Source organism: Mytilus galloprovincialis, chromosome 13 (genome assembly GCF_965363235.1).
Source record: "Mytilus galloprovincialis chromosome 13, xbMytGall1.hap1.1, whole genome shotgun sequence".
Taxonomy (NCBI): domain Eukaryota; kingdom Metazoa; phylum Mollusca; class Bivalvia; order Mytilida; family Mytilidae; genus Mytilus; species Mytilus galloprovincialis.
This window is the reverse complement of record NC_134850.1, coordinates 49548702-49620790: the sequence shown is the minus strand read 5'-3', so window position 1 is coordinate 49620790 and position 72089 is coordinate 49548702. Positions and strand designations below refer to the sequence as shown.

General features: G+C 32.8%; 1 protein-coding gene and 1 long non-coding RNA gene across 2 annotated transcripts in view; both read left to right on the top strand.

Annotated features, from left to right (window-relative positions):
- The first annotated feature begins 15200 nt into the window (after window positions 1-15200).
- Window positions 15201-32654, top strand: LOC143056808 (uncharacterized). The gene is made up of 2 exons (XR_012972522.1): window positions 15201-15302; window positions 31717-32654. It is a non-coding gene; the product is annotated as an uncharacterized LOC143056808 (long non-coding RNA).
- A 39275-nt stretch (window positions 32655-71929) lies between these two features.
- LOC143055944 (uncharacterized) overlaps window positions 71930-72089 on the top strand; it is a 3329-nt gene continuing 3169 nt past the window's right edge. The window contains exon 1 of the mRNA XM_076229001.1: window positions 71930-72089. This exon is cut by the window's right edge and continues 23 nt beyond it. Coding sequence (XP_076085116.1) covers window positions 72010-72089 — 80 coding nt within the window. The 5' untranslated portion in view covers window positions 71930-72009.

Here is a 72089-nt window from a genome sequence, read left to right as displayed (position 1 = left end):
TTTATATAAGCTATTATTCGTCTATTATAATAATTATGGTTTGGAGAGTAAATGGTTATGTTTTATAAAAAGCACACTAGACAATTGTGGAATGTCAAATATTTGGAATCAGCAGGGTACTTTTTCTGCTCTGTGGATTTCTAAATGTGTAGAACAAAAACTAAAGGACCAATTTATACAGGAATGGTATGAAAATATGAATTCTACCTCAAAAGGTATATGTTATAGAATATTTAAAAAAGAATTTAAATTTGAAGAATATCTATCTATTTTACCATTGAATTGTATGTATATGTTTTGTAAATTTAGATGTGGTAGCCATCGTCTACCAGTTGAGACAGGGAGATGGCACAATCTGTCGAGAAATCATAGATTGTGTCGTATCTGTGGCTCGGCTGAAATTGGTGACGAGTATCATTATATTTTGTCTTGTAAATCTTTCGTTAATGAAAGACAAAAATATTTACCGAAATTTTGTTGGAAAAATCCAAACACCTTGAAATTATGTAATCTGTTTTCCTCAAATAATATTACTGTTTTAGAAAAATTATGTCGATATATTAAAGCTGTTATTGTGAAAGTCTCTCCTCCTGGTTAATGTATATCATTTTCCTCATACATGCACTGTATATTATATTGTTGTATATACTTATTGTCTCTATAACTATGTCATTAGTTGATGAGAATAAAATTCATTCATTCATTCATTCATTCATTCATTCATTCAGTAAAATGTTCTTAGATAAACAAGGCTACTGTTGTTTGTTTTGCTAAATAAACAAGAATTAATTATTGCACATTTAATATTAATTTTATAAAAGTATAAAAAAAAAATGTTTTTTAAATCATTAGATTGATACAATTTTGATTAAAAAAATATAATATTTCTGATTTATGAAATAGATCTTTTAAGGTCTTGAATTAAACTTTTTCTGAATCTGATTTTTGGGTTTATATATGACTCTAGAAAAATAATTGGTGACGAAAATCATATGGTGGTGCACTTATTTTTGCTACAGCCATTTGAAAGTACCCAATTCTGATAATTTTGTCAGTTTTCATCAAATGTTATCCATTTTTGGGCTATTATCATGAAAAAAATCACAGTTTCACAATTAAACTTTATTTTTTTTTATACTTCAATAAAGATAGGGTGGACCAATCTGAATAGAACTAACTTAAAAAAAAAAACTAGAAGTAGGTGTTAATATAAGAAAGTTTTATAAAATTTTATTGCTTTTTTGTGTCAAATTGACCATTCTATTGACTATTCTGAATCACTATTGACCATTCTGTCAATTTGGCAATTTTGGAATTTTCTCTTTTTTTAGAACACAAATCTTATTATTTCAACTTCTTTGTTATAATTGATTGAAAAAATACATATTTGAAAAATTTGAAAGATTTTTTTTTATATGAAATGCACAATGCTTCTGGTAAAATCATTTCTTGTACCCCCATCTATTTTCTCTAAATTTGCTGCTGTCTAGAACTTTTCCAGATCAGCCTTTCCAAGAATCACTATTTGTTTTTTCAATTTTCCCATTGTTTTTGCAGTCAACAGGACTCTTCACCAATTATAAAGAAGAGCAATACTTCCATAAGAAATAAGAAGATGTGGTATGATTGTCAATGAGACAACTCCCCCAAAGAGACCAAATGAAACAGAAATTAACAACTATAGGTCACCATACGGCCTTCAACAATGAGCAAATTCCATACCACATAGCTACAAAAGGCCCCAAAATGACTAATGTAAAACGAGAAAACTAATGGCATAATTCATGTACAAAATAATGAACGAAAAACAAATATGTTACACGGCAACAAACGAAAACCACTGACTTACAGGCTCCTGGCTTGGGACATAACCACAACAAAGACACTAAGTACAGATCTGAGAGTACTCACAGTACTGACTGCTAGTTCAAAGCCAATAAAAAAATATGCATCTTAGACTAAAAAAAAAATGTTTTTTTAAAAGACTTCATATTATATCATATGATACTTCAATTGTACCTACTATGAGCAAAATAAAATATGTAAATATTATTATTTGTTCTTATTTTGTTCATATTTTATAAGTTACATTGGTTATTAACCTTTGATTAACTGAAACACGCTATAAAAACAAATTAATCATTATAAAAACAGTTCCCAATTGTCCCACATTTAAACTTCCCAATTGTCCCACAAACATATTCCCGATTGTCCCACAAAATTTCATTACCTTTTTACCTGTAATTTCAAAAAGTGGGACAATCGGGAAGACACCGTTGCGAGGTGTGTTCCGAATCAAGAAGGGATCTTGGTATATAGCAAAACAGCTGCTGCATAACGATGAGGTTTATTTTGTTTTTGTTTCTAACAGACGTTCAAATTTCCCGCCACAGTCAATCCAATGTGAGATACGTTTGGTATAATATTTTTAACAAAGTTTGTTCTAGACATAAAAATACATTAAATACTTACCACAGTCACGTATACGAACAGACATTTTAAATTGATAATCAAAAACATCGGTAAGACCAATTTCCCCTGTAATTGTTTCACTCATAGAGACAAAATAAATATTTGTTGCAGCTGTAAAACTCAATAGAAATATTTTAAAAAGATGTTTCATATCGGTTAAGAATAAGCTGCTCTTATTGGATAAAAAGGGACCACATGACATTCATTATTCTTCAGTAACAAATTCCATCGGTCATTAACAGAATAAAACGGACCGAAAACCGGTCGTTAACGGACTTTTACATGATAATGACCGGTGGGGGGTGGTTTCCGTCTGTTAATGATCAGTGGGGCGTGGTTTCCGTCTGTCAATGACCGTTGGGGTATTGTTTCTGTCTGTTAATGACCGTTGGGTCGTGGTTTCTCTATTAATGACAGGTGGGGCGTGGTTTCTCTGTTTAGAAAGATGTCCCATAAAAAAAAATCCTGTTTTCAATATTATATTTAAGTTGTTGATTTATTAACCATATGTTTCCGAAAATTATAAAGTTATAGAGAACTTAATTTAGTATTCATGTGCTGAAAACTTGCACTAAAATGAATGGGAGTATTACTACGACTGGTCTACAATTTTTGCCATAGAAATCATACAACTACTCGAGTTTGCTTTGGAAATTTTGAATTTATGAGAATTTTTTAAAACAAGGTTCCCCAATGAAATAATGATAATAGTTATTGAAGAACTGGTCATTATCGTGATACATGGACTGCCCGTAAGACAGTGACATTGACTGTGACAGCGATAATGACCTCGCCTTCGGCTCAGTCATTATCACTATCTTAGTCAATACAACTGTCCTGTGGGCAGTCCATATATCACGATAATCACCAGTTCTTCAATAACTATTATAATTATTTAACTATTATGTAAATATAATATACTTTATCAACAATGGCATACGTTTCCAAAGAATCTAAATCGTATACCATAGTAGCCACATGTCGCTGTTGGAACTCAATTTTCAAATTTTACACGTTTTTGTAAAAGTTTGCATAGATATAAAATCAATACACACCGGAAAGAAAACATATCATGGAAGTGTTATATTGACATAATAGTCCAGGGTTCTATCTGAAAACCAAAATCATTTGGCGTTATCTCTCAACAACCATGACCCAAGAAAAAATCAAAACACAATGTTGTTCTTAAGCCAAAAGGTTATATATAATTATTTCTTTTGACATGTATCTTAAGCAATCATGTTATATATGGATATTTATGTTTCCGTTTTGACCTATTGAGAACATGTGATACAATGACACGTGTCTTTAATTACAAATTTGTTCTTCCTTACCGTTACATTCTTTTACACTTTCACACTAAGGAAGAATTCGACATGTGACTGAATATGGATACGCAGATTACATAACTTCGAAAATGGTCTGTCTTAAAAAAAAAGAAACTGGTTCGCAGGTTGTATAGACAAAATTTCATTTTTGTTAATTCCGTTTGATGTTCAGCAGCAAATATTTAAGTAGTATTTAAGACGATAACAAATTGAAAATAAATCAAGCAAGTAGATTCTGCATATTGGGTACACCGGATTTAAAGTTGAATTATTTAAAATTGCACTGATGGTGAGCGTATGTTGCATAGCGATATACTTATTAATGGATTGCTGCATGTCCGATGTATGCCCCTCAAAGGGTAGAGGTGTAGTTCGTCTTAACCATGCATAGAGGTTAATTGTGCTTTTCTAACATAAGATTAAGTTTTGCGATTATGTTTTGCATACCCCATGAATGATTGTTCAGCAGCAAATATTTAAGTCATATTTAAGACGAGAACAATTTTGAAATAAATCAAGCAAGTAGGTTCTATAAATTGGGTGTACCAGGTTTAAAGTTGGATTCTTTGATATTTGATGGTGAGCGTATGTTGCATAGATATATGGTTTATGAATTGCTGCATGTCATGTACGCCCCTCAAAGGGCAGTTGTGTTGTTTGTCTTAACCGTGCAGAGAGCATTGTGCTTTTCCAACAACATATTAAGTTTTGCACACCCCATGAAGGATTGTTTGATTGGATTTGTGAAGGCACTAAGACTATCGTACTCTATCAATTCTAGTGTCTAATTGAACGTAACTTATGTATTTTACATCTATTAACCCTTTCAAAATGTATGTATAACTCTGATCTTCCGGAGCACCTGAGATCACCCCAGTTTTTGGTGGGGTTCGTGTTGCTTAGTCTTAAGTTTTCTATGTTGTTTATTGTGGACTATTATTTGTTTTTTTGTCTTTTTCCCTTTTAGCCATTGCGTTGTCAGTTTATTTTCGATCTATGAGTCTGTTGTCTTTCGCCCCTCTTTTATGTTGACATGACGGTTAAGTCGAAACACCAATTTCACGTATAACTTCTTTTACCCAGCCTTCCAAATTCTATTTGGAGCTTGTTGACTTGTTTGCTTAAGCAATTTGAAGTTGGTCTCTACCGCCAAATGGTGTTTTCCAGAATAAGAAATACACTTCAAATACTTTCAAAGCGGTTTGTGTTTGTACCGGCCGACAAAGCAGCCAACAATGTGGTGGTGGTATGCCGTAAATACTACACGGACGTTCTTAAGAATGAAATTTTAAATTCATCTACATTCAAGTCCATCTGCTCTACAGAGAGTCATATAGTAATCAAGCATATCACAACCACATCAAAGCTTAAGGCATCTTCTGAACATTTGAAGGTCCCTACTATGTATTGGCTACCTAAACTACACAAAGAACCATTTAAATATCGTTTCATCTCGGCCTCTAGTAAGTGTTCTACAACTAATCTTTCAGTGCTCTTAACTAGTGCATTAACTGCTATTAAAGAGGTTATCATATACTATTGTAATAAAATATATGAACATAGTGGTATAAACCATTTTTGGAGTGTAAAAAATTCTTTGGAAGTTTTAGATAAATTACGTGCTTATGATGGTCCTTTTGAGTCTGTTAATAGTTTTGATTTTTCTACTCTTTACACTTCACTTCCACACTATCTTATTAAACAAAAGTTTTTCTATTTAATTAAATGGTCGTTTGGTAAAGCTGCATGTAGATATATTTGCTGCAACTCATTTAAAGCCTTCTTCTCTAATGAGAAAGGTAAATATGCTAGATATACTTACTGGAGGTGTGATGAGATGATTGAAGCTATCAATTTTCTCCTTGATAACATTTATGTACGTTTCGGCAACAAAGTTTATCGACAGGTTGTAGGTATCCCCATGGGCAGTAATTGTGCCCCTTTAATAGCAGACTTGTTTTTGTACTGTTACGAATCACAGTTCATGACTAAACTCAGTAAAGACCCGTCGAAATTGCATTTAATTGATAAATTCAACAACACTTACCGTTATCTTGATGATATATTTTCGTTAAATAATCAAGAATTTTCTCAATATACTGCGGAAATTTACCCCAAGGAACTTACTTTAAATAAATCAAATTTATTCGGTAATAACTGTCCTTTCCTGGATTTAGATATTTCGGTTTTAAACGGGAAAGTCCACACTAAAATTTACGACAAAAGAGACGATTTTTCGTTCCCTATTGTTAATTTTCCATTTTTAGATGGTGATGTTCCTTTGGCACCATCCTACGGTGTTTATATTTCACAACTTGTTCCCTATGCCCGTGTCTGTTGTGGCGTTTTTGATTTTAACGAACGCAACCTATGTATTACTGGTAAATTATTAAACCAGGGATATCGTTACCATAAATTACTTAAAACCTTTACTAAATTTTTCCATAGATATAAAGATTTGGTTTTGAAGTTTGGTTGTACCTGTAGAAAACTTAATAAAAAATATTTCAAACGGGATAGCACATCCTTATTTTTACGGAAATGTTGTTAACCGTGCCCGGAAATTTAGAAATGATCCATGTAAACTTGTCGCTCCTTTAAATAAACTTATTCTAAAAGGTTACCTATTCAACACTGTAATAAAATCATTGAATATTGTTTTTATTGGTATAAATATTGATTTTATTATCAGTAAATTAAAAGCTAACTAAATATTCATATTCATGGAACTATAATCTGTCGATACCTGTTACTTGGCATTGCACAAGGTCATGCTTTTCTCTGGCTGTTTATGACGTCTTTACACTAAATCCATTAGATGTTGGATGTGTACGGATTGATAGTTTAGTCTTAGTTGCATGATTTTTTTTATTAGTTGTTAGTGGCTTTGAACTAGCTGTCCGATAACTGCGAGTACTCTCAGATCTGTTCATTGTGTCTTTTTGTGTCGGGATGTATAAGTACCGGGCCACGTCCACTGTATTTTTGTCCATCTTATGAGTTAAGCCTTTTTCAACTGATTTTTATAGTTCGTTCTTATGTTGTACTGTTATACCACTGTCCCAGGTTAGGGGGCGGGTTGGGATCCCGCTAACTTGTTGAACCCCGCCACATTATTTATGTATGTGCCTGTCCCAAGTCAGGAGCCTGTACTTCAGTGGTTGTCGTTTGTTTATGTGTTACATATTTGTTTTTCGTTCATTTTTTTACATAAATAAGGCCGTTAGTTTTCTCGTTCGAATTGTTTTACATTGTCTTATCGGGGCCTTTTATAGCTCACTATGCGGTGTGGGCTTTGCTCATTGTTGAAGGCCGTACGGTGACCTATAGGTGTTAATGTCTGTGTTATTTTGGTCTTTTGTGGACAGTTGTCTCATTGGCAATCATATCACATCTTCTTTTTTATATTTTATAGGAGTTTTATAGTTTTAAGCCATCTTTAGGCATTTCCAATTTGTACACAATTGTGTTCTTAAATGCTCCAAAATGTCATTCAAAGTTGAAAATACACATATGAATGTATCTATGTAACTATGATTAAATGGCCTTTTGTGTGAAATAAATTCGGAGGAAATAGGCCCTTAGACTACCTCTATTTGCTAATGGGAAAAATGGGGAAAATGCAGAGAGTATAATAATGTCCTAATGATGGTCTATATGGAATCGAGGCACACGAACTCCATCAATACAAACTTGCACGTGCAAGATCGAGTATTTCTTTCTATCTTTCAAACATTATGGCTAAAGGAGAATGTGCGCGAAATGTTATTTTTAACCATAATATAATATCTTTAAACAAGCCTCTGAGATATCCATGTCTATATGAATATTCATGCTTCCGTTTTGACCTATTTAGAACATGTGTTGAATGAAACGTGTCTTATCATCACATTTGTACTTGTCAGTTGTAACATTAATTTCCGTTTGATTGCCAAGAAAGTTGCAGCATGGGAATAAATATGGATACGCAAGTTACATTCTTATTGATTTTACAATTACTTTAAACTTTCCCTCTAAAACCGGATATGTAGATCGTAAATAATTAAGAAATTTTATTCACTTTTAATTAAAATATGTTTACCCCGAGGATCGGATTATTCTGAAAACGTAATACATAAACTCACTCTTTTTGTTTAATATACAAGACTTTGAAATGTTAATGACTTGTTACCATAAACAAGCATAATTATGCACTTATTATGTCTATTTACTAAGTTAAAAACAAAAAATGAACAAAACATCTGCATTCTTCATTTCTAAACAGAGTAAAAAGTTTCTTCTGACGATGTTTTTAAAAGAAACTTCGTAAGTTCTTCGTTGATTGATTGCACGATTGATGGTTCGTTTAGGTTCTGAAGGGCTATAAGGGGCAAAATTGGCCCCACTTTAGAATCTATTGATATTTCTTTCAATTGATATCTATGATATGGAGCTTATAAAACACCAAAAATTTTATAGTTATCTCGTTATGACGTCGTAAAAATGGTAGGACGACTAAGCTTAAATATCAGAATTTTACGTATTTTATCCTTTTTTATGTATTGTGTACATTTTACAATATATTACGCCTTAAATGATCAACGTGAATACATTATTACTAGTGAACCATTGTATTAATACAATGAAGAACAACATTGATATAAATTTTAACTAGTTAATATTAGTAAAATATTTGCTACGGTAACAACAAGTTAACATTCGTTCTATGTATGACCAAATAATAGAAATTTTTCACCAGAGAAAATCTACAGTTATTGTTTGTATAAAAAAGAAGATGTGGTATGATTGGCACCAGGGTTTCCGCTGGCGGATAATTGTGGCGATAAAAATTCGTCATTTGCGAAAGAATTTGGCGAAAGAAATATATAACGATTTATTTTTCTCCATCTACTACTTTACTTTTTTCGATTTTCTCGGACTTTACCCGATCAGACAATACTCGGAATTCACCTTGACCTCATTAAGATTTGGACAGAAAATCAATAATCAGCTGATTGCATTTATAGCTATAGACAACAATGGACTAATTAATAAAGGTGTTGATTGAATTGTTTGTAAAAATGATATGGTTAAATGGTTTCCGATAAATGTCACATTCAGAATTGTTTTACCACTTTGCGACGCACGTGTTTGGAGCAAACTTTTGACGTCTCCTCTCCTTTTAAAGATAGTTTAAAAAAGAAAGCTGTTGCTGTGACGAAAAATGTTCAAAATCAGAATTAATCTCCGATTTAAAACTATAATTATCCTTTGACTTTAATATAGGTAATTGAGTAGGGAGACTACTTTAAAGTCGTTTGAGTGACACGCGTGTTTCAAGCATAGTTTAACGGGTCAACCTTTTCATTTACGATGGTCAAGAAAAGAAAACAGTCGTTATGAAGAAATCTATCCAAAAGGTTGCTAACAACCCCTCGAATGAGAGTAACCCTTCAATGTAATGACTACACATGAAATGAGGGATCAATTTCATGTGATAAAATCTTTTGTCTTGTTGTACAAACCACTTCTTTACTATAGTACAAAAGGGCACATCCTGCATTTTTTTCTTTTAAAGAACGAACTATACTGGTATTATATAATCAAAACATATCTATTAATTTTGTTATATTCCAGGACTTATACCTTCTTTATTATTAAAAGTATAGTGGCCCCTCATTTAGAAAAGTTTTAAGTTAAAAAAAAAAAATTGTTGTTTTAAAGTAAATGTTTAGTGTATATTCATTAAAATGTTCACTCTAAAATAAGTTTGAGAGAAAAATCATAGACACAATAGGGCAAAATCATCTTATTTAAGGGAGGGGGGGGGGGTTAAAAAAAGTTAAATTCTAAATGAAAAATATAGTTTTGTTACTTGGCGAAAAAAATAATAAAGTGGCGAAAAATATATTATTTTGGCGAAAGAGGTGGCGAAAAAAATAATTGACCCAGGGGAAACCCTGATGATTGCCATTGAGATAACTGTCCACAAGAGACCCAAATAACACAGACATTAACAACTATAGGTAACCAAACGGCCTTCAACAATGAGCAAAGCCCATACCGCATAGTCAGTTATAAAAGGCCCCGATATGATAAATTGAATGTAAAACAATTCAAACGAGAAAACTAACGGCCTTATTTATTTTTCTTTTAACTTGAATAACCAAAAATGAGTTTGTGTGTACTTCAATGTACTCGGCTGATAAAAACACAAGAAGGTTGGACATATTACGTACTAGTATACATATAATACATGAATATATAAAATCGCAATTTCATAAACTATACATTTCAACAATTTCTGGCTCAACCTTAATAATTGGATTTGATGAGATTCGAACGTACACCATCATGCCCATTGCGCAGCGTGTAGGCGATTTGAACCACATTGACACAGCAACTATTTGAAGTTAATAACTCATATGATATTGATCATTTTGATTCATAAACGTTAGGAACAATTTTTTTTTCATTTCTTTACTTCTTATTCAACTAAATTGTTTATATCACTGATATGGACATTTCATCATTGTTGATTATGTCATGGTCTAAATTATTTTTGTTTTACCAAACAGGCGTAAATAGTGCAAAATGGAAACTGAAGTTTTCGTTTGGGGCGTGTTTTATTGGTCTCTTCTGTACATCTCCAGAATGTCTTCTGGTGAAGAGTAAAATAAAAATTAATTTTGACGTCGAATATAGCAGATTTATGCTATGTTATGTTATGTTGGATGACATAAATTAAGTTTTCGATGACTTTATTTTTTTTAGCAAATTAAGATACGTCCCGTAAACATGCATGACAGTAAAAGTGTGCTCTGTTCGTTACAATTTTCTTTGTGGTTTCCTATATCTCAATTTTTCTAAACAAACCAGGCTTAATCTCCCGCTATTTGATTTTTAAGAATAATCTTAACTTGTGTGACTGCACGAAAAATCGTCAATGTTTGTCTGGAATATGACTGATCAAAAAGTACATCTCAGTCTATACATTTGTTTTAAAAGTAACCGAACTGGATTTTTTTTGTATAAAGCTAAGATATCTGGAAGTTCTAAAAATCGTTTTTTTATGGTGCTCCTTGAAGAACATCTTCTGATCCTAACTATTATTTCTAATGCACAATTTTGATGGTCAAAACCTTCGGTCTACCATTTTTCTACAACCTTCATTGTATATGGATCTATTATATGTAAGTATACAAGATATATCAGACGTTTCGTAATAAATAAATCAGTTGGTTGTGTACTGATTGATACGTCATTCTGTTTTTATATTGTTTGCTACGCTACTGTTTCAGTTTCGGGGAGGGTTGAGCGCTCACAAACATGCTGTTGTGCTGTTAAACTACTGTACTAGGTTAGGGGATGGTTTGGACGGTTGGGATCCGCGCTTACATGCTTATCCCCGCCAAATTATATGTGATTGGTTAAATGCCGTCACGTGCACATGGTGACCCCTATGAGACCGTATGGGGTTAGTAAGTTTCATATGGGGTTCATGACGCGTTAATGGCGACGTCATCTATTAATTTTGTTGTGTTTCATTGTTTATTTTTCAACAAAACGCCGCAGAAAAAGACCAGCGTCCGATAAATTCGTTATACGGTTAACTACTGACCCCCTACGGATATGATATTTTTTTAAATTGATTTGTTATGTATAATTAAACCGTTAGTTTATTCGTTTAAATTGTTTCACACTTTTCATGAACTTTTATAAACGGCTTAAAAGTATCGGATTTTGTCATTATTGGAGGCCTTACGGTTGCCTGTATTTGCTTACATCCTCTTCATATTTGAACTCCGGTGGATAGCTGCCATATAATCAATAATCACACATCTCTTCGTTTTTATATTATATATATCTGACGTTTAATCTCGTGTTGCCTGAATATGCATGAAATATGTGTCACTAAACGTTAAAAATTAGTATCAATTTAAAGTTGTGTTAAATAAGAGAAAACCATTTGATATTTAATAACTTCGGTTGGGGTGGGAACAGGAGTATTTCGTATATGAATATGGTTGCCTGGAGTTGAAAAATAGGCATGTTTAGCGACATATTAATTTGATCAATAATGCCCTCTTTCCTTCTTCATTCCTCATCTAATGATTTAAACTGACCACTAGCCAAATCATGAGTGTTGAAAGTAGAGTTTAACATCAATAAATCAAAATCCCTTCCCTAGAATTTCAAATAGTTGGCCCTTAACTGTTATCGGACCACAGATGAATTATCACGTTGTGATTGGTTAAATGCCGTCACGTGCACATGGTGACCCCTATGAGACCGTATGGGGTTAGTAAGTTTCATATGGGGTTCATGACGCGTTAATGGCGACGTCATCTATTAATTTTGTTGTGTTTCATTGTTTATTTTTCAACAAAACGCCGCAGAAAAAGACCAGCGTCCGATAAATTCGTTATACGGTTAACTACTGACCCCCTACGGATCCATAGAGGGTGAATAAAATTCATAGGGGACTCGGCCTCCGGCCTCACCCCCTATGGATTTTACTAACCCTCTATGGATCCGTATGGGGTCAGTAGCGAACCATATAACTTATATTATTGTCCGTGTAGTTCTGATATTCATCTAGCTTATCATCCTACAGAGATGTCCTACTAAGGCTGTCGTACCATAAAAACATGTATAACACAGCTCACATTCTAATATATCTACATTCATAATAACATTGCGAAAGGAAATGGGAAATGTGTCAAAGCGACAAAAACCCGACCATAGAGCAGACAACAGCCGAAGGCTCATACTCTAGTTTAATATAAGAGCATAAACCTTAAGCACGGGGAGGTACTCTATTTATTATTGACATTTCGACTAAACAACGCCATGTTTGTTTTGTGCCTCTGCCGTCTAGACCACCTATTTAAAAGGAAGAGGTAGAGGAGAGCCAGAAGATCTTCCCAATGCAAAAAAAAAAAAAAAACCAACAGAAATGGACCTCTTCTGGCTCACTACCAATGAACAAAAAAAAAAAAAAAAAAAAAAAAAAAAAACACGCCCCTGCTGTGCTGTGGATTGTTTTACGTGTTAAGTTATATATTAAAAGTTCTTTTAATTCTGTCTGTTAATATCAAGTATTTAACGAATGATACACGATTTCTATCCCGCTATAAAAAGCTTCTTAACAACAGAAACCAGTAAAATTCCGTGTGTCAGTTCCGTAATTACTTAAAACAATAAATATAGACGACAAGGGCTAGGCTGTACTTGAGAGGCTATGTTATACTTTAATATGAAGAAAAACACTTTATAATTTACTTTCCATAATGAAACTTTATCATTATCAACCATTGATAAAAAATATGTTAAAAAAATACAACTGTTCCTGGTCAACTTTAGTCCGATAACGGTATATATGAAAAACGGACGAAAAATTTTGGGACTTTGATGCCGGTTTTGAGCAAGTTTTTAATTAAAATTCAGTATGAGCGCAGCTTTGCCCCACTGAAATATTTCAACATAAGATGCTTTTTGTTGGTATTATTTCTCTGACAAAATATTTCGTTGGGGCAAGAATGCGCTGGTACTTTTTTCGTAAAAAAAGTTAGTGAAAATGAGTAAAAAATTGTGAAAAGCCAACAAATATGCACGTGAAGTGTTGTCAAAACACGGCATTATGACGTCATAACTACAAAAAAACATTTTTTCATAAAATGAATATGTCCAACGGAAAAAGAAAGCCATACACATACGAATAAGTAGAATTTGAAAAATTCTCGAAATTGAGGCCAATTTTGCCCCTTTAGCCCCTTCTCCTTTTAAAAAATTTAATGCATTGAAAAAAAATCAAACAAGTGAATTCTACAAACTGAGTCGACCGAAATTAAGGTTGGATCAATTAAATTTCCACTGACACATATTGTAATATGTTGCATAGAGATATCTCTCAAGGACGGTTGTGTTGTTCGTTTTAACTTCGCAGCAAGCTTTCTTGTACGAAGGACTTCAGTTTTACATGACCCTCGAATGCTTGTTTCCATGGAATTGAAACGCGAGAAATTCAACTGTGTATTTATACATCCCAAAACGATGACTCCCTAATCATTGTTCTTGCTGCTCGACGGGGGAAATCAACCATATTTCTATACATAGTGTTGAGATATCACATTTGTTTCTATAACTGTCTCATTGCTTTATGACCTGCATCTGTCCTATTGAGTTTTATCTGGCATATTTGAAACATTTGAGTATATGCAACCCTTCAGTTAGCAAGTTAAAATGATCTTGGTAAAGTGTAAACACCAATTTTACGTGTTATTACGTTACCCAGATATTGAACGGTTAACTCAGAAATTAGTAGTTGGTATGTACCTTAAAATAATGTTTACCTAATTTAGGAAAAAAACACATATAAAAACCACTAAAAAGCTAAAAACAAATGAAAAACAAAACTAATCCTTTGATACAAGATGTTTTGAAAGTAAATGTTCTGCAGTATAATGCACCGGTTGTTGCGACACAAGGCATATATTTGACCATACATTTATGCAAAGGTAGAAGATAAACTTGATCGTTGATTTACCCTAAACTGATTAAAGTAAAACAAAAACCAACAAAATGACACATTTAAAGAGTCACAATGACAACACACTTTGATGTTTTCTTATTAAATTAGAAATGCATTCTCAAAGTTTTGTATCACCTTTTTATTTTGCCATGTGATTAGGGACTTTCCGATTTGATTTTCCTCTGAGTTCAGTATTTTTGTAATTTTAATTTTTGAGTAGATTCTTTATTGGAAAAGTTTGTATTTACTAAAATGACTAATTGACATTTGATGATATATATGTAAAAGTTAATGAAAAAGACGTTATGGTTATGTCCAGAAAAAGAGTATTCCTAGTTATAAAAATATGTTTGTAAGTTCAATTTATATGCAATGGGTAGACCATGTTCTTCAAGACGATATAACAGTCTTTTATATTTTTCGATTTCATACATTTCCTTTCATAAGTAAATTTAAGTTTTTTATACATTGAAAGTCATGAACCAGAAACGAGCAGGGAAGCTGCTACTACTTTTTCTTCATCACATTCATTTGTCAACGTTGGGTATAACTATTTGGAGGAGAAACATAATTTAACACTTACTTTTTCTGAAACCGAATTTTAATTCCGAGGATTGATGTTTTTCTTAATTTTACCTTGTTTTTACGACAAATCAAATGTACAGTTGCAGTAATGTTGGTATTGATGTGATTACCATAGACGGGTCATATCACCGTAAAGAACATAAAAAAATAGGAAAACATAGCCTAATCCATCCAAGGTCAACTTTGCCTGAGGGAGTTGAAACCTTACTTTCTAATAATTTAACATCTTGTCTTTGCGTTGGTTGTCAATTTTTAAAGACTGAGGGAATTTCATTTTTTTTTTCATTTTATCTTTTATTTAGAGTAATGTTCTTAAAGAATATATGTTTGTATGGACAAAGCTGTCTAGTGTGGGGACAGAATTTTATAGTTTTGTACCCTGGTCGATAGTTATTCATCTAGAGGTTAGTTTTTTCTCTATTTTTTCTCCAACGTTTTTGATATTATATGTTACGTGTTAATACATCCATTAAATTATCAGTTGTAGTTGGAATATACGTAGACGGCATTAATTTGTTCTGTGAAGGTGCTAATGAAACAGCTGCTGATATTCAGAGCACACAACATTTTTTCTCCCACAAAGAAATGATTGATAATACTAAATACCAGGAATTGGAGGGGAGTGTTGTTTTTGCTATCTCCACTGAAACTAATTTGTCTTTGATGTTTTGGTCTTCTGAGTGATGTGTTAAAATAGTAACAGCTGTAAAATTTAGTACAATTTGGTCAAAATTAGTTCCAAATCTTCACTGATATGTTATTGACTTGCAAGATAACAATTTAATGTACATGCCTGCGACCAAATTTTACTCCATGTATTATATTATGCCCATGTGGTCAACATGTTTAGCTGTTACACAGAGTGTCAGCTGCAAAAATAACTATATGTATTTAATAGGGAGACCGAATTCACGAAGTGAGTCGACTAGCAAATTTCATTTTAAAACAGTTTACAGAGAGAAACAATTGATGATGCGGTATATGTTGTACTGATTGTAGAAGACTTTACCATGTTTACGGTGACCTGTAGTTGTAAGAATCAACTTCATTTGTTTTCTGGGGGAGTCTTAAGTATGTTATAAATTGAGAACAGATGGCTCTACGAATGTTGAATGTTGAACTTCCCAAGAAGATAAACCATGAACTTGGTCAGCAGTCAACAATAAGTCGAAGGTGTAAAAATTCAAATAGTGGAGTGTCAAAAACTCGTTGGAAGTACTTGATAAATTGCATGCTTATATTGGTGATTATGAATCTGTTCAAAATTTTTATTTGTCTACCCTATATACAACTTTGCCTCATATTCTCATTAAGAAAGAATTCACACACCTTATTAAATGGACATTCAAAAAGTCAGAATGTGAATACATATGTTCACACTCTTTAAGATCATTTAGTAGCAGTAAACAAAAGAACTATGTCAATTGGACATGCTTTCATACTATATCTGCCGTTAAGTTTTTACTAGATAGCATTTTTGTTCGCTTTAGAGATTCCGATATATCGTCAAGCTATCGGAATTCCAATGGGGAATAACTGTGCACCAATTATTACGGACCTGTTTTTGTATTGCTATGAGTTACAATTTATGACTAAAATCAGCAAAGACACATTGAAACAACATCTGATACAAAAATTTAATAATACTTTTAGATATGTGGATGATATATTGGCTCTCAATAATGACGACTTCAGTATGTATACTAAAGAATTTTGTCCTGTTGAACTTACTTTAAATAAAGCTAATACTTACAATGACCACTGACCTTTCCTCGATCTTGATATCTATGCCATCAACAGAAAGCTTTATACAAACATTTATGATAAAAAGTTATGTTGTTCTTTCATTTGTCTTTGTTCTATTACTAATATTACTTTTACTGTTGGATTGTTTTATGCGATATCCGTTTAACGTGGCTCGGTACATCCCGTCAATGTGTTTGTATTATCTTTCATTTTTTACTGATGTGTTTTGTATATGCGACTGTTTGTGTTTCTTTGGTTCTTATAACGTGACTCTATTCTTTAAAAGATCCCGTCAATATGATATTGTTTTATTATATGTCATTATGATATATTTCTATTATGTATTCGAAAATACGTTGAACAACAAACGTCGAAATTATTCAATCGCGTAGTGGAGTGAAATATTTGTGGATTCTTATAAACTCTATACAACTTTTGGACTATTTTAAATCTCGGTCTATTTCTGGAATTAATTCTTACATACTTTGATTTTTTAACCCTGTATGCTAACATTGCCCATGTGAAATTTTACATTGTTTGTATATACATTGAGCGACAAATTTATGTGACGTATAAAATTTTCTGACGTCAAACACGCGAATCAATGAATGTGTTTGTAGATAGATTTTTTTGTGTTCCTTTTAAAATTGTAATACGATGATGACTGCTGTACCCATATTTTGACTATTGTATTTATTATGTCTGTTAAGTTCACGCATCATTGTAAATATAACGGAATTTGATGCTTTAGGACCAGGTTTCGTCCACCATTTTCTACATTTGAAATTGCCTGTGCCAAGTCGGGAATATGACAGTTCCTGTCCATTCGTTTTTGATGTGTTTTTCTCATTTGATTTTGCCATGTGATTATGGACTTTCCGATTGGATTTTCCTCTGAGTTCAATATTTTTGTGATTTTACTTTTTGGTACAGGCATTTTCAAATGTAGAAAATAGTAACTGCTAGTGGTCTGTTGTTATTTATGTATTAATGTCATTTTAATAATAAAAAAAAAAGTTGTTACCTATTCTCCATCGGTGGAGGATTAAGATCTCAAAAAACATGTTTAACCCCGTAGCATGTTTGCGCCTATCCTAAGTCAGGATCCTCTTGTATGATTTTAATTTTAATTTTAATTTGTAATTGTGTTGACCGAAATTAAGGTTGGATCATTTCAATTCCTTTTTTTCAACTTTAAATATTTTATTGCAATACTAGTTGTGAACAATGTCCCTAAGCGCTACGACAATGCCATTTAAAGTTCAACTGACATATAGCGTATGTTGGATAGATATATAATTTATTTATAGATGTCATATAAACCCCTCAAAAGGATGGTTGTATTGCTTGTTTTAACCGCAGAGAGAGCGTTGTACAAAGGGTTTGGCCATACATTTATTTGCAAATAGGGTAGTAAAACATGGTCTCTACTTGGCCCTACAAAATTTAATGACACTTTCGACGAGTTACCATGAAAATACTCTATGACGTTTGCTAATTTAAACGACTTCCTTATGCATTTTTATTTGTTATCTTTTGAGTAGATTCTTAATTGGAAAAGTGTGTGTTTACTAAAATAAAATTAATTTTTTTGATGATATATGTTAAAAGTAAAAACAAAAGAAAGTCTTAAAACATTATGTCCAGAAAAAAGAGTGTTTTTCCAGACTATCTAACAATCTTTGATATTTTTTTTTATATTTTATACATTTCCCCATACAATGTTGTTTTTATATACATTCAATACCAGGGACCGAAAACATTATAGCCGCAACTCCTTTCTCCCAATCATATGCTACCTCATCGAATTCGTTTATGTTGGTCTAACAAATACGACACTCGACGTATTTCAAAACGTTGGGTGCAACTATTTGGAGGAGGAACATAATTTAATATGGTCCTCAATACTTTTCAACTTCATACGAATGTCACACTGGCGTCACACATCAGCGTACAGAACCGACGTACGCCGGGCGTGTTAAAAAATATGTACGCTGCCAATACGTAATAATATTGGACACATTAAATTTTTCAATCATATCTGTATCGTGTGCATATAAGCGTATTTGGGGCGTACGAGACTCGTACATACGCGTTTATATCAGGCGTTCAAGTGACGTATGTTGACGTATGTCTGGCGGTTGTCTAACGTAGAAGAAATGCACGCTACGAAGGAAAATTGTCCCTTGAACGTATTTGGGACGCATCCCGGTTGTCCTTCGGACAACTATCGGCGTTTAGAAGACATGTATAATTATGGTTTGTTTCACTGGACTAGTACATATTTTATTTAGGTATCAGCTGAGACCCGTCTTCAGGTGTGTGATTTTCTCACTACATTGAAGACCCATTGATGGATTCGGCTGTTATCTGCTCTTTGGTCTGGTTGTTTTCTCTCTGACAATATTTTTTTCAATTTCCATTCTCAATTCTATAATTTGCACTACTTCTGGATTCACGTGGTCTTGTAAATTCACGGACATATGCCGCAATATAAATGTCAGAGCAAGATTCGTTGATTGGCAGATTTCGTTTTTGATACACCACGGGCGTATGTTACAAACACGACCGAATCCGTCCAAGTAAAAGCCGAACGATCATGAGGCGTATGCAACGTACCCTAAACGTGTCTCTTTATCTGTAGTGTTTTCCAATGCGTTTGTAACGTGTGTATTACGTGCGTGTAGCGAACAGGTATACGCTTGACAAACGCTAGAGCTGAATGAAAATTTATATGCTGCTTAAAAATTCGTATAGTTTAAGCGTTTATCAAACGTGAACCTTAGCAAATTGACGTACTTCAAACTTATGAAACGCGCATCGAACGATAGGTTAGCGTATCTTTTGCGCGCACCTTACGTTTACGGACTAAGTCAATTTTCTCTGTACGTCTGGTGCACGTCGGTCTATACTCCAATATGTGTGGTGCACGTCGGTCTATACTCCAATATGTGACGCCGACATGTGATGTGTTTTATTGTTGACAAAACGCGCGTCTGGCGCAAATACAGTATTCAATCTTAGTATCTATCATGAGTTTATTTAATACTTACCTTAAAAATTTCATCAACCGAATTTGAAATCCGTCAAGTAGAAGCTTATATTATGTAAATATAAGCGCTGTTTAATGACAGATCATAGTCTGCATGGGTGTAGCACAGGTTGGTACTGATAATCCTCTGACTACATGATCACTCCTTTTTTGGTTATAAGGCAAGGAGTGATACATTCCATTCTCAAATTTCCCAAGGATGCTAGGTAGTTGGTCATTTTGAGTTTTGCTGCTGACAGGGAAAGTCAAACATTAGTTGTCATAAAGTTACAAAATATCGTTTTTAAGCATAATATTAACTAGGTGTTAATATCCGTTTATTATTGCAATATTGCAATTGTGTTTATCTTCATATATGTGAGTACGAACTACACTGCTTAAAATCTTTCAATATTGGATCGTTGCAATATTATTTTACAAAAAGGAACTAAGGGTTTTAAAATTGTTAAAAAATTTAACATTCCGTTCACGTACTGTATAGCATTTGAAAGAACTTTCCCGTAAATACAAATATGCTGAACTTTTCATAATTATGACTTCCAGACGTAATTCAAGGAATCAGCCGTGTTCAAATAGACATTTGGACCTGAATAATCCAGACAATTGGACGTCACAGCAACTGAGGATGAAACTACAGCAGCTGGGGATTGTTGTTCCCAAGAATATTGCTAAAACCGTTCTTAAACAATTTTATTTAGAAAATAAAGATGGCAATGTTAATATTGCCCAGAACGAGGAAGATGTTAGTGATCCAGAACGTGCCGTACCGAATCCTATAACACAACACTCCGGGATTGCCTCAGCCTCAGCGTGTGCCTCAGACAGTACCGCAAATGTGACCGACGGATTGCGTAATGCAACAGCTGATGAAAGTAGTTCGCGGAGCAATGTCAACGAAGCAACCGGAAGTGCGCATTTCGACAGCGTCGGTGGCAACAACATGGCTGCAATCATGCAGTCATTCAACATTGTGTCACAGTCTGTTGCACAATGTGCGTCCGGTCTCCAACAGACAGTCAGCCTTCTTGCTAATCAAAAATGCACAGAAAGCAGTTCTTCCAAGAAATTTGATCTCGTCCAGTGGTACCACAACAGAAACGTAGAGGACGCACCACTCATCGGGAATGGAGCCATACAAAGCCGGCAAACACCACCCTCATTAGAATACTTGTCAAATACACCGGGTACGACAGGTGTGCGATCGGATTCATATCCCAACGTAGATATTGTGGCACCATCGGTACAGAGGAATATAATTGAGGGTAAGGACGTTAATTTAGGCACTCTCCTCATTCCTAATTTTGAAGCTCCTCTGACCCATTCAATAATTACCGATGGGTTGCACGTAAACATGGCCAACAAACCCGATCCGAGATTAAATAGGGATCTTTCCATTCAAGAATTCATCCAAGCTTTTGGGAAATTCAAAAGAATAATGTGTAATACAAATCCAGAACGTAGGGAGGAACTAGATGCTTACGAAGCCGACATAATCAACATCCATAATGTCCATGGCCTTAAATTTTATGATTACCATAAAATATTTTCCGCTAAAGCTGCAGCTCTCTTGAGAGAGAAACGGGTTAAAGTTGATTGGAGTCTCCGCGACCGTGATATCCTTTCATTGATTACAGCATGATCCTCAGTAAATGTGTGTAAAATCTGTAATTTAATTGATCATGCTACACAATACTGCCCATTGCAATCATCAGTCCAGGTTGAAAATCCTTCTTCAAGATCATCTTCATCTAGTAACCTACAATCGGTAGACAAGCAAGGTCGTTCAAGAGTATTTCATGAAGGTCGGGAAATGTACAATAATTTCAATAATCCCAGAGGTTGTTATAGGAAAGTGTGTTATCTACTCCACCAGTGTACAAAATGTCGTGCAATAGGCCATGGTGCCGCAACTTGTAGGAAATCCAATAGCAACGTGCCTGTTCATTCCGCAACATCTTCTATGTCATCTAAGGGGAATAAATCGGAGAAAACAAATTCAGGATGACTATCCAAGGAAAATTTCTTGTGTGAAGCTTCAACACCAATAAATGTTGATAAATTGGAGGAAGAGTTATCATCACATCCTGATAAAAATTTTGTATTATATCTATGTAATGGTCTGAGACAGGATTTTGATTGTTAAGTTCAAGGGGATATTTCAGAATCTAAAGAGTGTAAAAATAATTTTTCTGCAAGGTCTCAGGTTAAAGTCGTATCAGAGTTAATTAAAACTGAATGCCAAAAAGGCTTTGTACATGGACCTTTTCAGTCCGTACCTTTTGCAAATTATAGAGTTAGTCCACTTGGGGTTGCTGAAGGAAAATATTCTTGGAAGAAACGTTTGATTTTAGATCTTTCATCTCCACATGACAATGACAACTTTCTAAGTATTAATGACATGATTGATAAAGAAGAATGTTCCATGTCTTATGTTAAAATTGATGATGCTATAAGAATTATTCTAAAATTAGGTAGAAACAGTACACTTTGTAAATACGACATCTCAGATGCGTTCAAAATTTGTCTTTACTTGCCATCCCAGTGGCCTTTATTTTGCTTCAAATGGCAGTCTTTTAATTATTATTATTATGTAAGATTAACTTTTGGCTGTAGGTCTAGTCCTAAAATTTTCGACACCGTATCAGAAGCAATTTGCCATATTGCAGAGAAAAATTATAAGATTAAGAACATTTTACATTTACTTGATGATTTCCTTACTATTGATCACCCAAGTGAAGATGGTGAAAGAAGTATGGCTATAATGATGACAATTTTTAAACGTTTAAATATTCCAATAGCCAAACCCAAAACTGAAGGACCAGTTACTTGTCTCGAGTATTTAGGTATTATTTTAGATTCAAACAAAATGGAAGCAAGACTTCCAAATATGAAAGTACAGAGAATATGTGAGTGTATTTCCAAATTGTTGTCAAAATCATCATGTACAAAGTTATTACAGTTGTTGGGACATTTCACGAGTTATTTTACCTGGCAGATATTTTTTGTCATACCTTATTAATTTGTCAACTACTGTTAAACATTTAAATGAATTTGTACATTTAACTAAAGAATGTAAGGTAGATTTAGAATTTTGGTTAAGATTTTTGTCAAACTGGAATGGTATTACTATGTTTCATGATTGTTATTTCACATCCAGTTATGACTTTGAATTATGATTCAGATGCTGCTTCTGCAATAGGCTTTGGGGGATATTTTCAAGGCAAATGGTTCTCTTCTTATTGGCCTGTTAATTTACCTACTTTAACTGAAAATTCGTCAATGGCGTTCCTTGAGTCATACCCTATTGTAGTAGCAGCATTGTTATGGGGCCACCTCTGGCCCTGTAAAAAGATATTATTTTGGTGTGATAATGAAGCTACTGTTGCTATTGTCAAAAAGGGACGCTCTAAATGTTTAGAACTTATGAAACTTATGCGTCAATTAACATGGTGTGCAGCTCAGTTTAATGTTCATTTTAGTGCTAAACATGTACCTGGTCATATAAACCAAATTTCTGATGCTTTGTGTCTCGTTTTCAGATGACTCGTTTCCGAAAACTAACCCCAGGCAGACCAGAACCCTCATATATGCCCCAGTGTGTCAGAAGTAATGTGGTCTTAACAAACACAGTCAACAAACTATGGTCTAATGCAGTAGCTATGATGACAAGAGCTGTTTATGAGACAGGATATACATGTAACCATTTCAAAACATTTTTACTTTTAAATGGAGTCATTCTGAATGGGAACAAATTACCTCCCATATCTGAAGAACTTTTAATTTATTTTGTTAGTCATTGTTTTCAAATTCTGAAATTACAATATTCTACTATTAAGCTGTATATTTGTGGTATCAGATACATGTGTCTCAAGGACAACATCCCCTAACCAATTCAATCATCAGACAAAGACCACAAATCAATCGTTCGACTATCTTTATTTCTAAAGTCGGTTGAACGTTCACAAAAACAGTCAGTTAGGCAAAGATTTCCAATTACTTCTGACATACTAAAGCAAATGTGTGTTAAACTGAAGAGAGACTTTTTTTCAGAATTTATAGACTTAATGCTGGAAACTGTTTGTATTGTAGCATTTCATGGTTTTTTACGTTGTCGTGAATTTACTGTAGATAATGCATCTAACTTTGATTTAGAATCTAATTTATGTATTTCTGATGTTACATTTTATGAAGATTTTGCAATTCTTCATCTAAAGCAGTCTAAAACAGATCCTTTTAGGAAAGTCATTGACATACAACTGCATAGGTTAAACAATATCCTATGCCCTTATACAACTTTAAAGAACTACTTACAAATAAGATCAGTTAAAGGGAAATGTGAACTTTCAGATCCTTTGTTCATTATTGAAAATTTTTCAGCTTTGGAAAGAAAATATTTTATAACAAATTTAAAAATTTTATTAGAAGCCTGCGGATACCAAGCAGAGCTATATAATGGTCATTCATTTCGTATAGGTGCAACAACTAGTGCTGGAAAAGCTAATGTTGAAGATCACTTAATTAAAACATTGGGTAGATGGAGTTCTGATAGTTATTGTCGCTATATAAGAACAGATAAATCTTCTATTAAGAATGCACAACAACAAATTTGTAACAGTTAAAAATTTTCTAACAGTATTATGTATATCTTCATATACTTGCATGTATATATATATATATATATATATAGTGTCTAAAAATAGCAACAATCAACATTCAATCTATCTAGGTGTGGATCAGTTTGTAAATAAACTGATGCAGTTACTAAATTAAATTATATAAGTGTCTAAGAATGTAACTTTAACACACTAATAAGTGTTATAAAATTAGTTGTTATATTTTATATATTATTCACGCAATATTTCGCTAAACAAATTAGCTTCATCGGGCGTGTGCATCTATCTAGGTGAAATCGGATGCATGACAAAAAAAATATCTTTGTAGCTTGACGTTTTTGTGTAAAAGTTTAAAATATTGATTGATGGGGAAAGGGACTCAGCAAAGGGAAATTTAGCTCCAGGCCCTGTCGACGACACTTGCTATAGATTAGATGTAATACATCTACATTTATTTCCCCATCAATCAATATTTTTAACTTTTACACAAAAACGTCAAGCTACAAAGATATTTTTTTTGTCATGCATCCGATTTCACCTAGATAGATGCACACGCCCGATGAAGCTAATTTGTTTAGCGAAATATTGCGTGAATAATATATAAAATATAACAACTAATTTTATAACACTCATTAGTGTGTTAAAGTTACATTCTTAGACACTTATATATATATATATATATATATATGTATGTAAATCTATGTAGCATTAAGAATAACTCTTACTTATTTTGTTTCATGAACTAGTCAGTTGTGTGTATGTAATATCATTAAACTATGTACAGATTAAATTGTGTTTCATAGAATTCCACAGTGTGTAGTTGAAGGTTAATTCATTCCTTTACCCATTTTTTCCCCATTTATTACCTTGGGGGTCACTCAGCTGCTTCACACCTGACTCTTTGGACCCTTTCGAAATTGACCACTGGTCTAATTTTTCATTTCCCCCAAGTCATTAAATGTAATACATCTACATTTATTTCCCTCTCCACCGTCAATCTAACCCCCTTTATCGTAGCCACCTGCTATGAGATGGAGCAACGCTTCATACCCTTATAGGAACTCATCTGGTTCCGGTAGGTTGACGGAGAGTCAATGTCCATGGGGCTTGGTCAATCTATAGCAAGTGTCGTCGACAGGGCCTGGAGCTAAATTTCCCTTTGCTGAGTACTTGACTCCCAAGGGCCAAATTATTTATATGTTTTATTAATAAAAAATAGAAATTAAATAATTTTGTTGTCAGCAGGAAACTCATTGATATAATGTTCGGTTTACTAGACTCTCTGTTTCAGTCTTAAAGGGATGTCTATGTCTGAAGGTCATGTTAAATGTCAGTTTGTCAACACTTCAGGAGTATGTTAAGAAATAAGTTACAAATACAGGGTATAAAGAACACCAGAGAACACCTAAACAAGAGAGCTACAAATACGGGGTATAAAAGAATACTAGAGGACACCTAAACAAGAGAGCTACACATACAGGGTATAAAAGAATCACTAAGAACACCTCTTAAAAAGAGGAGTTCTTAAAAGGTCACAGTTTACTGAATCATGAGAAACACCCAAGGAAGTGGCAACTAGCTAAACAAGATACATGAATCATATCAATAATCCACAGAAATAGATAACAGACTTAACAATGAATAAGTCATCACTTGCTGCATCCGTCGTTGTTGTCAATGTCATGGTTATTTCTGTTTAAATTGGGATTTCAGTCGTTCTGTTATATCCCTAAGTCCCTGGAGTCATAGAATAAATGATGTGTTTGTAATTTTCAAAAATACATTTATTTTCCAAATGCGTATTTATTGAACCTTAATGTTGGTATTGTTAATGTTATCAAATACCATAGACGGTTTATATAAACACAAAGGGCATAAAAAATAAAGAAAATAGCCAAATTCATACAAGGTCAACTTTGCTTAGGGAGCTGAAAACTGAATTTTTTAATTATTTAATAATTTTTCATTGCGTTGATTGATCGAATTGGGCCGTTCGTTTTGTCAGTTTTTGTGGACGAAGGGAGTTCTCTTTTCTAATTTGACATTGGTGATCGTGTTTTTCCGGGTTGTTTTTCCTTTAATTTAGAGTAATGTGCTCGCAGAATGTATGTTTGTTTGGACAAAGATGTCTACTAAGGGGACAGATTTTAATAGTTTTGTACCCTGGTCGATAGTATTCTAAAAGAAAGCAGTTCGAGTTATCTTTCAACAACCATGACCCAATTAAAAAATAAAACACAATGTCGTTCTGAAGCCAAAAAAAGGTTATTTCTTTTGACATTTATCTTAAGCAATCCTGTCTATATATGAATATGTATGTTTTCTTTTTGACATATTTAGAACATGTGGTACAATGAAACGTGTCTTTAATTACACATTTGTTCTTCCTTATCGTTACATTATACACTTGCACGCTAAGGAAGAATGCTACATGTGACTTAATATGGATACGCAGATTACAATACATTGAAAAACTGTTTGCCTAAAAAAAACTGGTTATTTTGCTTGATGTTCAGCAGCAAATATTTAAGGCATATTTAAGACGAGAACAATTTTGAAATAAATCAAGCAAGTAGATTCTATAATTTGGGTCTACCAGGTTTAAAGTTGGATTCTTTGATATTTGATGGTGAGCGTATGTTGCATAGATATATGGTTTATGAATTGCTGCATGTCATGTACGCTCCTCAAAGGACAGTTGTGTTGTTTGTCTTAACCGTGCAGAGAGCTTTGTGCTTTTCCAACAACATATTAAGTTTTGCATACCCCATGAACGATTGTTTGAATGGATTTAGAACGCACTAAGACCATTATACTCTTCAAATTCGAGTGTCTGATTTAACATTACTTATCCGATTGAAAGAGACTATGTATGTATTCATTTACAACAGCTTTCTTCATCTTAATTCTGGCTTCTCGACGGGATATAACAATTAAAAACTTATGTACAGGGTGATGGGGTGTCAATTTTTACCCTTGTCTTTAACATATACCGTGCACCTGTCTCATTAAGTATTCTTTGCGCACATGTGTAACATCTGTTTACCTTTTCAAAATGTATGTGCAACTCTTCCAGAGCACCTGAGATTAACCTAGTTTATGGAAAGGTTCATGTTGCTTAGTCTGTAGTTTTCTATGTTGTGTCTGATATCTGTCTGTTTGTCTTTTTCTTTTTTCAGCCATGGCGTTGTCAGTTTATATTCGATTTAAGAGTTTTACTGCCCCTCTTTTTATGTTGACATGATGGTTAAGTCGAAACACCAACTTCACGCGTAAAAACTTAACAACTTTTACCAAGACTTCCAAATTCAATTTTGAGCTTGTTGACTTGTTCGCTTTAGTATTTCGTAGTTGGTCTGTACAGTCAAATGGTGTTTTACAGAAATTTCATAATTTAAAGCCATCTTTAGGCATTTCCAATTTGTACATAATTGTGTTCTTAAATACGCCAAAATATCATTATAGCTTGAAAATACACATATGAATCTAAATAACTGTGTTTAAGTAAGGTTTAAGGACTTTGATTAAATTGCCTTTGATGGGAAATACATTCGGAGGGAATAGGCCCTTATCTATTTTTGCTACAAGAAATTGGAAAATGCAGAAAGTACAGCTATGTCCAAATGTTATTCTATATATATGAAATTGAGGCACACGCGTGTCACGAACTCCAAAAATACAAAGTTGCACGTGGAAGACTGAGTATTTCTCTCTATCTCTTAAAAATCAAGACAAAAGAAAAATTGTGCGCGCAATGTTACTAATCACCATAATGCAATATCTTTAGAGATGCATCTGAGGTATACATGTCTATATGAATGTTCATCCTTCCTTTTTGACCTATTTAGAACATGTGTTAAAATGAAACGTGTCTTAACATCACATTTGTTCTTGTCAGTTGTAACATAAGTTTTCATTTTGATTACTAAGTAAGTTGCAACATGGGACAAAATTTGAATACGCAAGTTACATTCTTATTGATTTTACAATTACTTAAAACTTTCCCTCTAAACCCGGATTCATAGATTGTAAATAATTAAAAAAAAATATTCACTTTTAATTAAAATATGTTTAACCCGAGGATCGGATTATTCTGAGAACGTAATAAATAAACTCACTATTTTTGTTTAATATACAAAACTTTGAAATGTTAATGACTTGTTACCATAAACAAGCATAATTATGCACTTATTATGTCTATTTAATTTTAAAAAAAAATGAACAAAACATCTGCATTCTTCAATTCTAAACAGAGTAATACGTTTCTTCTGACGATGTTTTTAAAAGAAACTTCGTAACTTCTTCGTTGATTGATTACCCGATTGATGGTTCGTTAAGGGTCTGTAGCAATTTTTAAATAAAATCATGCATTGAAAAAAAATAATCAAACAAGTGAATTCTACGAACTGAGTCGACCGAAATTAAGGTTGGATCAATTAAATATCCACAACCACATATTGTAATATGTTGCATAGAGATCTAGTCATATAAACCTCTTAAAAGACGGGTTTGTTGTTTGTTCCAACTGAGCAGCAAGCTTCTTGTACAAATGACTTCAGTTTTGCATGACCCAAGAATGCTTGTTTCCATGGACTTGGAACGCCAGAAGAACAACTGTGTATTTATACATCCCCAAACGATGACTCCCTTATCATTATTCTTGCTACTCGACGGGGGAAACCAAATATAGTTCTATACATAATGTTGAGATATCACATTTTTTTTTCTATACCTGTCTCATTGCCTTATGACCTGCATCTGTCCTATTGAGTTTTATCTGGCATATTTGAAACATCTTGATTACAGTTTCAAGGAGTATATGCAACCCTTAATTTAGCACAAAAATGATAATGGTAAAGTGTAAACACCAATTGTACGTGTTAGTACGTTACCCAGATTTCTAAATTGAATATTGAACGGTTAACTCAGAAATTAGTAGTTGGTATGTACCTTCAAATAATGTTTTACCTAGTAAATAAGAAAAAAAAATATAAAAACCACAAAAAAAGCTTAAAATAAATGAAAAAAAAAATCATTTTATACAACATGTTTGAAAGTAAATGTCCTGCAGTATAATGCAGCGGTTGTTGCGACACAAGTCATATATTTGACAATACATTTATTGCAAAGTTAGAAGTGAAACTTGATCGTCGATTTACCCTAAAATGATTAAAGGAAAACAAAAAGCAACAAAATGACACATTTAAAGAGTTACCATGACAACATACTTTGACATTTACTTAGTAAATTAGAAATGCATTCTCAAAGTTTTGTATCACCTTTTTATTTTGCCATGTGATTAGGGACTTTCCCATTTGATTTTGCCATGTGATTAGGGACTTTCCGATTTGATTTTGCTATGTGATTAGGGACTTTCCGATTTGATTTTGCCATGTGATTAGGGACTTTCCGATTTGATTTTGCCATGTGATTAGGGACATTCCGATTTGATTTTGCCATGTGATTAGGGACTTTCCGATTTTATTTTGTCATGTGATTAGGGACTTTCCGATTTTATTTTGTCATGTGATTAAGGACTTAACGATTTGATTTTACCATGTGATTAGGGACTTTCCCATTTGATTTTCCTCTAAGTTCAGTATTTTTGTTATTTTACTTTTTGAGTAGATTCTTTTTTGGAAAAGTTTGTGTTTACTTAAATAACTAATTGACATTTGATGATATATGTAAAAGTTAATTAAAAAGACGTTATTTTTAGTCCAGAAAAAGAGTATTCCTAGTTATAAAAATATGTTTTTAAGTTCAATTTATATGCAATGGGTAGACCATGTTGTTCAAGACGATGTAACAGTTTTTAATATTTTTCGATTTTATATATTTCTCTTCATAAGTAAATATTTTTTTTTATACATTCAAAGTCATGAACCAGAAACGAGCATGAAAGTTAAAATTATAGACTATCAAACATTTTGACATCGAAAGTCAATGAAAATACGTTTATTTTCGAATTGCGCATTTGTTGCAGTAATGTTGGTATTGTAAATGTGATTACTATAGACGGTTTATATTATCATAAAGGGCATAACAAAATAAGAAAAATAGCCTAACCCATCCAACGTCAACTTTGTCTGAGGGAGTTGAAACCTTCCTGTCAAAAAATTTAATATTTTTTTTCTTTGCGATGATTGATAGAGTTAGACCGTTCGATTTGTCAATTTTTATGGACTAAGGGAATTCCATTTTTTTGGTGGGTTATTTTACCTTTAACATAGAGTAATGTTCTCAAAGACGGTATGTTTGTATGGACAAAGGTGTCTAGTGAGGGGACAGTTTTTGATAGTTTTGTACCCTGGTCGATAGTTATACCACCGGAGGTTATAATTCTTTTCTCTTTTGTTTTTCCAATGTTCTTGATATCACATGTTACGTGTTAATATAACCATTAAATTCTGATTTATAGTTGGTATATATGTAGACGGTATTAATTTGTTCTGTGAAGGTGTTAATGAAACAACTGCTAGTATTCAGAGCATACACCATTTCTTCTCCCTCATTGAGATGATTGATAATACCAAATACAAGGAATTGGAGAGGAGTGTTATTTGTTATTATCGCTATAACTAATTGTCATTAATGTTGTTGCTGTTCTGAGGGCTGTGAAAAATAGTAACAGCGGTAAAATTTAGTTCAATTTGGTCAAAATTAGTTACAAATCTTCACTAAAATATTATTGATTTGCAAGACAACAATTCGACCTCATTTAATGTACATGCATACGACCAAATTTTACCCAGTGTAATATATAATTGGCTATTTGGTCAACATGTTTATCAATTGAAAAGAGTGTCAGCTGTAAAACTGACTATGTATTTAATTGGGAAACCGAATTCACAAACTGAGTCGACTAGCAGAATTCTGTTTAAAACAGTTTACATCCCTAATTTTTGGTGGGGTTCGTGTTGTTTATTCTTTAGTTTTCTATGGTGTATCACGTGTTCTATTATTTGTCTGTTTGTCTTTTTATTTTTAGCCATAGCGTTGTCAGTTTATTTTCGATTTATGAGTTTGACTGTCCCTGTGGTATCATTCGTCCCTCTTTTACAGAGAAAAACGACCGATGATGCAGTATGGGTTTTACTCAATGTGAAAGGCTTTACCATGTTCTGTTCTGTTTTTGTATTGTTAATCCACGGTGACCTTTATAGTTGTAAGATTCTACGTCATTTGTTTTCTGGTTGAGTACTATGTATCTTATTAATCGAAATCAGATGGCCATCCGATGTTGAATGTTGAATTTCCCAAGAAGATGGATCATTAACTTGGTCAACAGTCATCAATAAGTCGAAGGTGTGAATAGTGTAACAAAATTGAATCACAAATTGAAAATAAATACCATGGATTATAAAAACTTTGAAGCTAAATTTATCTTCGAATTTATTTTTACAGGATGAAGATTCTATAGATATGTGACGACTTGACGGTGACATTACTTGACAACACATGATCTGTTCACTAATAGCAGGATGGATGTGAATGTAATGCTTGTATTGTTTTCGTATCTTTAAACGCAACGACAACATAGCCATGTTAAAAGGATATACTGTTTGCAAACAGACTAAACCGATTATGAAATACAAATAAATGATCTGCAAAAGTATAGTTGTTTATGTGAACAATACGCAAACGAATTCCTCTGCGATTTAATATACATTGTAGTCAATCGGTCGATGTTAACACCATGAGTAATCATGTTGATATTGGGTATATGGTAAACAAAGAGGGTGATAAAGAGGACCTACTTGTGTCGGATTTAAATAAACTAAATGAAATGAAACAGCCACAATTGGTCTTTGATCAATTGTCAATGCTTTTGGATGACATGAACAACGTTGTTTGTAGTTTGTGTTCAAAAGGTGAAAGATTTCGAGGGAACGTCTCAAGATGTGGATGCTGCTCACGTGACAGAACTATCTATTCAACAGATGGGAATTTGTTTGAAAAATTATTTATTAATCCGTTGAATCTGAAAACAGACGAACAGACGCTTGTATGCTGTAGTAATTCAACTTCACAAGAGGGCAAAGATTTGTGTGAGAAACTAGATGACGTTCATTTGAAGAATGGTTGCATTAGTAGAAAAGGAACATAACTGATTATAAATAGTCATAAAGCCAAAAAATAAGAAGCATTTTTACATATATTTGTATTAATATGAATTTACAAATAAGAATGTTTAGCAGTGACTGAATATAGATGGCTTCCGACAGAGCAGTCTACACAGAGTAATTGAATTGAACTTAATTTGCAGTTATACCCAGCCTTGTAGCCAGTGCTAAGGTACTGGCTTAAAAATACGAATGTGAATAAAAGTTTGTGTTACAAAATTTTAGAAATTATTTAAAATTAAGGAATGTATCTTCCTCATGAAAACCTTTGATTCCTTGCCAAGCATTGGTTATACTTTTTTTGTACTTTTTGGTTAATATCTTTTCACCTTTTAATTTTAAAAGCTTTGGATTTTCAAATATTTTGGCCGCGAGCATTACGTTCACCGAAGAGACATTGATAGTCGAAATATGCATCTGGTGTTGAAAAATTGATATACTTTATTTTAGTATATATAATTTCCTTTTTATGACCAATACATTTTAAGTCCGCTTATTGATTTTGAAATGTATATTCTTGATTTAAATTGACAAATATAAAAATAAGGAGCAGTCAGTGGTATGATGGCTGTTTCGTTTGATTTAGATTTTACCACAATTGATTTAAAAAGCAATAATATCCGTAAAATAATGAAGCTTTTTTAATCATAGGAAATAGTTTAAGCTCCCAATTACTCACACAAATAAACTATAGTTCCCGATGTAACTGCCTTACGATGATTTATTTATGATATGGTAGCAACAATTAGATTATGACCAAAACTTAACAGTTATTTAACATATTTTGTTCAAATTGCCTCAGCTAGTTAATAAAGATATTTGAAAATTAAACTAATTTGGAAAATGGGACTGTTTTTAAACCCGTTATTAACCTTTTTGCAACATTGCAATTGTTCCTTTATTTTGCGGTGCAAATGTTGGTCATTGTGTGACCGTATTCGTTAGATTTTATTTGGATAGGACTTTTGCAAAAATTGTTTTAAATATTATTTTTCATCGTTATTTCATCGCTATATTACTTGACGCAACTTTGAATTTTTGAGGAGTAAAATAAGTTTCATAGGGACATATGTGGCAAGTTCTTTTTTCAGTTGGTTCATGAGGATCCTTAAGTCGGTTTACTTTTGCATCCCTTTTAGCCATTGATAACATATTGCACTTTTCATCAAGACCAAAATATTTAACAACACTTGGTAAGGATCATTTATTTCACTTAGTCTTTTCTTAAAAAAACAAATTTAATTTATTCCGATATTATAATGTCTACTGTACTATAAATAAAGGCAACAGTAGTATACCGCTGTTCAAAACTCGTAAATCTATGGACAAAAAACAAAATCGGGTTAACAAACTAAAACTGAGGGAAACGCATTAAATATAAGAGGAGAACAACGACACAACATTAAAATGTAACACACACAGCAACGGACTAAGAATTAGACAAAATCCGATGAGAATAACCAATATAACATCAAAACCAAATACACGAATTTGGGATAGAAAAGTACCGTGACACGTCTTATAGTAATGTGAATTCACACTCAAATATAGGAGAAAACATACGAAACAACGGAAACACAACGTAAAAATGTTACACACACAGAAAAGAACTATGATATAACAATTGCCATTTTCCTGACGTGGTACAGGACATTTTACACAAAGAAAAAAACAATGCATCGTTTATGTTAATTAAAAAAACCCTGATCAAATTCCTTTAAAGTATCAGGCTTGTACTTTCGTGACCACAAAAAAAGACACCTACGAGTATCATTATAATAACTGGGTACAAGGGACCGTTTTTAAGAACAGCAATTATTATCAAGGAGAACACATTAATTTTGTATGGAAGATATCAATACTGAAGCCACTTTGATTAAACAATGATTTAAATATTATCCTGGATGTAATGTTACTATCCTAAAGTCCTTTTATACTTATCAATATCATTGAACTGGACAGTTTGGAAAAGTAAAGATGAAATTCAAAAATTCTATGAGTCGAAGTTTATCGTTAAATAATAGAAATCATGGTTATTATCGCCATTTCAGAATCTAATTCATTCTGGGTAATATTTTAAAAAGCGTACACCAAAACGTTGTGATTGGTTTAAAACGTTCTAAACAATGAAAACCCATCCAATGACGTAACGTTATTTTTATTTTGGTGTACGAACAATGAGATTACCCATAGTCCTTTAGATTCTGAAAAGGCGAGCCAAGATTTCAAACTTCTACAAAAGGGTAATCGTGGCAGAATTTGGTGCAGCATATATTTGTACTTTTTACCTTAATGTATTCACCATAATAACTACTTACAAAAGTGTGAAGCAGAAAGTTTGAACAACTGATTTTAAAAACTGTTTGGATACTTCTAAATAGATTGAAAGATTGATGGACTGCTTAACTTCCGGTGGCAAATATTTATTGCACATTCAGGACTAGAACAAATATACAATAAAAACAATAGGTAGGTCTGGTAATAGAAGTCAACTGGGTTGCAGGTCGGAAAAACTTAGACTGCCACAGAAAAAAATAGGGTATATCGAATAGGGACGGAAATTTAGCATTGGAACAAACTACATACGGACCCCTCAAGAGTTGTTGCATTAACGTGCAGAGAGCGTGCCCCTATCTGATGACGAGGCATATGATCTAACGTCCCCATTCCGACGGGACAAGGGTGCGTACAGGAAACATCTAAAACGGACGCCCACTTGAGCAAGGGTTTTACTGCCGTCGGGAGAAAGCCTGAGGTGACCATATTTCTTTTCCCAAGTTATACTTTAGGAACTTCAAAATATAGTTCTCATGTACCCTACCATATGAGAAGCACTGATCTCAACACATTAAACTGAAAAACATGTGATATACAAAAAAAAATCTTTGATATCAATGCTAATAATTGTGACCCGCCATGACATTTGCAGGCTTATGGAGGTAGAACGTCATTGTTAGAAAAATTATAAACATGATAAATATCGAGATTCAATAAAATACGTATTTGTGAAGAAGAGATAAACACTTTCCTTGACTTCTTTTTTGCAGACGCCGAACTATATATACATCATATATAAGTTTTGAAGAAGTTTTACTTTATCGTTTGAAGTGAAATTGAATATACATTTTAAATTGATACAAAAAAAAATCAAATTTCTGCTCTACAGATTTCCTTTCATAAATGAAGTCTGAAATATATCCATAATAAATGCACCGTATCAAATGCATATAAGAGAACACCTACTTATAAACTGTTACGCGTCGCATACTTTGTATAGAGACATGCATAATAAATCTAAATTAAAAAAAGGGAATTCTTAAAGCTTACTTTGATAAATTTTAAACTAACTTCATTTCAACAAGTTTAAATTACACTAGAACACACCCGTGATATCACGGGTCCGTGACTGAATTAAAGTATATAACTATGCGCAAGCCCTATTTTAGTATTAGTGTTGTCATCTGATAAAGTCATGCCGATTATAAGATACACAGTTTTCTCTGCTTTCATGTCTTTCTGTTTGAACCCGTCGAACTGAAACAATAATATTAATTATTTGGAAAACAAAAGGTCCTGGAATGGAGTATTTTTTAATCAACAGCATTGTCCTATATAAGTTATAAATAAAGTTGAATTCTTTGCTTCGCTGTTTTACGTCATGCCCACTAACAAATTGAAAACTGTACCTATACGCCTTATTTTTAGTCCAGATTTTTAGTATTCGTATTGTTATCTTAGAAAGTCTTACTGATTAAAATACTACAATAGGTAACAATTTGACAATTTAGTAGTGTCAACCCTGTGGTTATGACCCGTGTATATAGCATATTAATCCTGAATACAACGTTTGGTGGTGCGCCTGTCAGATGCGGAACGTACAGATAAGGTAATAGGTAACAGGTGAATATACTATTGGTATCGGTAGCGGACTCGACCCGGAACTTCTTAATTATTGGCAATACAAGTAATAGCTTTTCTAAAAAGCTTGCCGTATTTTAGCTGATTATATTGAGATCAGTGGTTTGTGAGTAGTTTATTTTTATTGGAATATTGCACTTCAAGAAATATGAAAACATGTGCTTTTTTCTACTAATTTGTCATTTTTGGTGTATTATTGGTCTACCCGTGTTATAATGGAAGGAGATTTTATAAAGTTGAGAATGGAAATGGGGAATGATATTATAATAAAATGTATTTTGTGTCTATAATCAACTTGATAAAAATAGCATATAACCTACAAGTACTTTTGAGGATTACTACTTGACAAAATGGACAACAACAGAAGGAAGTGGCGGATCCAGAGGGGGATGTATAAGGCGTACACCCCATTCCCCCCCCCCCTTTTGCTCATTTTTTTTTTTTAAATGATTAATCATACTAGACTATGTGAACTTTGCGATTTCCTGTGTACTCTATGTTTTTATATTTATGTGACAATTCTTTACTTATAAAGATATTTTTGGCTGGAATTTACTGATTGTCAAAGTAATGTGATTCGCTATGGTAGAGTTGACCAGTGCTTCGAAAAACGTCACTCAGTTGTTTTGAAATTCAAATTACAGTAACACATTGCTAAGTCTGAGGATGACAATCATGACACCTTCAAAGCGACATAGGATTGAGCAAGAACGTATTGACTTCTATTTAACTATTCCACCGAACAGGAAGTAATACTCTATAGACTATAACACTCTCATGAAAAAATTCTGAGGCAATATTATTTACCTACGAGAACATGTTTAACCCCAAATGCCATTGTCATGATTGATTGAATATATAAAAGTGCTGCTTTGCGTTGAAGACTAAACTCCAACCTTTAATAATTTACTTTTATAAATTGTGACTTGGATAGACAGTTGTCTTTGGTACTTACATACATGTATATGAGATCCAGTTATATCTATCTACAAGATTGAGCACACATTTTTTTTGTAATAAATTTGAAAGATAATTATTTCTATAATATCTGATAATATGTATCAGTTATTTGTGATTTTTCATTTGATGTGTACTCTCTGGTAATGTCAGTTTCAGCATGATCAGTTGATTGGTTGTGATAGAAAAAATGGGGCAGTTTGCAATTGTCATGTGCAGGTACACCACATGTGGATCTTCTTTCCCCTCTCATTTATAAAATTGTGCATGATATCTATCACAGAAACGCACCAGAATTTTGGTAAATGAAACACTTGTCATATTAAATTAAGGTCAGGGGTGGAATTAAGAGGGTTTTTCAGGGGGCCTGGGCCATCCCTTTTGTAGGAATATTTTGTTTTTTTATAGGGAATCACTGAAGCATGATTGGAGTTGGCCCCTTCTTAGGCAGTCAGTGGGCTCTCGCTTATGAAAATTTCTGGATCCACCACTAAAAGTTTGAGTATAGTTAGATAAGAATTTATGACATATTATGTTGAAATTTGCACAGATAATGAATGAAAAATAGAGTAAATTAAAAAATAGGCACTATTATTAAAAGCTTTCCTTGCTTATTCACAAGGACATATAATATCCTCCATGCTATTCCGATCTTAGTTTCTATTCATACATACATGTAGTCTGGTGCTGTTCCAAGTAGTTTTCTTTTTTCTGTTTCTTGAGAAGTATTTCTTTTACCTGTTCAGTCACTGTAAAGTGTTACAATTCCTATTTAAATGCAACACATAAATAGTGACCAAAAAGGTACAGCTATCACATGAGAGAAGCTAGAAAAAAGTAAAATGTATACATTTTAAACATTTTTGTAGGACCATGAAAATGGGGTATATAGATAGATATGCATAAAGAGACCATAGAACAAATAAGCAAACAAATTCAAAGGAGATGTACAAGTACATGTAACATGAATTATTATTATTAAAAAAAAGTCATGGCATGGCCAGAGACCCCAAACTTGACAGCATTTGGTGTTGAACAGGTAAAATGTTTGCATTGACAATAAATATAGCCTTTGTTTCACCCAGGTCGCCTTTCCCTAAATCAGCTATATTAAAGGTAACCACATATTTCTGGGCCGGGTTGAAAAATAAATGAAAATGACTTTGAAAAAAGCTTATAGAAAGACACCAAATTTGGGAGACATCTATTAAAATGTTTGATATAATAAGAAAGTTGACAAGAAATAAGCTTTTTCAGATAATATACAGACTATTGCAGTCAGCCTCCTGAAATGTTTGCTTATACACTTTGCTTTCCTATAATGGTTTAAAATCAGTGTGATAGTTTTCATGAAGAACACTGAGCGTACAGGTATTATGACGAGATAAATGTTGTGTTACATGTATCTACCCAAATAAGTAAAATATGAAATATCTTGCCTCCAAAACCAGTGATTGATCTCCTGATTTATATCTCATCACTCTATGCAGATGCTGTGTGAAAAAAAAATTGACTAAACAGTATGCTTCTATCCATTGAGTTGATTTATTATTAATTATTTTGCTTTGAATACACCTTATTGCTACAATATGAATATGTCCACCATTACAAACTGTACATGTACATCACAAATATTCCATGTAAAATTTTGATGTTTTAATACAAAATATATGATGCCACAATGGAAAAGTAATTGTTGTACATGTATGACGTTAATGGTTTTAGAACGGACAGATTCTTAGGTCAGGTGGGACAATAAGGGGGAAGGGGGCGACTTCTCCAGTCATGCTTCAGTGATTCCCTAGATAATCAACCAAATAGTAATGTTTGTTACGAAAAAATATACTAAGTGTAAGACCTGATGATGTGAATAAATTGAAATCAGACATATCAAATAAAATTTTCAGTGCTTTTGATATATCAATGGGCAATCTGATGAGTTAAGACTTTTTTGACTGATTTTTATAGTTCGTTCTTATGTTGTACTGTTATACATGTACCACTGTCTAAGGTTTGGGGGGATCAGAATCCCGCTAACATGTTTACCACGCCACATTATTTATGTATGTGTCTGTCCCAAGTCAGGAGCCTACAACTCAGTGGTTGTTGTTTGTTTATGTGTTACATATTTGTTTTCGTTCATTTTTTTATATAAATAAGGCCGTTGGTTTTCTGGTTTGAATTGTTTTACATGTCATATCAGGGCCTTTATAGCTGACTATGTTGTATAGATTTTGATCATCATTGACCTATAGTTGTTCATGTCTGTGTCATTTTGGTCTCTTGTAGACAGTTGTCTCATGGGCAATCATACCACATCTTCTTTTTTTATAATGACTGCTGATCACCACTGTGTTCATACTGGGACTATTATGGTCCAACAACCAGTGGCGGATCCAGAAATTTTCATGAGTGCAGGCCCACCAAATTTCCCCAAAAAGGATTGCATGCCCCCTGGCCCCCTTCTAAATCAGTCTCCTGACAGCTACAAAGAATAAATTATCAGGTACGAGTACATCAAAGATCATTAAACTATCTACCCCACATGCAAACATCTATTTGGGAGTTCACTGTATTGCAAGTTTTTTTGGGGGGTTCGAAGGATCGTATAAATGATTGCATTGGGGGTCATTGTCAAAATATAGAGCTAAAGATAAATTATATAATTTGCAACAGCTGACACTATAGTATCATAAGTGCACTGAAACCCTTGCAAATAACAATACAGTGGTGCTTGGTGTAGGCTTCTTTGCACATAAGAAACCATATTGCTCACCTTGTTATTTTTGTATTCTTCTAATAAGTATCGTCGGGTTTGTTTATTTACACCAGAAATCAATGAAGCGATGAATGCTGGAAACGAAATTACATCTTCGGTAAATTCCATGATTCTAATATTTTCTAATCAATATGTCCAAGCAATGAAAAATAAATCGTTATTATTTTTATACATAGAGCATACGTTTTGTGTATTTACTATTTAAAATCTAAGCTTACGAAGAAATCTAACACAAAAGTATCTCAATGCTCGTCGATCTCAATCATTTAACCGTTTTAATACGCAGTTTAAAGTGTAAATTATACGCATTACTGTTCTATTTTTAGAGAATAGCAATAATACATAAATGTACAGTTTCTTAACAAAATAGCAACATAATTACAAGATTAAATCACCACATTGTCACAAGATTATATAATTTGCACCAAATTGACAGTTTGTCGTGAGTTATCATCATAACTAATCACTATCGCAAATGAACACTTTATCATAATATGTACATATAACCTAGTATCATGATTTCAATCCGACCCCACTTACGGACGCGTTGAACATATAATGCATGCCACTCATTAATAGCCAATCAGACGTTAAAAAGACCTTCATTTCCCAAAAAATCATTCCGGAAACATCCGCGAAGCAGTATTTATAACCAATGAAATAACAGAAATATCGTTAACAGATTTACCCGAACCTGACGTTTAGCCTCTGACTAATCAGACCGTATGACGACCGTATGACCATGGTCATACGGTACCATGGTCATACGGTAATTAATTACGTGGAAAACAAAAGGGCCTTGAGTGGTGTAATTTTTAATCTACACCTTTGTACTATATTAGTTATATATAAAGTTGAATTCTGTGATTCGTCGTTTTTACGTGATGACGGCTGACAAATTGGACCTCGTAATTTTAGTATTATAGATGTATAATCTAAAATAGAGCTAATAGTACGGTGACCGAGTAACGAAAAGTCGCTTATTTAAGGAGTTTAATTGTCATTCGGACTATACGGCTGTAAATCACAGTATTGGTAGTTCAAATGTTAAACTTAACATTTTGACTTGTCGTCAAAAAATCGTACGGTGCAATTTTCGTAAAATGGGCTTTGAAGTCCGTTAGTTTACTTGAACGAAAAATCGACAAAGAAAACTTTTGAGGTCAACATTGTAAAATAACAGCCGTGATATGATTTCTGTTATTATATACATTGTTGTTACACCTTATTCATGTTATTTTAACGATTTCAAATAAAGTTTAGCAAAACTAATTCGTTATTAAAGAGTTTTTGTAAAATTTTAACACTACGAATACTTTGCATTTAATAGAGTACGTTCCAATTTAATTTCATATTTTTTTTAACGCAAAATGTAAAATAATTAAAATTTATATAATATTTCATACATTTGTACCTTTATTAATCAATGATTTCGTATTTATTTGTCTCAGATGCATTATTTCAGCAATTGAAGCCAGACAAAATTCATAACGCTCATATGACGGAGCTATTCGAAGCTCATATACAGCCTCTTATAGATACATATACGCAATTGGGATGTGATGTATTACTTACATCTACATACTGGGATATGTACCTTGAAATAGTAGACATTTATCTGTCAAATGTTAGAGCAGAATAAGAGGAAAATTGGTTTCGTCCTTGAGATTGTCATCTCAAATGTAACATTATATTTTTGTACCGTACCGCACGAAGGTGGATACTCGATATGCTTCAATTTTCTGAGAACATTCGATCACCTTTTATAGATGGCTACTTTGCTTTTTAGACAGATTCCTGGACATTTTAACAGTACTATGACACTACAACAGAAAAGACCGTTATAAAAGCCTCAAGGGGATTAGGTGGCACTGTAGACATAACAAATCAAAAGTCTGCGATTGTTAGATGGACCCTTACTAGACATTTCATAGAATCTACTAGTCGTGTAATGCTAAAAAGGGATGGAATTGCTGCAAATTATGCAATTCACAAGAAAAAACAAAGCTAACAGCAACGAAAAGAGATGAAGAACTTGCTATTATTGTCATTGTGAATCATCTAAATGATCAATGACTTATCCCTTTGGTGTAGAATCCCACCCTCAATGTCTTATCAATATCTCTTTTTAAATGCATGCTTCAAGACATATTCGAGGTTCTTTGCTCACAGTTGTCGAGGAAGGCTTGAACATGTCTAAACATTTTATCACTAGTGCTCTTTCTTAAGATCACAAGGAGTTTTTATAGTCCAATATCAAAGTCAAACAGAAAACCTTAAATATAAATCGGTTGAAATACTTTCAGGTCGTATAAATCCATAACTTGTGATTAGACGTGCACTGATTTCGGCAAAATGTAGAGATGATGATATCATAGAACCCCTTTTCAAAATGACGGCACTATGAGAAAATCATGCAAGTCGGATTTTGTGAAGCAATTCGAATCTTAAGTCTCTTGCGAACTTTTCCTACCTTCCTTTATACCATCACTCGATCACAACTTACACAAGAGATAGTATGGCATTGGTTCAATTTATTAATGCTAAAAAATGTAAAACATACGGCGATCTTGCAGCTTACTATTAAAAATATATGTCACAATGAATTTCTATGGCGCACATAGTAGCACATGTTTTTGACCGCTATGACACGAAAAACCCTATAAAGTCTGCCTAAAGGGAACGCTGCACAGAGACTACATGCAGCTTCCATCAAAGTGTATCAGATTATAGAGCGGAGAAGTATTCCTGACTGGAAAACTTTGACAAATCACCTGATGTGAGCTTTACATAGTCAGAACGTTTGTTAATTCCGAAGTTGTCAAAGTTATTTATACCAACACTCTTCGTGGCTGTCGTAGCTTGTTCAGCACTCAAGAGAAGGCCTATACCCAATGCCTTAAACTTTGACACGGAGTTCAGGGAAATGTGAAAGAGTGGAAGAACAATCATACGGACCTCTTATACAATTGTAATTGTTCTGTTTGTTCGCTACTATAAAAAAGGTCACATACAAGCGAGTTGTGATTTCAGATGTTGGACATTAGTAGTGTAAATGATAGGCGGAGATTTCTACCCATTCAATAACTATGTGTCTGTCTTTCCCCAACAATTTGTAAACTGTTGCCTGCTGCACATGTACTAACCCTATGCTACGCAACTTTGTCTCTGTTTGGAGTAGGTATATTAAATAACTGTCTACAAGACTTCGAAGGACACGCACGGTTATTTCAGTTGTTTTTAGAGTTTCGGTAATATTGACAATGATGTAGCCCTTGTTTTGACATGAAATATAATTTCAAAGGTTTATGATCAGAACTATCTCTTTAAAACCACTCCATCATAATAATTGTTCAAGTTTATCACCAGTAAAGATGTATGTTTAGTCAGGTTACCTTCCTGCGAGACGGCACTGAAACAGTATGTTTTACGTACTTCGTTTCAAACTAAAAAATTGGACCGCAGTACACATGGCTAAACCCCTATCCGGTGACCTTTAGAATACGGTTGGCGAGAGTAAAATGATGCATTACACCCCGTGTATTTTAAAGGGCATATTTCAGCAGAATTCTTGCAGGATCGTGTGTCTTCATGGAAAGGAAAATCTGCATGTGAAAGAGTCATGTGTTTGTTCACTACAAAACCTTACATGTCCTGGACTTTTATCCTGTAAAGGGTCAGAATTATGAAAACGTTTCATATCATGTTCCGTGACAATTAACCAGAAGATATAGTTCTGTTGTGTGGATCTGTTTGATTGGAATTTTGAATTGTAACTATTTTCGAAGTATTGAGTACTTTTTAGTTTTAATGAATTTCATGTATGATCTTATGCAAAATATGCCTTCATGACAGTAGGAGGCAGGTAAAAATAATATTTATCATTTTATTGATGAGGTTGAATGTCAGCCGGCAAGGTAACTATTGTAATTTTAACAGAATATGTGTTGATCTTGTGTTATAGAACAAGTATTTGAAAAACGCAAATTTCCAGAAAAAATCGATTTCTTATTCATTTTTTTTTAACATTTTCGAGATAATTCATTGATATAAGAAAATGTCTGTATCTAGAATTTAACCTAAATTGTTATATATTTCTTCAAATTGTGAAAGTATGGAAGAAAAAAATAAAAACAGAATTTGATCTTTGACCCCATTTTATGCAAAACTGTTACCACATTTCTTTTTGACGACATCGATATTTCAATAGTACTCATTTTTCCGAATCCAATGATATATAATATAGCCATATAGTATGTTTGACGATTAAATCTAAAAAATATTGGGTCTGGTCACCGTACTATAAGAATTGTTTGTATTGTAGTAAATTTAAGTCTTTGATATTTTATTCAAATACGCTATTGAACATCACTAAGAGCCAATAAATACAATAATTTTGTGTTTTATAAATTAGTGCCTCCAATAAATAAAAGTTGTCATAGAACAGTCTCATTTTCATACCGGTATTCGAAATGACTCGTTTCATTGCTATTACAACAAATATGTCATAATACCATGACAGAGAGTTTTGTTTCGGAATATTCTAGGTAAATATACAAAAAGCAAATCTTAGACAATAGACCCTCCTAAGCTTAGAAATGGCTTGTCACATATAGTTAACGGCGTTTTTCTCACAATGATGTTCTACCTCCATAAACCTGGATATGTCGTGGCTGCTCACATATTATAACTTCAGTAAGTGTTGTTTACCTCGCACTATACCGGTTCAACTTTATTTTACATCTGTAACAATTGTTGTATATGATATAAAATAGATGTAAGAAGATGTGGTATAAGTGACAATGAGACAACGTTCCTTCCAAGTCACACTTTGTAAATGCAAACCATTATAAGTAAACGTACAGCCATCAACACAGAGCCTTGGCTCATACAGAACAGAAAGCTATAAAAGCTTATAAATGTGCTTTATAGTTTCATATCTTTGATAGTTTTGTGGTGTTTCGTAAATTATACCATAGCTTTTTTTAAAACCCCGGCAATAACCTCACGAGACGTAGTCGAGTAACCATAACGATTTAACTTCACAGAGCACTCCACCTTCGTTAACGAAAGCAAACTATATAATTTTAACAATGCAATGAATGCAATACATCAGCCTCCTAAGTATCATGTCTAGCAATTTACGCAATCTCTACATTTATATAACAGACACCAGTGGAAATGCACTATTTTCCGAAATCACACTCTTCTTACTTTGAATAACTTAAATGTGTCTATTGCAAATACATCAACTTCAAAGGACAACGTGGGACATGTACAAAAATGACCACTTATATGCAGAACTACATGAAATGTCAAGATCAATGCTGTGCAAATATCAAGACCAACATAAAAACAAAAACAAAAAAACAAAAACAAACAAAAAAAAAAAACACATGTACATGCAATTTACTCATCTCCGTTTAATCTCCGTATCGCCAATTCGGATTTTTTTTAGACAAATCTATCACATTTTCTTCTTGGAGATGAAAAATAAATAAACTGATCGAGGTAAATCTGTTCCGCAGTATTTCAATGTTGGATATGTTTCATGTACGTCCAGTACGTTCAGTCTTGCCATATATTTGGGAATTACAGATATAACAGTTACTACTCGCGACGGCCACCAGTGTGAAAACTTAAGGTAGATCATAAGTAAATATTTTTTGAGACAGAATTTTCTTAAACTTAGCCAAAACGAAGATTTTACCATGCTCTTTTCAAAAATATAATAAAATGTATGGGTCACAGTGCTATTTTTCAAGCTATGAGTCGTTGAAAATTGCCTAAATTTGGTTATATTATTCATTGAAAAACACATTTGTGTGCATAAAAAAAAATCTATTAGATAGAGTTTTGAAATAAATTGTGAAAAGATAGTTTTTGTAATATATTTTAAGAAAATAAAAAGAAAAAATGGTGTCACCAATCTTGATTTCTTACTACAAGTAAAAAGAAAAAAAAATCCATATTAGTCCAGTATATTGTTTTTACTAAAAGAGTTATCTTCCCTTAAATGGGCCATTTGAAAAAAATGATTCTGAAAGCAAATAAAATGATATATAACGGACAATAACGCAAGGGCGACAATTGCGATTTTTACATAGACGATGACAGTATCCCACCATCTCGGTGATTTTTTTCCATCGTGTACGTGTGATTTTCCAAGAAATTGATTGTTAAAAACAATAAAATTTACATAATTTCATTATGCAAAGGTAGCTATAGACAGAAAACAAACAACAATAAAAGTTTAATAATATGATTAAACAAGTTGACTAGTTACTAATCACCCAATAGTCACACAATCAAAGCAATTTAATATATTAAAACATGGTACATTTGTAATTAAAAGAATTACATTCATATTTTTATGTAAGTTTTTATTAAAATCTGGTATAAAATTCAAGAAATTCAACTTTTTGTATAAAGATTAAACAAAAAAATCATAAAACTTTCGTATATTGAATATATTTTTATTGGTACGAGTTTACAATGGTACCATTTAAGGTAGCACAATACAAAGATTTTTTCACTCCCAATCAGACAACTTTAAAAGTTCTGATGTAATTCATTGCATCCTTTTTTATATTTTATAAATGAGGTACCAAAAGGAAGAAGAAAGATTAATCTTTCAAATTGTGAAAATTTCATTATGACATAATTATTACATAATCAATTGTTATGTAATAAGTTGCAATATTGTGATGTCCACACTTGAATGAATTTAGCGTATTTGTTCTTCATAGCATCCCGAAATATTTTATAGATTCTTGTACAACACAGCTTGACCTCCAAAACCGTTTGTCAGATTTCCAAAATGGAAATCACAATATACATGTAGCAACTAATTACATAACAATTAATTATGTCATAATGAAATTTTTACAATTTGAAAGATTATTCATTCTTCTTTCTTTTGGTACCTCATTTATTAAATTTAAAGGAGGATGGGTGGAATTACATCAGTTTAAAGATGTCTGATTAGGGATGAAAAAATCTTTGTATTGTGCTACCTTAACTAGCTTTCGTTTCGTGTTAGCCTATTTACCATTTGTCAGTAAACTGGTTTATTTGTTGAAAAAGGAGTGGCATGGGAACAGAAAATACCGAAATTAAAAACAACAAAGAAAATGAATGCATTGTTAATATAACAAAAAAGAAAAATATGTCTGTGCTTATTTGACGGAATCTAACAAGGCACACATATAACTACTTTAAGGAAGAAGTCCTGGCCACCGTTTCACAAAGCCTTCTTAACTTACGATCATCGTATCAGTTTACGATCCGTTTACGTGTGGTTCTACGTTCCCGTTACGGGTGTTTCATAAAGGCATCGTAAAGGACGACTAAGTCGATCGTAAGTTACGCACTGTGCATCATCGTAAGTGTAGCGTAAAACGGAACTCTCTAAAACAGGAGGTGTGAATCGGGGTTTTTTTACAACGAAAATGGCGCAGTCTTCTTTCAGTGACTGGAATAAATTGCAGACGATCATCTGCGCGTGTAAGTATTCATTAGAATTATAGATAAAATGGAGAAGGTTAAAAGAGAGAGACAGCCCAATTTTACACATGACGAGATTATCATTCTGATTGACGAGGTGGAACAGTCAAAAGATGTGCTTTTTTCTTCTTTTTCGTCCACACTTGACAACAACAAAAACCAGAAAGGATGGGAATTGATCAGTCAGAAGTAAAATATTATTGATCAGTGAAAGTTCACTGTAAAAATATGTCCAGATAATAATTATACAGGTTGATGGCTGTGTATTAATTTAGCACAACTATAAATTTAGCTTAAACAAAAGGAATCCGGGTCTGTTCGCCCTGATTCACGTTCGCCCTCAAAATTAACAATTGGTACATCATTGTTTTTATTAATTTCAAGCTGAATATTTTATCAAAACAAAATGTTTGTTTTTATTATTAATCCATCAAAAGACGAGTACATATCACAATAATCAGTGATCCGAATTAATTTGTAATTGAACAATTAATGATCATAAACCAATTGGTAATTACAAAAATGATGAAAGAAGATCCTGTCTCATGAAAAAAGAGTGTAAGATTCAATTCATCGTCTGAAAGATGAAACGATTAAGCGTTTTGACACCACGGGAATTAATCAATTAATCAACTTGCTTGCATGAAACACACGAAGTTTAAGATTAATTAGATAAAGCAGGTACTACAATGTCGTAAACAATGTTGATATATCTTTATCTGAAAATGAAACGGGGAATTTTATGACCTAAACGACGATTAAACATGAAGATGTTTACTACAATGAAAAAAATGAAAAAAAAACTGGAGTGCAGATCAAGTCATGGAAAATGCAACCGAAAACTAGTTTCAGACAAACTCCTTAACAAAATGCAGATGATGTAATGGTTAAAAAATATTGTTTTCCCTATTATACCAATGCCCACTTCTGTTCCCTCAAGACTACACCATAAGAAAATATGCAAAAGCTGATCCCATTCATAAACCTGAATATACGATTTGTTCATTTTTTTCTTCTACATTCTTTTGACCTTTGTCTCACAGTCTTGATAAGAGATGGTACAGTCGTGGTACAATCAATTGATGCTTAGAAATGTTTAACAGTTTGTGACCTAGGTGTTTAACATAAAACATCAATCCTCATTTTTTTAACAATAGCAATAATTACAGTTTTCTTCTATGGATATGGTAATAAAACTATAAAATCTGCTGAAAGAGAAAGTAGACAATTGACACATGCCATATAAATTATCAGATAGATGAGGGAAGCAGTATCTCTAACTGGAAAACGTTTCTTGCAAACACAAACAAAAAAGCAATACATGAGAGTTATTATCACTTTCCTTGAATATAGTTTACAACACAATTATACAACACAAGAAACACTTAATTAACTGATGAAATGCATTTTGTTTCTGGTCAGAGCATTCTGATTAATTCCAAGGTAGTTAAACATTTCCGAAACGACAAATTATATTATTGATTACATTATTTGATCACACGAATAGAAGCAGATTATGGTATTATATAACATGCTTAACATGTTGACAAGTAGTTCGGAGACTTTAATGTAAGGGATGGAGTAGTAATGCAAAGTTCAGACGTTTTTATTCTGTGTGCATTGTTTTACTCATCCGCAACACATACAGATGTGTATAAAAGCCTAAACAGGATTCTACACGTACCACTACAGATACAGATACACTACAGATACAGATACACTAGACACAGATACACTACAGATACAGATACACTACAGATACACTACAGATACAGATACACTCCAGATACAGATACCAACTATGACAGGCTTCATTTGGAAAGACAGAAGGTAGCTGTATATAGTATATCCCAGTGAATAGTGCATGCAGTTCTTTGTTGAATGTCACTTGTCAAATAATGTCATCAGCCCATGCGTTGACAGCTGACTGCGATACGTCTTATATTCTTTAGATAGGGAACAGTCGGTCCATACTCGCTATAAACCCTTGAAAACATCATCAACAGCCTGCTCAATCTATCTTGAGACTTAAATAAACGCTTATAGAAAATTTCATGCAATATTATAACATGTATGGTGTCTCAGGGGGAAAGTATAAATAAATTGGGTGTAAGACTGGTGACTATAAAATTCTGCTCTTTTTTTCGAGCAACATTTTGTGAAAGCATGCATTCGGGCAACAGTATTGTTGACACCATATGAAGCAGAACAACATAGATTCAGAGTATGACTTTGCTTAACATAAAGACCGATGCCAAATATATATCCTGTCATCCGACTTTCTTGAAGTTTGATCTAATTGGTTTAAATGTAAATCAATAAGTAGTGTATATTGTGTCTGATTTGAGGAATACCTTAGCTGCACTGAGATATGTGCTTGTGTCGGAAATGATCATCGTTTGAATATGTTTACTAATAAAAACATAAAGCCTAACAGATGAAAATGATGAGATGACATAGTAAATTTATAAACATTTTGATTTATAATGAGTTGATATTTACTTGAATGTTTTTTATATATACAAATAATCAATTAATAAACATGAAAACACATTTTAGTAATATTAGCTATTTACCCTTGTACCTTACCTGAATTACTGGGATAAATGAAATTAAATCATGTTAACATATTGCACTACTATAACATAAATAACACAAACAACCCTGCTACATTCTTCTTTATTCTTGACAGGGTTGTTGGACTTGGCACATACATTTTTTAACTGGAGAAAACTTCAAAATTAAATGCATGTTTCCTGATTAAAAAAAATTAGAACTCAAATTACATTGCATTCTAATGACAAGGCTTGTATCATTTGCTTCGACTTTTTTGTTTTGATATATCTGGTCATATGTTTGTATACATGTACAATCAATGAATATGGAGGTCTTATAACCTATAACTAATGTTATGTGCGACTACTCGACGACTGATTTGCAATCATTCAGAGAGAAAACGTTAAGTATCCGACACTTTACGTATCTTACGTTACTGTCAAAATTGACAAGAGTTGATTAGTAATATGATAGAAATATCATCTCCCAACATTTATCCAATAGTGTAACAGCTTTTTTTTATGTTTGTTCTAAATAAGAAGTTTCCCACTACAAGGATCACATGCATTGATATAACACACCTGCCGTGTCAACTTTCCATTGATAGATAATTAAGCTGTATGTTAGGAAGTTGCATTAAAACGTTATGATTTTTTTTTTATCATAATTAAAACTATAACACAATGTTGACTTCTGTACCCCTATTTTTGACATTTGTACTTATTATGTCTGTTTGTTTTGTTCACGTACCGTCAATATTATGAAATTTGATGCAGCTGTCATACAAGTGAGAGGTTTAGCTAGCTATAAAACCAGGTTCAATCCACCATTCAGTACATGTACATAAGGAAATGCCTGTACCATGTCAGGATTATGACAGTTTTTCGTTTGATGTGTTTGAGCTGTTAATTTTGCATTGGAAACTTTGAATTTTCTTCGGAGTTCAGAGTTTTTGTGATTTTACTTTTCACTCGTGTTTATACTAGCAGTTAATTTAGAACGATGTAAAATATAGTAAATATAAAACTGTTTGAGTTGTACTTTTTTAACCGCTGAGTTTGTTTTAACATACTGCTATACTTGTAGATTTACTTTCTTTAACCGCTGATTTTTTTTAACATACTGCTATACTTGTAGATTTACTTTCTTTAACCGCTGAGTTTTTTTTAACATACTGCTATACTTGTAGATTTACTTTCTTTAACCGCTGAGTTTTTTTTTAACATACTGCTATACTTGTAGATTTACTTTCTTTAACCGCTGAGTTTTTTTTTAACATACTGCTATACTTGTAGATTTACTTTCTTTAACCGCTGAGTTTTTTTTCAACATACTGCTATACTTGTAGATTTACTTTCTTACAAATAGTCTCCCAGTTATTTGCATTCGTTTTATTAATGTTATGATGAATTATATTATTCTATATTGATATTTGTTAATGTATTTTAATTCTTTAGTCTGTTTTTAAAATAATATTTGAAATAAGTTGTATTTTGTAATATAATACGGACACCACATGTTTCTATTTCTTAAGAATATGATTGTTTTTTTTATGCTGCCATTGAAGGTAAAGACAAATAATGTTTCGCGTTCGATGTATACTAAATGTTTGCAAGCCATCGACTTATGTATGTATGTTGGAGTTTGTTTTGTAGCAGTTCAGTTTTTCTGTGTTTACGTTGTTTTCCTCTTATAGTTGATGTGGTTCCCCCGATTGTGGTTTGGGATCCAGATTTGTTTCTGTTAAATCTATTTATGACTATTTACTACTGTTGCCTTTACTAATCCTAAGACCACAAATAGGGTACAAAACCCAATCCTGTCTGAACACGCACGGGGAAAGTATTATATAGCCGCAGTTGTTTTTTTTTTTTTCATTTCTTTGCCCATGCCTTTGTAATTTATTTTCGACTTGTGCGTCTGAATTTTCCTTTGGTATCTTTCGCTTCTCTTTAGAACATGAAATGATATTATCAAATGAATCTACCCTACCTACATAAGACATCTTCAATTCATCTGTTCAGGGGAGGGTTCAGGTCTATTGTAGAATATATTGTTTGAATATAATTTCTATTGTTTTGTTGTTGTTTTTCAGGCAGAGAGGAAGGATTAGAAATAGCATTTAAATCTATTTATCAGTAAACTTGAATTTTGACATAAGACTCCAAAATTCATAGACGAGGGGAGAAAGATACCAAAGGGAATGTCAAACTTGTAAATAGAAAATAAACTGACAACGATATGACAAACAGACAAATAATAGTACACAAGTCGCAATATAGGAAACCAAAGACTTAGAAACACAAACCTAACCAAAACTTGGGGTGTTCTCAGGTGCTCCGGAAGGCCAAACAGATCCTGCTCCACACGTGGAACTCGTCGTGTTGCTCATGTTATTACAAATCCGGTAAATAGTTTAAATTGCTAGGTCATATTCGTGAAAAGGGAAGGCTATAGTAGTTACAACATAAGGAACATATCCGATATCATCTGTGAAACGGTTATTCTAATAGGCGTCTTCCCATGTCTTGTATTTTTCATTTTCATCTAATGCCAGGGAAACTCGTTACCTATCGAATACTAATATTTTCCCCAAAATATATTTATAAGTATCAGCAACCTGAACTATTGACCCAAATACAAATAGACATTTTCCCTTTCACAGCTGTATATACCATCTTTCTTATTAATAAGTTCACTCTAATCATACAATGGTAATTTTAATCAACTTCCAGAAACAATTTCGCCATACCAAGAATCGTACGAAGGCTCTTCTATGACTGAAATACAACATCCAGAGAAATATTATAAAGATGCAGTTTGAATCTTTTTTTGAAAGTATGCAAAAACATTCCAATGATTTTAAGAGATAATATCCAAAGACATTTTCGAAACTATATATATTTTTTTTAATTTTGGTAAATCGGATATTGAAAACCATTATACCGTTCAACAGGCCATCAAAGAACCCATACAAGAATTGCTGCAAGGGGTTATAACGTGCAGAAAGCATTGTACTCTCTTTACACGAGACATTGTATTGTTATGATCATATAACTATATGTGTGTATAATCATATACTCACGTTAATTTACACGAATAGTTACGTTTTCTTTAAATCCCATAAAAAAGGAAATAGCTTTAAAACTTGTCATAAATGTAGAGATTAAAACTGTGTCCTTATTAATAAATACAAGAGCTTGAAAAGGACTCGAATTGATAAATACAAGGGCGTGAGTTTAAAATTATTGTAAATGCCTTTTTTGCATGGGTTTTGTCGATTTTCCTTAAGGAACACAATACAATTGTTAAATTATTTAAAAAAAAAATATCTGTTAATTAAACAAGCAGTCCTATGTTACCTCTTCTTTGCACAATTTAAACTTTCTGTCTAAATGAAACAAACGTGTTTATTTAAGAGTCCCATTTCATTGATAAAAACATAAATATAGTAAATAGTGAAACTAAATGTAAGATATACCATAGCTTTGGAAATTCCCTATCTAGAGGTGTTTCAATTTTAATTAAAGATAACATAAATCATGAAATTAAAGATGAGGAGGGTAGGTTTATTCTAATCAATGTAGAACTCGATAATAACATCTTCACTTTAGTAAATGTATATGGTATAAATTAACTGTTTACAGAATTTAGAATTTTTGAAATACTAAGGCTTTTCTACCTCAGGCATAGATTACCTTAGCTGGATTTGGCAAAACTTTTAGGAATTTTGGTCCTCAACGTTCTCCAACTTCGTACTTTATTTGGCCTTTTAACTTTTTTGGATTCGAGCGTCACTGGTGGGTCTTTTGTGGACGAAACGCGCGTCTAGCGTATATACAAAATTTAGTCCTGGTATCTATGATGAGTTTATCATGCACCAAATATATAAAGAAATAGAAATTCTTTCTTCAAAATAATAAACAACTTACTTGAAAATAATAGAGTAGGCATTCTAATACATGGAGGGGGTATAAATGAAACTCTGACTGACAACAACAGAAAAAGTACGAGTACACAACAATTTGATAAACCTGTAAATAGTTTGAAACAATTAATAAAGAAACACAAGTTAGTTGATATATGGAGAGAAGTTAACCCAAACAAAATACATTTTACCTGGAGAAGGAAAAATAACTTTAACATAGCAAGCAGAATAAATTATTTTCTTATCAGCTCCGACATAAGACCACACATTACAGCAGATATTAGACCCGCTGCTATTTCTTACACTGATCATCAAGCAGTTTCGTTAAAGCTAAGACACAAAGCATAAAACGAGTTCTTAACTGAAAAATTTAAAAAAAAGTTTGATCAGTTTTCTTTTAAATGTATTTGTATCATTTGGCGTTTCTTTTTCACACATATAGTTTTTGTACGTCAAGATCAGGAATATGACTGTTGTCCACTCGTTTGATGTGTTTGAGCGTTTGATTTTGACATTTGATTAGGGACTTATACATACTTTTGTGATTTTACTTTGTGTTAATCAAAATAGCAGAAGCACACACTTGAGAGTACAATCGAAACCTGAACGAACCCACAAATCAATCGCTAAAATACCTGATCATTTAATATATTTTCAATAGGCAAAAATAATGGTAAACAATCGTTTAGTTTGATTACGTCAATACGCTAACGTTTTCATAATTCCAGCTTTGCAATTCTTAAAATCTTATAGTGCAAATCCAGAATTTAGAACCTGACAATTGCACATTGAAGTTTGTAACTCTGCAACTATGAAACAAAAATGTACTTTTGTAATTTTTCAAGTTATTTGTAGTATTGTCCTGTTTGTTTTTGTAATATATTAATTAGCATCTTGCATTTATGTCATTTGAAAAGAGTAGTCTTCAATTGCATACTTGTAAAACGACATTTAGCTGACATGCATAGATCAGTATTAACATTTGTATATAGATCGATCGATGCATTACATTTCTTATTAAGATAAAATATGACACATAAAAGTACATTTCAATGACAATCTATTACTTATACGGCTGACATGAAATTTTTTTTTGAGATTGATGTGATGAGTTTTCAAAAGCCCAAGATTAAACGAGAATAATAAATATGAAGATGTCAGTGAAAGATGTTCTCTTTGATAAATTTGATCGCAATGCAGTCCCAATCTGTAATTTATCATTATCAATTAACTACATTGTTATTGGACTTAATATGATGAAAACCAGGGATGGGGTCGATTACTTTGAAATGTAATCGATTACATTACAATTAAACCTTATTTCAAATGTAATTGATTACATTAGATTACTTTTCTTTAAAGTAATCATGATTATTTGTGATTACGTATGATAACATTGTATATTGCAACATTAAAGAATCTCTAATAACTTTTAAATATTCACGAAAAAGCTAATTTTGGTGATTTGTTTTTGAAGCCATAATTTATTATTCTTATTTAAAAGAATTTAGACTTGTAATTACACTGTTACATGTCTAATTTGACAACATAGCTATAGACAAGTGTCCTTTCTCTATGTAAAAGATATAACTTTGCCTTTTCTACAAATTTTAACCAACTGCCCAATTAACAAAAAAAAACCTGTACAAATAATGACAAATCAATTAAGTATAGATTTATTGTCTGTGGGGACATAATTGACGACATATATAAATGTTTTTACAGGTGGTAATCACTACTTCCATTTTTTTAACAAACAATAGGTGAGCTTGGGTATTAAAATTTTATTTTCTTAATTGCAATATCAATAAAGTTATAAGTGGTTAAATATTATAATTTATTTGAAAATTTTGAATACATATATCATAATATTTATGGAAAAAAAAAAAAATGAAATATGATTTTAAATTCCATTTTGGATTGAAAGGGCTCACGCAGTAATGTATGTCGACCCTCAAAGTCAAATTGGAACTAAATGTTTTCTGCTTTTGAATTTCATTGTAGTTTTATAAAGATATTGGGTATACTTATATGAAATTGGAGTTAATATCAGAAGTGTTCAATCAATGAACGAAAAATGCTTTCAAGACATACTCTTATATCATAAGAGCTCAATCTCACAAACACTGGAAAGAAAATTCCTTTAGTAAACTGTTAACAAAATAAAACACTTGGTTATACAAAACTTGTTATATAGATGATACTATTAATCAAATTAAACAAAGTCCCATCTTAGTGAATACTAGTTTCATGATTTTTTTTATTCATGCTCTACATTTTCATATTGTCTATCAAAAACTATTTTCCTATATACCAGTATACAAGATTTGTAATCAGCAGTAATCATATGAATGTAATCTTAAAGTAATCTAAAAGTAATCATGAATACACCTGTTTTTGGCTATGTAATCGATTACATTATGATTACTTGTAATCAGAAATGGCATGATTGATGATTACATAGGATTACACTGCAAAATGTAATCGATTACAGCTGATTACGATTACTGATTACGATTATCCCATGCCTGATGAAAACTGCCTATGCAATATAAGGTGTCAACTCGGCCAACACAGAATAAATCGGCCAATGTAGATTTTTTGAACCTGTCTCTAGTTTTTAGATCGAAAGTGATGATAAAGACAATCTGATAATAAACAGTTGTTTGGAAGACGCAGTTAACTGATGTACTCACCATAAAAATGCTGAAACGTTCAGGATGGCATACATTTCAGGCTAAAGACGGTCACATTCATTTAAAGAGCATTTTGAAAGCAGGCGATGGGAATCGAGTAGTTATGACAAAGTTCATTACTTGACGATTTCATAATGTATGTCACGATGGTACACATCAATTTACTGTTTACTTTCGCTATTTTGTTAACTGTCATTTATTTTTAATCCCGAACAAGGCTTATGTATTCTGTAATTGTGCTTATCTTCGTTCTTTGGTCATTTGGCTCATGGATAGTTGTATCATTTTCAACTTCTACATTATTTTTTGTAAGATATATTCAATTTGTTTCTGCATAACACATGCAATGGTAGTACTTTTACAATTACTATTTATGTGTTGCGTCTAAATTTAAGTTGTAACACTAACACTTTATAGTGACTGGAAAGGGTAGGAAAATTCATCTGATGAGAAAATGCTGAAGACACATGGAAACGGCACCAGATCATTATGTATTGCATCGTTTAAAAAGAAACTGAGATTTGGATAGTTCCACTTCAAGGTACAAATATTTATCTCTTGTGAAATAAAATTAAAAAAAATATTGTAACACTGTAGTTAATTAATTATAAGAAAGATAATATTACGTGTTTTTCTGTATTGGCCTTGTTATTGGTCCTCGGCCAGCTGTATTAGGTAGAATTAATGATATTTGGTGTGAATTGGGCATTTACAATAAGCACTATAAAAGATTCAGATGGCATTGTAGGAATAACAAATCAGAAATCTGCTATGGTAAGGTTGACGTCATTTATCAGCGTCGTTTAGTAATGCAATGAATGACAGAGAAGGTATAACATGCAAAAATGATAATTTGCATGACAAAAGCAAACAAGAAGATTTGAAGCGACACGAATAACAAGTACTAGCAATAATCAACTATTTTAACTGAACCATGACTGACCCTTTTTTACACTGCCTCCATGCATATGCATATCTCTTCATGCATGAATGCAATAACTTTGGGTCCTTTATCGTTTGCTGTTTGGTGTGAGCCAAGGTTCCGAGTTGAAGACCATACATTGACCTGTAACGGTTTACATTTACAGATTATGACTTTGATGGAGAGTTGTCTCATTGGCACTCATACCATATCTTCTTGTATATACTAATAGTAGTATACCGCTGTTCAATTTTCATAAACTAATTTATATGAAACAAATCCGTGTCACAAACAAAAAACGAGGGAATACATCAACTATAAGCGGGAAACAACGAAACCCCAACAACACCGAACTTCTCGCTTCTGTGAAAGTCGCATAACATTCCATCTTATTGACAAACAGACACAATAGGTTTGATTGACAAAAATAAAGGTACAGTAGTCAATATCATTTGTAATTGTAATCACTTAAAAAAAAAAAAAAACAAAAAAAAAAAATACAAGAAGAGAAAAGATGATGTATGTTATTTCACATTTCTCTAAAATCACAGTTTACAGCTGAAATGACCGTTATTTCTGTTGCACAAAGGTTTATTAGAGTTAAATAACGTTTAAATGTGACTTAACGTTGCGTAAAGTTAAAAGTGGTAAGGGGGCACTTTTAAATTTTAAATAGGGAGTTTAAAATGGAGGAAATGCTGTTGTTTGGAAATATATTGCACGATCCAAAGCCACCCAGAAAATATAGAAAAAGGCTACTTACATTAGATGACCTCACAGACAAGGAGCTCCGAGCAAGGTACAAATTCGGGAGAAATTCGATCATAAGGATCACCGACATAGTGCGGAAGGACATCGAACATCCTACCCAGAGAAGTCAGTCTCTTAGTGCAGAGATGCAGGTAACCGAAAACAAAATAACTTTGCATGCAGTGTGATATTTCTCAAAGTTTTAACACATTTCACTACGTAAAGAAGTATCCTATACACATTTTACAGATTATTGTAACAGAAATGTAATGTTCTTGGTTGATAAACACATGACAATCCAAGGATATTTCAAAAAGTCGTATCGTTTCACCCAGAACTCTTTGTTTGTTTTTCTTTTTTCCACACACAAATGAATGTATAAAGGGAAATAACTCCTATGGTATGGTAAATGAGGTTCCTTTTGGGATTTTTAAAAACAAATACCGTCAATCTACTTGTATAGTTTAATTGAACTCTCGGCGGCAGGGACGTTCCTTAACCCCGATTCCCATCCCTTCCATCATTACTCCAGGCACCTCAAACCCCGTTTCCTCGGACCTCCCCCTTTTTCAATTTGCCAGTTGAACATTTCGCTATAAAGGGCCCCAAAATTACTAGTGTAAAACCATTCAAACGGGAAAACCAACGGACTAATTTATATAAAAAAACGAGAAACGAGAAACACGTATAAATTACATAAACAAACGACAACTACTGTACATCATATTCCTGACTCAGGACAAGTGCAAACATTTGCAGCGAGATTAAACGTTTTAATGGTATCCAAACCTTCTCCCTTTTTCTGAAACAATAGCTTATCATCACAACATAGAAAAACACACGATAAATTATCAATTGGAAGGCTTAACTCAATCAAAAAACGCAAATTAATACACTATGAAAGTGCGATCATCGATGGAACAAAAGAGACAGGTTCAAGGTCACTAATGTTAAACACAAGTCTTTTTGCAAATGAAATTTTTAACAATTCGGGCGTATTGGATTGATTGTTGGATGTCGTTCAGTGGCAAATATTTCTTGCATGTTGAGGACGAGGGGCGTATTGGATGTAGCTTGCCGTTTATTAATGTGAACACATCCCCTTAAAGTTGCCAGTTGCAAATACAAAATTCCATTATTGTCGGAATAAATAAAAAAATTTTGTACAAGCTTTAATTTAAATGCGAGAGAAAGGGGTTGTTGTTTGAGCTTTCCCCTATTTTTTTATGGCGAGTATTAACACATGTTATATTTTACTACAATGATGTACACACTGATGTTTTAACTAAGGGACAATTTATGATTTACGCTTGAAAACGTGTACCTTTACTTTGCCGACATTTATACTCTTCAATAAAATCGACAATATTTTAACGTAAACGTAAACAATAATATGCATCTGTCGCTTCCATTATTTAATTCATTTTCAGGCATTTTCATTTTTGGTTTTTATAAACGACTGTTAACGTCATACATAATCCAACTACTTTTCGTACGTCTATACTTTCGCGGACCATCGTACTTCAGCGTGACCATCGTACCATAGTGTCCCCATGGCATTTTAGAGTCCTACATATATATAGTCCTTTCATTAAAAAAGAATTAAATATGTCTACAAACTGAGGTGTTATAGTTTGAGAATGTCTCCTAAATTGCCCCTCTAACACTTCTCATCATTGCCAATGTTTTGTTTGGGATGTAAATTGCATAATCTTATTTTTTTTTTCGTTTCAACAGGTGCTTGTTGCCTTGAGGTTTTTTGCTTGTGGAGGTTTCCTGCAAGTTGTAGGTGATACCCTAGGTATAGATAAATCAACTGTTAGCAGGTGCGTGCAGAAGGTTTCGGATGCTCTTAATGCCAAGGCTGACCAGTTTATCAAGTGGCCGTCAGTCCAGAGGAAAGGGGATATTAAACAAGGGTTCTTTGACAATGGAGGCTTTCCAGGAGTTGTAGGTTGTATTGATGGAACTCATGTGAGGATTTCTGCTCCTAGTCACGACGAACCATCTTTCGTCAACAGAAAGGGCTACCATAGCATTAACACACAAGCAATATGTGATCATGAAGGTACACAAACGTTTACAATTTCTTAAATAACTTCAGCCACCCAAAATGCACAGTGCTTATAGTTAGTCTTGAATATATCTATATGACTTGAAACAGTAAGGATGCAGTCCACTGACAGCAACTTGGAGCGTCATTACGTAAATAAATAATCCGGAATTTTAAGGGGAAAATCTTGCCAGAAAAAAAATACTCTCCCCCTTTTTTCTACTAAAAACGATCGACTCATAATTTTTTAAAGTTTTTCAATATGTCTTTTTTCCATATTAATGTTGATGCTCTTTTTGTTTGTCGTTTTTGTTTGTGTTTTCGATCATTGTTTTTTGTCCATGGACTTCCCCTCTTTTGACATTTTGGTATTCTCATCATTCACATTTTATACAACATAATGCTAATAAAGAATCTTTATGATATCATGAATTATACGAGACGACCCGCTTCAACAAACAGCATTTGCATCTTCCCTGTAGCATTTGCATTTTGAGCATATTGTGTTGGGCCAGGAAATATATACTAACAGTAATATGCCTGTTTCCTGCGATGTAAAATGTTTTTTTTTTTTTTTTTTTTTTTTTTTTTTTTTTTTTATCTAATTCAATAAACGCCTCTACATACATACATACCATAAACACTATTATTTTATATCGGTTCAGAATAAGCTTCTCCTATTGAATAACAAGGGGCCACATGACATTCTTAATTCTTCAGTGGCGGATCCAGAACTTTTCCTAAGGGGGGGGGGGGGGCACGCTGACTGACCTAAGAGGGGGCCCGCTCCAGTCATGCTTCAATGATTCCCTATATAATCAACCAAATTTTCCCCACGAAATGGGGGGGGGGGGGGGGGGGCGGGCCCCCCAGGCCCCCCCCTGGATCCGCCTATGGGTCTTCACTTTTTCCTATAGAAATCGTATAATAACTCGAGTTTGTTTTGAACAATTTGAATTTATGAGAATTTTTAAAAACATGGTTCCTCGATGAAATTAACATAATAGTTATTGAAAAACTGGTCATTATCGTGATATATGACTGTGTTTTTCAATAACTATTATGTAATTAACGCGTTACCCGTTTGGAAGCTGCGGAATCGTATACATTTAATGTGACTGACTTTTTATGCTTGAACTACGTGTAAATCAAATTTTGTTTTTCAGGTAAATTTACAAACGTTGTAGCTAGGTGGCCAGGAAGCGTACACGACAGTCACATTATGAGATGTTCGCAAGTGTGCACTCATTTAGAGGAATCCCACCTGTCAGTGCAAGATGGGTTGATCCTAGGTGACAGTGGATATGCGTGTAGGAGTTTTCTTATGACACCATATCTGAGGCCAACAGAGCCATGCCATGAGAAATTCAATAAAGCTCATATGAAGACAAGATGCTGCATTGAACGGACATTTGGTTGGTGGAAGAAGAGGTTCAATTGTCTACATCAGGGAATCAGAATGCACCCAGAAAAAGTTTGTAAGATTATAATGGCATGTGCAGTCTTGCATAACTTAGCTATTGAGATGAAAGAACCAATGGACGAGTATGACAACGAGATTGTAAATAATGATGACTTAAACATTGTTTTCCGTGGACCCGACGAAGGACGCATTGTACGAGATCATATAGCCAGGGGATTTTTCTCATAGATTTATTAGTGTAACAATTAAAAAGTTGATGAAATACTAGCATATAAAAAGATCTTCTGTACATATAAAAATAAATCAAACAAAACGATTGCGTTCATTGACTAATTATCATTTAAAGCTTGCAAGGTGAGATATGCGTCCTCTTCCTGATTTGCCCACTGCTGAAGTCTTTTAATTTCCAACTCTAATTTAATATTTTCCAGTTTAATTTTAGTTTTTTCAAGCACAAATTTCTCTTCTTGCACAGTCAAAACGTCGTACTGCTTTTGCATGAGCATTTGTGGTGTAACAGTCTCCGTTTTTCTTTTCTTGGGAGCGTGTGGTGTACTGCATGCAGGTGGTGGCTGATGAAATGACAACACGCTTTCATTCCCGGTTCTACATTCAGATGGTGGTTGTTCTTGAAAGAATAACACGCTTTCATTCCCTGAGTTGTCATTTCTATGGACAATAGCTTCTGTTATTATAGTACATGTAGTAGATTGGGCTGAATCTTCAATGCCAGAATTAGACATATCTGAAAAACGAAGATGGAAACAGATTAGTTCGAGAAATCATGAGAAATTACTGAATCTTTTTTATTCTTTGGTAATGTGCGATTACAGGTATTTAATAAGTACTAGACCCAAATTGCACTGAGTACCCTAATTGCACCTATTTAGTAAATGTAGCAGCGGAAATCTTACATGTTTTCTTAGATGTAAAACAATTTGTATTTTTTTTATTTGACATTATGCTCCTCTTTAAACATAAGTAAATATATTTAAATATGCCCAAAACGTTCACAGTATACATCAACAGATGAAGTATAAAACTGCAAAAGGTAAAATGTACAGAAACGTCCACCAACAGGTCATCTTTTAAAAATAAGCAAATAAAATATGTTACAAGCCTCCATTTCTTAAGAAATGAATAGCAAGCAAAGATTAATGTCCACTTGTTCTAATTATTTGAAGAAATAGAACAAATTATCCGTTATTCGAATCTTAAGGCTGCGAATTTAAGCATGGGTGTAATTTGGGCACTCCTTATTTCAGAATCGTGGACCGTTTTAGGTCTATTCGAACCCATTTTTTATGATTCATTATAGATTAAAAATTATTAAATTGGTGGAACCATATATTGAATAATGATACATCTACAAAATAAACACTGAATGGGAACTCTGTAGCAAAAACCTAAACTAGCCCGCCCATATGCAAATTAATTGGTCGGTCGCACACTTCACCCCCAAAAAAAATCATGAAAAACCCACACCTAGTACGAGTATAAATCTGAATTAAACCAGCGCTACTGAGGTCAAAGTTATTAATTATATCATGTAAGTACTGTGTATCCATGGTTTGGAAGTACTGTTCTTACATGCTTATAGGTCTAAGGTAAAAAAAAATGTCAAAGACAAGACTTATAGTGTGTGTGTTTTGGGGGTGAGGATGTATGTTTTTCTTTGTCACACGAATTCGTTTTTCATTTTCAACGGGAGTCCAATTATTTAAAAAAAAAAACAAAAAAAAAACTGTTAAATAACTCTGAAGCGTACGGGGATAATTGAGAATAAGATTATTCGTTTTTGTTCACTTGCTTGGCCACATAATTTACTGGTACTGTAAGGGTCATAAAGGTTATAAAAAAAACATCATACCCGAGAACATATACCCCCCTTTTTTTCCTTTCTTGGAACTTTGGTAGTCGGTTCCTTAGCATAATGCATGATTATTCGATTGCTAGAAATTTAAGTTCGGAAATTTATAACCCTAACCCCCAATCAAAAGGTCCGTGTTTTAGTAATGTTATAATGTGGGAGTAATTGTCTCTTTGGAAACCCCTTTATGGGGCCGCTGAATCATGACGCGCACTGTGCTGGAGTGCGATATTGTGTACTGTGTGCTTATTACACAGGAAGGCCGAACTTTGTCTGCATGATTGGAGGTGGTAGGAAACTGTCGAAAAGAATACATTTCAAAGAGTTTCAGGGGATTTTTCTTAAACCTAACCATATCCTAGATACTTTTAGCTTTGATTTCACAATTTTGTTAAATCTGAAAGTAGCTTTGGGTTCGCTTAGGAAATTATGCAACCTTGTCAGAGCACGGATATCATTATGCATAAACATAATCAAGGAAGTTAGGCATTTATGTTTTATTCAAATACGATTCCATTTCATATACTCTTTAGGGCATACACGGTTTACCTTCAAGGTTTACTGTGACCATGGAAGACTCGCTTCCTTTTAAACCAACAAAACTTGAACAATCCTTCATCATTTCCACAATATTCTCGGTCTCACTTGTCAAGGCTTTGGGAGCAGGGCCACCGCCAGTTTGGGCTCTATATTTCATACTTTCCGCATACTCCTTTTTTGCTTTTGTTTGTAAGTTTTGCCATTTTGTTTTGACTTCTTTATCTGAACGAGAATGCAAACCAAGAGCATTTATTTTGGACGAAATGTCTTTCCAAATGCCGTTTTTCTTGGAATTTGTAATTGAATTAGTCAATTTGCTCCGTATAACAGTAATATTGTCATTGACCAACTGTTGCAGCATGGTCATCTCCGCTGAATCCCAGTTTGAAGATCTCTTTTTCTTATCAGCGTCGTCTGGAAACTCGGCCATTTTGTTCTTGATAAAAATCGCGAAAATGCACGTGAAGGAATGAATATTGGGAAATTGGAAATTAAACATGGTTTAAGTACGAATTATCATTTTAATTTACATTTAGTTAAACGTGGGACTAATTACGCTTTATGCAACGGTTTTTAAAGTCTTCTTTAACTAATTGGGAATTCTAATTTTAAGTACTGTTTAACTTTAAATCACGTTTAAATTTAAAAGACCTTTGTGCAACCCAGTCCTGGATTTTAGAGTTTCCTTGTAAAGTTTATCAGAATAAATATCAATGTATGGATGCAGACAATGTTATATCCAACCAATGACATCACAAAAAGAGATAAAAGTAGTTTATCTTATTCGAATAGTGAGAAATATAAAAACGTGTACGTAGAGGAGGGAACATAGCATGATTTTGTGTTTAATAATCTATTAGTAATTGGTATAAACAAGTATGTCAATTAACACATCGTTTTAAAATAATCCAGACTTGTTTTTACAATATCATAATATATATTTAAATCCGGTTGTCCACTCCACATGTACATGTATAAATCAATCAATGCTAGAAGGAAACAGAGTAAGGAGAAAAAAAAGAAAAAAAATTAAAGAAGACTTTCGATTTAAATCTCCTTTTTTCCCAGTTTAATAATTCATTGCTTTACGTGCAGTAGTTACTATGTCATGCATGGTAAGTAATACCAATGCGTTATTTTTTTTTTAAATAGTGCAGATAATATGGTCTACCACTGGAAAAGCAGGGAACTTAAAATTATGGCTAGGACAAAACATTTCCTTGCAGCAATTCACCTACGGACCAACCAGAATTGTGTTTGCAAACATTATTTTACCTGCAGAAAGCTTGACACTTGCCCTGCACGAGGCAGCGGAATTGACGTCCCTTTTCTATCAGATGAGTCTGTGTATTTATATATCCCGCACAGCCGAAGTGAACGCCCTTCTTTTAAGGGCTTCACCGGCCGTCAGGTAATAAATGACCATATTATATACACAAGTTAAATCTAGAGGTTAATATCTTATAATTCACTACCGTGGAATTTATTTCTTAAATAAATCATTAGTTTGATATTTTCCAGCCGACCATTTACATCTGTTTAGTAACTGTTACATGCAAATGTAATTGCTAATATCACATAATATCAAATTAAGGATATTTTTCTTTAAACCTGGTTCAATCTTCGTCATACATAGCTCTAATTTTATCCTGATTTTGCTATACGCTTTAATCCTGTTCGCTTACATCGGATTTTCAACGTTTACAAATGGGTACTGTATAGCGTTTTCTTCAAATATTGTTGTAATTATTAATCAACCATTAAGACGGTTTTATGAAAAATCCCAGAGCTTAAAAGAAATTGTCATACTTCTAGCGGGAATGCTCATTTCACGGCTACTCTCATGTTTTGGGTAGTGTCCCTTGGCATCAATTTTGTTGACAATGTTCGTTGTAAGTGAGGAGTCTTGGTCTGTATAAGCAACTTTTGTGTTAACAACGCTTTTTACCATTTTTAGTTGCTCTTCTCATATCCGCTTGCACCCATGCGCTGTAGCTGAATGACGACCAATTAGCCGCTCGTCTACACCTGTTATATATAACCTTGTCGCTGCCTTCGCTTGTAAAGAATGATTTGTAAAGTCGCTAGAGCTTTTAGTAAATTTGCACAATTCCAACACTGTCGGGGAAAATCCCATTGTACAATCGTCGTTCTGTAGTAGTGTCGTTTTTACGCCTTTTAAATAATAGTAATTTAATTTTGGATGTAACGCGTCTTCTGATCGGCTGACGTTATTTTGTTATGAGCCCATAGACATAATTTAGTCATGCGCCGTGACGTCATCAACGTCTTTTCATGGTTTACTACGGGTTTAAATGGAATTTAGAATTAAATTCGAATTCGAAATAACATAAAAAGTTAGGTGCACACTGTTAAATAACCCGCTACGCGCGTTATTCAGTGTGCACCAAATTTTTTATGTTATTTTTTCATAGACAGAAAAAATATTACAGTCATTCCTTAAGTAAAAATATATTTAAAGAACTTCAAATTAATTGTATTTATTATAAACGTTTTACTCTTAAATTTTGTATAATACACAGTAATAAAGATTGTTGTATTTTACTATTACCTTATGTGATAATGTGTAATTTAAGATACTTGTGTTTTATAAAACAGAACTGTTAATTATAATTGTGATATTGTTATTTCAGAAGGTTTTTTCTGGTATATTAAATTATCCGAACCCTAAACAGAGTTGGTTATTTACTTTGACCCAGGAAATGATCCTGTTACAGTTCTATTCATCACTTGTTAAATATTTTCTAGATCGTCTTTTGGTCTGAAATGAAACACAAATATGGAAATCAATCTAGATAGCACTTTGAAAACATTAATAGATATTTTTTTAAGCAAACAATTGGTTGAAAATAAAGCAATACGAAGGGGAACCTCAACAATGATACTATGGTCATATTTGTGTTTTTCAGGTGCAAGTTTTGCTTACAAAATTGACGCTTGAATAAAAATGACATCCATAAAATTGAGAATGGATATAGGAAAGTTTGTCAAAGAGATAACAACCTGACTAAAAAAAACAGAAAAGGCATGACAATACTTAATGAACGAATAAACTTGATATATGATACAATGCAAATACAAAAGCAATACACTAAGAGATGAATAATTGAAGGAAAAGTATAATACCGCTGTGAAATATAAAAACAATATTAGAAAAAACAACAACCTGGAAAAAAATCGTCATTTGCAACAATATAATACACAGATAAATGAAAAGTAAATCTGTTTTTTTTTTAAATCTCAATCCTCCCCTATACCTATAGCCAATGTAGATAAAAACAAACACACAACAATACGCACAGTAAAACTCAGTTTAAAGTAGTCCGATGTCAGAATAAGTGACAAAAGAAAATAAACAAAATGACAATGATACACAACTAAACAAAGGACTACTAGAAGTTACTGGCATGCCAGCTCCAGACCTCAATTAAACTGTATGAAAATTATGTCTTCATCATATAAATATAAAGCACAATCCCTCGCGTTAGGGGTTTAATATCATACCATCATTAAATATATGAGAAAAATATAGTCCATATCATGTCATCAACTAGGTTTGGCCTGATGACCTGACAGCAGTTTCGTAACTGTATCCCTTCTTTATAACTCTGATTGCAGGTTTTGTTAGCTTTTGAGGCGAATGCAGACATTTTGTGCTTTGTAAAGAAGCTTATCATAAAAGATTGGATGTGAAATACCTGAACTTATCCGATGTCTGCATAATCATTTTGTTGTAACAATGATACAATTTAGAAAATGTTTTGACTAGTTGGCGATATCGAAAACCCCTGGTGTAACAATCTTTCGTTAAAACAAAGATTTCATTAACTGAAGTTTAATACATTGGTACATACTTTAGCGAATTTTAAATTTGAGATATGTAAATTCCATAAGATGTGGTCAAGGGAACGTCACAATCTAAAAATGGATAATTAACACTATGAAATAAAAAACCATCTCTTTTACCATATGTTTTGGTTAAAAGCTATCCGTTAGTTATATAGATATTATTATCCAGGAAAGGACAGTGTTCATTATTAGTCTAAGCTTCTTTTTTTTAAAATAAGTTAATCAGGATAAATATCTTTAGAGTACATACTGAAGTCGTCATTATTTAGGGCCAATATATCATTCTAATATCTAAAGGTATTATTATTTTGTTTAATGTGGGGAATTGTCTCATTTGCAGTCATACCGTAGATCTTAATTTTTGATTATAATCTTATGTATTATTTGTAACGGTCATTTTCTTCAATTCTAGATTTAATCACGGAATGTATACTAATTTATCGTTGTTGCCGATCCTTATAAACCAACATTTCTACAATTACTGGAAACATATGTCTGAACACATCACGAAGTTTTAACTCACAAGATAAGGAAGTAGCTACGCGAAAAAAGAGAGACGAAAGATACCAGAGGCTAAAAATAAAAAAGGCAAACATACAAACAAAAGTACACATGACACAACATAGAAAACTAAAGAATAAGCAACACGAACCCCACCAAAAACTAGGGGTGATCTCAGATGTTCCAGGAAGGGTACGAAGATCCTGCCCCACATGTGGCACCTGTCGTGTTGCTGATATTATAACCAATCCGGAAAATAGTCTAATTCGATAGGTCACATTCATGAAAGGGAAGGGGATTGTAGTTACTGTAGTTGGAAACTGTTTTATCTTAGATTATTATCGGTTCTCGTCACGTACTTAACAGTAAAACGTGCAATCAAATATGACTATGGAAAATTCAGCGACGAGTTAGCCATGAAAGGCTGTAGAAGCCTATAATGTTTTCGAGCCTTAGTAGGTTGAAATGAACATGATGAATGATGTTCTGATATTTAGTACCGAATGTTGTTTTTTTTTCGATTGCGGGCTTTTAACTTTTGAGAGGATATCGTTTAATAAATTTAGACATATAATAAAATCATTGTTGGTAAAAAAACATATATCTGGAAACAAAGTTGCTGAAATACTTTTGTTTAAAAATTTTACACAAACTTCTGTTTATTCAAGAGAAATCTGCAATTGATCAGAATATTAAAACTAAATTTAGAGAGAATTGTATCTATGTCCCTGCAACGCGTCGTGCTGACACTAAAAAGTCCTGATGGTAATTTGAATGATAATATGATGTAATGGGTTTTGATGTATTCATCAAGAGGTCATAACTGACTATATTTTTTTTTATATCCCCAGATTTTGTTTATAAAAATGATCATCTGAGGTGTTCACAATATAATTGAATGAACTTGATATTCATATATTTGTTTACTTAAAATGACATTCTGACTTACATTTTTCTATGTTATAAATGAGGACCATGATTTATTCCAAATCATCCATCAAAACGTCTACTATTAATTGTTAGTTAACATGCATGACCAAAAGCATTACCAATTTAAATAAATACCTAGCAAATATTCAAAGTATAAATGTATATATTTATTTCTACAAAAGAAGTTAGTACATGTACAATCTAGAAACTTTTATAATAGTTAAATAACTAAAACAGAATGCAAGGTAAGACTGCAATTTTTTTCTGACTACACATTGCATACATCCGTACAGTTCTCAGAATCGTAATTAGTCGAAAAAATGAAAATATGTATGCTTAGCTTTAGATACTTAACATAGTAAGTAAAAATATCATCAATTTTGATATAATCATTCTACACATTGCATACTTCCGTACAGTTCTCAGAGTCGTAATTAGACTAAGAAATGAAAGTATGTATGCTTAGCTTTAGAACCTTAACATAGAAAGTAAAAATATCATCAATTTTGATATAATCATTATAATAATTGTTCATTTTGATGTTGTTTATGTTCACTACGACAACTAGGATACGGTCACATTTCCTCGGAGTATAGTATTTTTATGATTTTACTTTTCATTACCTAGGATTAAATTACGTACAACGGACATTTATACGACATCTAGGATACGGTCACACTTCCTCGGAGTATAGTATTTTTATGATTTTACTTTTCATTACCTAGGATTAAAATACGTACAACGGACATTTATACGACATCTTGGATACGGTCACACTTCCTCGGAGTATAGTATTTTCATAATTTTATTTTTCATAATTACCTAGGATAAAATTACGTACACCAGACATTTATTAAGAATTATATCGATTTTAAGTAATACGTAGTAGAGAATTGGTAAGAAGTAGTGGATTCGTAAACGATAATCAACGAGCGACTTTAGTAGAGAGTTGATTATCGTTTTTGAATACACTACTTCTTATCTATTCTCTAGCTTAACCCATTTCTAGTAAAACGACTATCTATTTCATGATCTGACAATGAATCAACGGAATTTCATGAAAATAATTTCGTATTTGGTCTGTTTTATTATCTAAAAGCTGGAAATGATTAGATCCACACGGTACATATTTATATTTAACTTAATATAAGTTCAATTTAACTTAAATGTGTTGTTATCTCCCCTTTTTATAATCAGATTTTATATTTGTAAATAATTATTTCATTTAGTGTTTGATCATTACAAATAATTTATATTGATTTTAATATTTATAATTGTATTCAAAAAGACATATAATTGATATATGAAAATTTTTTAATCTTTTTTGCAAATTTAAAAAAAATATTACCAACATTTAGAAACCTTTTTTATTTACAGATATAGTATTTAGTATATATATATACGATTGTATCTACCGTATGATTGAATTTACCACATACATACAAAATGACTTCAAAACATTTCACTTGTAAATGAAGTGTAAATGTCACAATAATACAACTTTACTGGCCATCAGTTGCTGGAAAATAGATACAATGATAACTGAAAAATTATATTTAAATTTTGTGTAAACTGGTTCCCTTTCATTATGTTTTGATTATTTTAACGTTATTACATTTGACATCAATCGTCAATCAGTTAATGAACTAGTATTATTTGTGGTACGCATTTTGAAACCCAAGCAGAATTTTGCTACAAATGTACAATATATAATTATGTCAATTTTGCAATGTATCATGTAAGCTGTTCATAGCAGTGATCGTCTAGTCGTTGATACCGAAAGAAATACACGTAAGATTAACAGTGCCTAGTTCAAGCCTAGTACCCGGAATGATTTATTTGTAATGTTTTTCTCTACCAAAATATTATTTTTAATCTAAGGGGTGTCTATATTTCATTTTTACTATACAGTTGACGTTTTTTCTTCTGGTTTTACCGTCAAATTAGTTGTTATACAGTCGTAGCTTATCACATTTTATTCATAATAAATATCTGTTAAATGTTGATGTATATTTGGACTATTTTTAACCAAAATTATTAACATATAAAAGAAGATGTGGTATGATTGCAAATTTTGTAAATTGAATTCGAGAAAACGAACAACAAATATAACAGAAAAGCAACAAAATTATAAACCAATTATATAATTTTATTGTACATTATTTTTTGCCTTTAACCGTTTTTTTTTAAAAAACTAAAAGGTAGAAATATACTAAATTTGTTATATTACATAAAATGTACCACTTCCTTATATACAAGTTTTTAATTATCCTTCATTTTTCATATTTAAAGGAATAAGTCTTCTACTCTTTGGGATACTTATTCCAATTGTTGCGGAAACAACACAAGTTCTTTTGAGGCCATATAGGAAACTGATGATATGTGGAGATGGAAATGGTCACGATACACTTTCGCCTGATGAGGTTCAGTTTACATGTAAACCAGGACCTGGCAA